Genomic DNA, 60,948 nt, shown 5'->3' on the forward strand with positions numbered 1-60,948 from the left:
TATATATATCACAAACATTATATTACATCAGATTGATTATTTGTGATAGTAGGAACAATGATCAAATGTTATACGTACACCAACAATGTTGGAACATGTACTTGCGTTTTGAGTTACGAAACTAAAGCTCATCATCATTAGGATCATCAAAGGGGAAATAATCGGGGCCAAAATGAACAGAATCATCGACCTTGAAATCCAAAGAGCCACAAGAACATTACATTATCATCAGATCCTAAGGGCCCTACTATTGCAGCCTCGGATAGATCTTTGAGATCAAAGTTCCCTTCGATCAAAGTTGATAGACCTGCACAAGCACTAATAGCAGATGAAACCATAAACTGATTTGGCTCCAAACCTATTAATTGAGAACTATGAAATAGTAGCAAGACGTCTTCATAGAGCCTATTTAATACATATCCTGCCACCACAAAACTTCGTGTTATAGGACTTATTTTTCGCATGCTCTGAAACACCTGATTCGCATCTTTTATTGAAGAGCACTTAGCATAACATCATTTCGAATGCTTCCGTAGGCATGGTGCGATCAATACCAGATAAAAAGAGCCGATCCATAGACAGGACAGGGAGATTATTGAACTCAGATGCTAAATCGCTAAAAGCTAGATCCTAAGATGAAATTGGTTTGGTCATGACGAGGGTTTTAGAAATTAAGAAGGACTAAAAAGGGGTTCATGAATTCAGGCAACAAATATGACTATGACTATGAGGTTAGGATCTGCTAAAAAGACAAAAGGATCTACTAATGTACCACGATCACATTTTACAAGCATGAGGATATGATTTTTGAAGCATTAGCTGATGCCGAACAAAAACCCTAGGAGAAAACAAAGCGATGACCTCCGAAGCTTCATTAGTCGATACCGAAAAAAAGCAATGACTTTCGAAGAGCAAAGGAATGAGATTGGCAGAATCGACTTCTTCAGACTCATTGTTCGGGAGAGGAAAAGACTCAGTTCCTTGGAAAAGGAGTAGAGGAATGAGATTGGCAGGGGAAAACATTCGCTGCTTTTGAAAAGTTTGATGCTCCTGTGATGGTAATTAACAATGAGATAGAAAAATAAACAATTTAAAATATATTAAGGTTGATTAAATCAATGATAACCAATCAGAGTCCTTCTATACGATTTGTATTAAATCAATAATGATAATCAATTAAAGTCCTTCTACGCGATTTGTTAATATATATTGATAACAGTCTAGATTAATTTGAATTAGCCTATGATCACGCATCTCGAAAGTAAGAGAGCTGGTGAGAGGACATTTTTTCATAGGGATCGAATCTTTATTAATTGTTGTACGAGCATTTAAATGCTTTTATGGTCCACGTACAACTAAATTGTGTCAGGAAGAACAATTCATGTTTGTTTCACTCTCTTGTTGTGGGACAATTAAATGCTTTACTTTAATGTGTCTGAATTGACATCAACGTGGCCGAATTTACATCCACGTATCCGAGCCAACACAGATTTCCCAATAAATAAATTGGCCTACCAATTAAAAAAAAATTATCGGCAAAAAAATATAATTCAAATTCTTAAAAATTTTAGAATGTAGCAAATTCATATTAATATATAAAAATTTATTATTAAAAATTAAAAATTTATAAGAGTTTATTATTGATATATAACAATATATTATTAATAAATATAATAAACCTATCATAATACAAGTTATAATAAATGTTGGACTATATATTTGGTTTAATCACATAACATGGGTTATATCCGCAAAAACTTGAATTAATCATTGTTAGATTTTTTATGAAATTTCTTAAAAAAATAAATTTAAAATACCAATTCACACAATATAAATTTTAAAATTTTGTAGATAATATATATTTTTACTGACAAAATTATCATATCGATGTCAGAATTTAATCTTATGATGTTATAGATTGTAAACTAAATTTTTATCAATCAAATTAATTGTTGTTGGTATAGATAAGATATTATAACTCTCATGTTATAATTGGAATTCATGCTTTTTTTTTTTTGAGAGGGGAGTTTTATAATGAACCCCTCTTTAAAATGTTTGAAAATAAAAAAAAGATATAAAAGTCAGCTAAATTATGGGGAGCAAGGAGTGTTTGGTACTTTTGAACCTCCAAGTGCTTGTCTGTCTATTTTGGAAATTAATTAAATTGAAAGGACATTTTAGTACTGTAAACCAGCTCGGCTCCTTTGAATTTTGCCTCTGAAAAGTCTTGATGGAGAGGGAGCTTCCCCGCCCCCACAACCCCCAATTTTCTTTTTCTTTTTTTTTTTTAATTAACCAATCCACCACCCTTAATTCATGTCATTGCAAAAGTTAATCTGATACTGATGCACAAATTATAGAGTTTATTAGTATACTTTTCTGACTCTATTTATAAAATATTTTTAACATTTTTTATATAAATTAAAAAAATTTTAAAATTTATTAACTCTGTTTAAAAATTTAATAATTTTTTAACTTTACTTTTATTAAATATATATGCTTTAATAATTATTTCTCTAATGTTCAACGAAAGTTAAATAAAAAAATTACAATAAAAATTTAATAAAATGATTTATAAATAAATAAAAAATCTAATCTCCCCCCCCCTCCCCCACTAAATAAGACAAGAGAGAGTATTTTAGAGAAACCAACGTGGCAACACTTATATGGACACTTAAAAGCCACGCTAAGGGGTGCAACATTTTGGAAAAAAAACTACATGTAGAGTATATAGATTTTGCATCTTTACACCTCCTGCTTTTGATATTTTATACTTTTTAAATTAAATAAAAAATACTTGGGCTTAAAACCTTATTAGTTTGCATCTTTACACCTCCTGCTCTTGATATTTTATACCTTTTGAATTAAATAAAAATACTTGGACTTAAAAACTTATTAAATATATAATATTTTAATGATTTAAATAAGATATGAAAAATATATTTATAATAAAAGATTATATCAACATGTTAGATGTAATTTTTTAAAATAAAAAATGATGATCAATTTATTTATATGAATACAATTTTAGTCCTGTCATAATTATTACTCCATGTGGTTCTATTCAAATTATAGATAGATTTTTTTGGGTACTGTACAAGATTGACATTATCATAAATTTTCTCTTTTGCCCTCCATTTAATATTAGAGAAAAAAAATATATTATTAAAATATTAATATTTAATAGTAAAAAATGTTAGAAGTAATTTATAAATAGGATTGAAGAGTATTTTTAATGATTAAATTATTATTTTTTTTAAAAGTAATTTTTATAATTCAATTATCTTGCACCTCGGAGTCCTGCTACAGCTTACACTTGTGCTGACTAATTTGCATGAAATAGTTAATGCCCACACCTAAATGCAAACATTCAATAGGACATGTTTTGTATAATCATGCTACAGGACCAGCAGCATATCTGCTCATATCTTCTTAAGGCTGTTGCCTTCTTTGCACGTCAATTGGTTGAAGTGAAATAGAACAAACCGCCTGTTTGGAAAGATATTATAATCATTTTAGGGCCTAAGTAATGAATTTTTAAAAAAATATCCAAACAGTAAAACAAAGTTGATAATTAATTATTAAACTAGAATCACGTTTTGAAATAAGTTTTGGGAGGTTCCTTATAAATTTAATTTTACTGTTAAATAATATATTTTATTTTTTAAATAAGTTTAACAAAATTTAATAATATTAAATATAAATTTATCAATAATTTAATTTTAAAAAGCAATGTTCTTTATGATAATTTATATAATTAAAATTAATTTCAATATTCAAATAGATTACATTATAATATAATCAATTATATTAATCAATTATTATCATAATCAATTATACCCAATTGAAATTCAAATGAGCTCAAAAACTAAACAAATTCAAATTATAGTTTATTTAGCATTGAAAATTTGACAACTAGATTGACAACTATTAGAGTGTTTGGAGGAATAATTGATTTTTTAGGCAGAATAATCGATTTTAAAGATAACTATCCAAACAGCTCATTTTGTACTTAAATGATTATTTGGGCTAGAATCGCGTTTTTTAATAAGCCTCTCCTGGCTGCTTTTGTTGATTAATTTTGGGAAGAACTGAAAAGAAACAGTAAATTGCAAGAAAAAGTAATAGTGCACTTCACGTTGTGCAGATATATTAAATAGTAAAACCTCCACATATGAACATGATGGATAATTTTTTGGGAGAATAACAAATAAATTTTTCTAAAAAATAGAAAAATAATAATTTGGTCCTGCAAAATATAATAATACCTTTTAAATTCTAAAAAATTTAATTGTCATAAAAATTTTCAATGAAACGATAAAAATATCTTTTAATTTAAAAAAGTGAAGAAAAATAGTGAGAGGAAGTTATGAATGCTTCAAGAAATTTGCACAGCTAAAATTGATTTTTACTAAATCATTTAAACATATTCAATTTTATTAAAATTAATTTTAAAAAAATAATATCTAAACAGATTGCATTCTAACATAATCAATTATAATTAAAATTAATTATATTAATTAATTTTATAATTAATTATATCCAACTAAAATTTATTGGCACAAATGTAAACAAGAAACATGTGATTTGTAAATTATTAGTTCACAATAGCATGCGATTCAATTGTACCAATATGTATGCAGTACAATCCATAAGAGAATGCGTATAATCTTTTCAATACACATTCTTCATTTCAGATACATCTCATGATATAAAGATATTCAATATCCTTATCATTCACCATCTCAATGTTATTAGTTCAAGCCTACTACATTTATGTTAGGCCAATAAATATATTCCTATTGTACAAGTAAATCAAGTGTTTCAATGTTCGAATACTCAAACCCCACAACTCAATTCAAGGTCTATTCTAAATCTCAAGTGAATCCTAAACAAGTGGGCACAAGTCCAATATTATATTGAACACAATCAACTAAAAAAAAAAAATATTAAAGGAATAAAAGAGCTTAACCAACACACAGCTAACAATACATCTGCTGTGAACATGGCAGCAAAGTCAATCCAGCTCAAAATATATTTTTATTATGTTGATCTTCCAAATGACATTTTTGACCTCATTCATTTTTCTTTAAAACTCCTATAAACATTGTACGCTCTCATAAATTCACCAAACGTATAAGAAATAAAGTCAGAACCCATTAATTTTTCCATGCCAAAATCAAACATTTGTTCCATATTTAACCTTCAAATGCACATTTTCCTGTAATTAACCATTTATCATATAAATACATCAAAATGAAATCCATAACCAATTTAAAAAATATAACATGAAATTCTTTGAATTTGTCAATTGCACAGTCTCATATGGGCCCACTTCTTCCCTTTGTTTCCCTGAAGCATTTTTTACAGTTACCTGAACTTTTCTTGAACCATTTTCACACTTCACATTTATGATTCTAAACTTGTTCTGTACCTCCCACTCGACACAATAAATTATTTTTTCTAAACCAAAAAAAAAAAATGACTGAGTAATATGGACTACATTGCATTCCCCTTTATAAATTGACCTTAACTTGTTACTTCTGTGCTGAACTTTGCTTTTGTTTTGTGCAGTGAAGAATGGCAGAAGTAATGAAGCAATGGAAGGAGGAGGAGGAGGAAGCAGAGGTTGAAGAAGTTGGCTTAGTTAGACAACAAGCTCACATGCTTGTCACCACCATTGCTACTTCAAGCATTGATATAAAAGGTACGTTACGTCCAACATATTTAGTAGTTCCTTTGACACAAGCAAAAATTTCAAAACTTCATCTCCAATAATCAGCGGTTGTGATATTCTGAATACAAGTCTAAATTTGCCTTCTTGAGCTTTAAGTTTTGTTGTTTCAGTCACTGTGTTTCTTCTGCTTGTTCTGGTTTATAAGCCTCCAGCAAGAAGAGATTTAGCTGTTTGTTCCACATAATAGCAAAAAGTAAATCAGTTTATCTGCAACATTTGGTATATGATCTTTATTATGGTGGAGAAGATCCGTGAGCTTGAGTTTTCCGAGTTATGAGGGCTTCTGCAACTTTTTCTTGTTCTTCTTTTAACCATGCTTGATCCAAAAACTATTATCTGAATATTGTTTTCACTTTCTAGGACGAAATGAGCACATGAAGCATGCATTTTTCATAGATTTTTCTAGGTGATATACACAGTTTCATAGATTAAATGGAGAATTTGTAACATTTATGAACCAAATAGTTGAGACATTGTTCCAAGTAAGGCACATTTCCTCATTTTGTAATATATACTCGACAACCTTCATCTAATGTATGGTTTCAGCTACTGAGAAAACAAATGAGTCTTCTGGGCTGAACGGAGGACAAGAAATCTATCAAACAGAAGTGAATTCCGGTGACATCGAGAAGAACATAACTTTACATCCTTCAGATCCTATAATTTCTGTGGATTCTACTTCTCTCGGCAATGTGAGAACTGAAAGTGAGAGAGTTGGCATAATAACAGACAATTTGCAGCTAGTGAAGGAACTATATTTGGAAAGTCTATATCAGAAGACACCAACACAAGGATTCTATTGTCCCAATTGTAAGGCTTGTATCCAGAAGGTCTTACTTTTGGATACAGTGGGGGAAAAAACAAGTGTTCCTGCACAACCTCCTCCACCACCATCGGAAAGATTCAGATGCCCAACTTGCTTCAGCTTCCTCATCTCAATAGGTAAAATAAGGTTTCACTCTACAAAATTCAGATAATTACACACACACACACATAATGGGATATACATTTTCTATGCCTTTAGGCTGTCAAGTAATTCTTCGTTTGCTATTAGATTGAATAAAGTCAGATGCTCGTCATTTCATTCAATATGACTTGAAGTTAAAATTCATATATCTTTTTCAACAGGTAGTTTGCTCTTTCCTTGCTTGGGACCAGGCAATGACGTACCAATTATTCGAGGTGATTTATATACACACACTTACTTGATTTCTTGAATAAGCTTACCATCTGAATAGTGTTGATGCCTGATGGGGTGTCCATGGATTTTGGAATGTTAGAATTAGGCAACATAACAATTTATAAGATATATGTTTACAAACATGAAAAATGAATTTATTACCTTGACTGAAGTTTAACATATGATAACAAGTTGTATACCCAGTTTTCACCAATATTAGCTTCATCAAGGAATCAGAGCAAACTCTCATTTAGGTTCTGAAGGACAAATACGTTCCACTTTTAGTCCTTACAAGATAATTACCATCATTCAACTCTCAAACATAATTAAATATTAAATAGCTTGATCCTGTCATGAGGTCTGCTTTATTTCAATCCATTAATTCTAACGTATAATTTGAATTGAGGTTAAAGGATGGTCACCTTCCTGTATGATGATTTTTGTAACAGTATCTACTACTTATTACATCTCCCTGATGCAAATAAGAAATATTATTCTCTACCTTTGCCATTGAAATCAATGCAGGGGAACAACAGCAACCAGGTCACTCTCAGGGAAAACTTAGTGTTGAAAGAACTAGAGCTACAACACAAATTACAGTTCAAGCCCCTGAGACAAGAAAATGTTTTAGTCTCATTTAACAGATAGAAGGGATAACTCCGCCTATGTTTATAGCCGGTCCCAAGCCCGGGTAAAGGAGGAGGGTTGTGTTAGGCCATCAACAGCCAATGTAAAAATTTGTTGAATCTATCATGAACATGGACAATAGACGTTATAATGTTAATGCTAGGTCGTTGCCCGTAAGTAACGCGCTGCATGGCTCGAGTACAGTGATAAGTGAGTTAGAGCCGCTGCATCGGCGCCCGGATGTAGTGTTAAATGAGCAAGGGCTACCGCGTCGTTCTGGACGCACGCGGCTAAAGAAGTTAGTCCATAAGAGCAAAATTAGATTTGGTACTTGGAATGTTGGGACATTAAATTGTAAATCTGTAGAGGTTGTAGGGGTTATGATTCAAAGGAAAATCAATATCCTTTGCTTGCAAGAAACAAAATGGCGTGGAGAAGAAGCTAAGGATATTCAAGGTTTCAAACTTTGGTATACAGGAAAAGTAAGTGCACGCAATGGAGTAGGCATCATTATAGATAAGGAGTGGAAGAAGAACGTTGTAGAAGTTAGCAGAATTGGAGACAGAATTATTTCTTTAAAAATGATAATTGGACGTGAGACTGTTAATATTGTTAGCGCTTATGCGCCGCAAGTCGGGATAGAAGCCAGTCTTAAGGAATTATTTTGGGAGGATCTGGAGGGGTTGATTCGACACATACCACAGAGTGAAAAGATTTTTATTGGAGGAGACTTTAATGGGCATGTCGGGAGGGAAGCTGGTCAGTATGCGAGGGTGCATGGTGGTTTTGGTTTTGGAGAGCTAAACAATGAAGGGCAAACTCTTCTTGATTTCTCATTGGCGTATGATTTTAAGATTGCCAACACTTGTTTCAAGAAGAGAGATGAGCATCTCATCACCTACAAAAGTGGAGCCTCAAGGTCGCAGATTGATTTTCTTTTGGTTAGGAACACAGATAGAAAACTTTGTAAAAATTGTAAGGTGATCCCTGGAGATGCTGTAACGACACAACATAGGGTCCTAGTCCTTGATGTGTGTATTATGAGTAAAATCCAAAAACGTCGACAAGTAGTAACACCAAGGATTAGGTGGTGGCAATTAAAAGGTGAGAAGCAAGATATTTTCAAGCGAAATCTTTTGGATAAAGGAATTTGGGATTCTCAGGGAAGTGCTAACATCATATGGGAGGATATGGCTAAAAAGATACGGGAGGTTGCAAAAGTAGTTTTGGGAGAATCGAAAGGTCCTGGTCCGAGAGATAAGGAGTCTTGGTGGTGGAATAATAGTGTACAGGACAAAATCAAGTATAAGAAGAACTGTTTTAAAGCCATACATTTGTGTAACAATGAGGAAAATTGGGAGAGGTACCGTATGGCTAAGAAGGAAACTAAGAGAGCTGTGGGTGAAGCTCGTTCTAAAGCTTTTGAAGAATTTTATAAGAACCTTGAGACGAAGGAAGGAGAGCAAAATATTTATAAGATTGCCAAGAGTAGGGAAAGAAAATCAAGAGATCTAGAACAGGTAAGGTGTATTAAGGATGAAGAGGGAAGAATTTTAGTTACAGATGATGAAATTAAAAATAGATGGGAGACTTATTTTTCTAAACTTTTCAATGATGGAGAGGATTCATCTAGTAACTTGGAGGATTTAGTAACTGGTGAAGGAGAACAAAATTTGTCATTCTATCGAAAAATACGTGATAAGGAGGTAAAGGAAGCTCTTAAGAAAATGGCAAATGGTAGAGCTAACGGACCTGATTGTATATCTATCGAAGCGTGGAAATGTTTAGGTGAAGAAGGGGTGAGATGGTTAACTAAGTTATTTAATGTGATTTTACGGTCCAAGAAAATGCCTGATGAGTGGAGGAGAAGTACATTAATTCCTATTTATAAAAATAAAGGAGATATTCAGAATTGTACTAACTATAGAGGGATTAAACTCATGAGCCACACAATGAAATTGTGGGAGAAAGTAATTGAGCACAGGTTGAGATTGGAGACAAGTATTTCTGAGAATCAATTTGGTTTTATGCCAGGTAGATCAACTACAGAGGCGATTTATCTACTAAGGGGATTAATGGAAAAGTATCGTTGTAAAAATAAAGATCTACACATGGTTTTTATTGATTTGGAAAAAGCTTATGACCGTATACCAAGAGAAGTGCTTTGGAAAGCGTTGGAAAAAAAGGGAGTACGGATTGCTTATATTAAAGCCATACAAGATATGTATGAGGGGGTAAAAACTAGTATAAGAACGCCTAGTGGTCAAACAAAGGATTTTCCTATAAAGATTGGGCTACATCAGGGATCATCTCTGAGTCCTTATTTGTTCAACTTGATTTTAAATGTTTTGACGGAACATATTCAAGAGGAAATCCCGAAATGTATGCTCTTCGCGGATGATATAGTTCTTATAGCAGAGACAAGAGAAGAGGTTAATTGCAAACTTGAGTTATGGAGGAGGACATTGGAGTCGAAAGGTTTTCGTCTGAGTAGAAGTAAGACGGAATATTTATATTGTAAATTTGATAAAGGACTATTCGAAAATAATTTGGAAGTGAAATTGGGAGATCAAATTATACCTCAAGTGGAAAAGTTTAGATATTTGGGAGCCATTATCCAAAATGATGGCGAAATCAGTGGAGATATTTCACATAGAATTCAAGCTGGGTGGTTTAATTGGAGAAAAGCTAAAGGAGTTATTTGTGACCGTAAGGTTCCTAATAAACTTAAAGGAAAGTTTTATCGTACTGCTATCAGACCGGCAATGTTATATAGTAGTGAATGTTGGGCTCTAACGGGACAGCAAGAGCATAAAGTTGGAGTAGCAGAGATGAGAATGTTACGATGGATGTTCGGACATACACGTAAAGATAAAATTCGAAATGAGCACATACGTGAAAAAGTGAGGGTGGCACCTATTGAGGAAAAAATGGTAGAAAATCGGTTGAGATGGTTTGGGCATGTACAAAGAAGACCAAGGGAGGCACCAGTGAGAAGAGTGGAACATATAACTTTGAGTCCGATTAAGAGAGGTAGAGGAAGGCCTAAGAGAACACTCTTGGAAGTTGTTGAACGTGATCTCTTAATTAATAATATTTCTAAAAGCTTAATAAATGATAGAGCACAATGGCGTCTTGCAATCCATGTAGCCGACCCCACCTAGTGGGATAAAGGCTTGTTGTTGTTGTTGTTGTTGTTGTAACAGATAGAAGGGATAATCAAACACGGTACAATGAATTTAATAGCATATAAACACATGAAAAGTAATCCTTCTTCAGTGTACCCCTCAGAGCTTAGCACCTCCGTCGAGTTAAAATGGTTTTTAAGTAAACTAGACTGCAGGGCTCATACTTTACTAGAATCTAAGGGAGCTACATTATTATGGCTTGTCAATAGGACAGCTTTCTACAGATATTATATCAAATATAGATATATACAGGAAAATACTTACTATTGCTACTAGCAGATGCTTCTGTTAACCATGTGTCAGTGCTCAATGGTTTTGACCTTCTTCACAATTCAATCCTGAAATCATGTCTTACGTTCATTATTTTACATCTTGGACATTATGGCACTGTGATATATTGCAATGAAATGATGAGGTGTATTCATTGAACCAGGAAGCAGTAAGACATGGGATATTCTGAAAAGTATTGTGTATGGTGGTCTGGTTGAATCTATTGCAAGCCTTAGTGTTGTGGCATCTTCAGCAAGTGCAGATGCTGCCACATGTTAGTCTTAAATCTCTCTTCAATGTTCAGTTATTTGTTCTTCCTTTCTTTAGCTTCTGAAATCATTTTTCAACAAGACTACTGGATTAGTGTTCTGTTTAAAATAATTCAATATCTCAAAAGGGGTGCCAAAGGGTCATCACTTTGATTCTCACTCTGTCTTGTTGTATCAAATCTAACTCCTAAATATTTCTAGGCTTTAAATAAGTCATGACCTTTGTTCACTTATGGTAATTTAGCGTATCAGCATGCATATTAATGAGAGGAATTGTTGCATATCATCATGAGGTTGATGGTGTTAATTTTTTGGTATAATGTGTATCATGAACTTCTGATCTATATCTTACAGGTTATGATACGCGTATGCCAAATTAGTGTCATATAGGTCGGATGACATTGTAGAACACAAAAGAATAAAAGGTTTAAAGATCAGTTTATCACAGGCAAACCTGAGGCACTAGATTGAAACAACACACAAATTAGATGGCCATCAATTCACCAATTAGATGGCATGTTTAAAAAATTCTAAGATGTTTTAATTAATAAACATACAACAAAGCAATAGTTATTATATTTGAGTTTATGTGCGTTATTACTTTGATCTAATGATATTCTTCTACTCGCCAAATTGAACTTTCAGTGAGCATTATAGCTCTGTCTCTTGCAAACCTGATTGGAGGACTCTTCATCCTTGTTCATCATGTGAGTTTCTTTCAACACACACATTTATGTTGAAGCTTTAGCTATTTATCATCAATATCCATGTCAATATCCCTATTCAATATGTCAATATTTGATATAAAATATAAAGCCATTGTAGTTCAGTTCACACTTTATGTACTGTGCCGGGGGAAAAAAAACCTGCTGGCTTTGAAACTTACACATGGATTTGCAGATCTGGGACCTGAAAGCCGAGGAACCAAGTACAAATGAAGTTGTGGATCGATACTATCTTTCCCTGGGGAAGAGGGAAAATTTCTATCTTCATCTGTGCATAGCCATATTATCATTCATCATATTTGGGGTAGTGCCACCATTAGCGTATGGCTTGACCTTCTACGAGGTCAACAACAAGAATGTGGCGCTTGCAGCGGTTGCCGGAGCGGCTGTAATATGCATCACTCTTCTGGCCATCACAAAAACTTACATCCAGAGGCCAAATACTTATCTACCATATCTCAAAACAGTGCTTTACTATCTCAGCACTGGAGCTTTGACCTCTGTAATTTCTTACTTGGCTGGTGTTCTTATTAGGGAACTTTTGGAGAAGCTTGGAATTGGCTCTGAGAGCTCATCAGGTTTTACCCTGATGCTACCCGAGATGAGTGTAATTGAGAAGCCTAGATTTGGATCCTACTGATAAGCATTGTGTTTCATAGATAGAGATTAATTGTAATCTGGGACAATGAGCGAGCTTAGGTTTTGATTATGGTTTTAAGTCTTTTAGGCTAAGATTTATGTTGTGGCAGTTAGATTAGATTGTGCCTTTATTTGCATTGAGCTAATTAAGATTGTTACTCTTTGATTATTGAATTAAAAATTAAGCCTTGAGAATTTTGTTCCCTTCTCTTTCATTTTCTCTTCAAGCTCTTCTGTTCATGCATCAAATTGGTAGCAACTTTGATCAAAACAAATAATGAAACTTTTTGTCTTGATCACTCAAGTTTGCTTCAACTATTGATTTGATCTTTAAAGTTTAATATTTTATCAATTAAGTCCCTGAAATGTTATAACTATACACCATTAGTCTTCATGATTTGAAGCATATAATTGTAAAGGCAAGTGTGGTAGAACTTTTGATTCAAGGACCACAACCTCTTCATAGATCGCAAAAAAGTTCTAATCTGATGAGATTAGATAAGAATATAAAATTGTGTATGAAATTCTAGGGACTTGATTGATAAAAATTAAATTTTATTTATCAAATTAATAATTGAGATAATTTTAAAAGATCAGAAGTTTTACTATACCAATCTTTTATTGTGAAAAATTGTGTTGTCTTCTCTTGTTGAGAGAAACTGATAATTCCCCAATACATGGCTCCCACATCAGGTCCTTTGTTTGTAACTTTTCCTCATCCTGTGATATAATTATTGCTTTTAACTAAAAAAAAAGATAAATATCAGATAAACTGTATAAAACCTCAAAATAATAATCAATGTAATTCACGCTACACATTTTGATGATCCTTGCTCCGTCTAACATATATAATAGTAATAACAATGATTACCAAAATATGTGGGTGTGTCTATTCTTAGGGATTTATCTAAAAGCTTTCAAAATATAAGAACCTGTTAAAAATTGACGTAAAAATTGATGTAATGCAAGGAAAGTTACAAACTATAGGGTCACAGAAGAAAGATCTCCACTTTCCTTTAACAAACCTGACACTCAACTTTATTTTTTAAATTAGGAAATTCAGTTTACCATTTTCAAGAGAAGAAAAAAAACTTATTGTACTGTATCTTTATCTTGCAATCATGAGGAATGGATTGAATTGCTTTTCTGCCGCTGAAGCTATTTTAGAATATTTGTGTATTCTTGTATTTCCTACATTTTTGCATGTTAGAGATTAACCAGTATAATATGCTGCAGGAAGATGATGGGGGGTATTTCATGAGCAGAAATTCCAGAAAGTAATGAGAAATGGGAGATTCTGAAAAGCATTGTGTTTGGTGGTCTGATGGAATCTGTTATAAGCCTTGTCATTGTGATATCTGCAACAATCGCTGATTATTCTTGCACAGGTAATAAGACTCGATCAATATCTAATTCAAATTCCAATCTCTTTCTTCTTCTCTCCTTTTGTTTTCCTTGTTAAGAAGTGCAGGTTAAAAGAAAGAATTAAGAGTTGCATTTGTCAATTTAATTATTACTTTGAATTTGCAGCCGACATTTTAACTGTGTCTCTTGCAAACTTGATGGGTGGACTTGTCATACTTATTTATTATGAGGTGAGTTTGCTCATTCCATGTACATTTATTGTGGAGTAATATGAATCAAAATGTCAAGAAAGTTAGGTTTAATCATATTATATATCATATGAAATCAACAGAAAGTATTACTATTAATAAGGTATGGATAATACAACTCTTCTCAAATTCTATACATGTAAGGCACAAGCCATCTAGTTATGTAAAAGATCTTGGTTGCTATCCGAAATTTTCATTGATATGGTGTGCATGGAATAATATTTTTTCACTTCTCTGTTTTAATCAAGTAAGATTATAAATCTATTCAATAAATAATATAAAACTCTCTCCATTTCATATCACAACGTTTTCAATGCTAAAAAAAAAGGTATTTTATCTAATGCATTCCAACCAGAGAACAGTTAATCAATTAAGATATCATTTTTTTATAATTTGCTCTTCTTTAATATCAATATTACTTATTCAATCTAATGATTAGTTTTTTTCCAAAAACAACAATTTGCTATACTCTTTCCGATCTTATTTATAATTACTTTTAATGTTTTATTTGAATCATGAAAATTTTAGAGCTTTTTAATTTGTCTAAAAAATTAATACGTTTCTCATTTTGTTCCTATTAAATATATATTATTCAATAATATATTCCCTAAATCCCAATATAAGGTATTGATAACTACTTTACAGTACTAAAAAAAGTTAGATAAAATCTTATCTCTTAAAAAAAATTAATCAATTAAGATATCATTTTTTTTATAGTTTGCTCTTCTTTAATATCAATAATTACTTATTCAATCTAATGATTAGTTTTTTTCCAAACACAACAATTTTGCTATACTCTTTCCGATCTTATTTATAAATTACTTTTATGTTTTATTTGAATCAATGAAAATTTTAGAGCTTTTTATTTGTCTAAAAAATTAATAAGTTTCTCATTTTGTTCCTATTAAATATATATTATTCAATAATATATTCCCCTAAATCCCAATAAAGGTATTGATAACTACTTTACAGTACTAAAAAAAAGTTAGATAAAATCTTATCTCTTAAAAAAAAATTATATCTTTTAAAATTATATCCTTATTAAATATCTTATATATGTGTTTTGATATGATAATAAAATTTTAATTCATCATTTTTTAAAAAAATAATAATAAAGTATGAGTATCATTGAAAAGATAATTATAAAAATTATCTACTATCTTATATTTTAATTAAAAAATTTTTTAAAAGATATCTTGTATTATAGTTGGGAGGAAATTAATTTCTCTTACCAACATTTAATAGGACTAGAAGTAAAAATTGGTAATAAAAAATTAATGAATGACTTTTAAATATATATAAAAAAATATTCTTCTCTCCCTATTTTTAGGATATTTAGGTAAAAAATCTCCCTTAAAGTTTTGTAAAATGCTTTATATATAGCATAGTATTAAGATCCAATTGACCCGCCTAATATTGATAAACCATTAAAGTAACATCTTAATGGATTAATAAAACTATTTGTTTATGAGCAATTTGATCATGATTTAAATATGTTTTGATTATTAACTCTTAACTTAATATTTTAATTAGTTAATGACGGTCGAGTTTTCAGAATTAAATAAAGTTTATAAGAACTCTCCAGTATGGGAAACTCGCTTTTACAGATGGCAGGACTGAAGTCAAAGCAACCAAGAGGCAAGAATCAGACAGGGGTGCTGGGAAAGAGAGAGAATTTACTATCGTCATATGTGGATTGCTACATTATCATTCCTCATATTTTGGTCAGTGCCGCCATTAGTGTACGGCTTCACAATCTACAAGAGCAACAACAACAAGACTGTGACGCTCGCAGCAATTGTAGGAGCTTCTGCTTGATGCATCACTGTTCTCTCTACTGTAAAATCTCACATTCAGAACCCAAATACTTCTTATCGTACGTATCTCAAACTGTGTTTCAATATCTCTTTCTTGCAACTGCGGCCTCTAAATCTTCTAACGTGTATGGCTGTTTTGTTTGGAACTTTCTGGAAAATCATGGATAGTTTGCTTCACAATGTTCAACTTCTACCTCATATGAGCTCCTGCTAGTTGTGAGCCGCTGAACCAAGATGAAAGCTATGAAGCACCCATTTGATTTGTGCGTTCTAGCATAAGTTTATGATTTAGGTTTATATTTGATTAAATTAATCATTTGATCCATATACATTTAAATAAATTATATCTCAACCCTAAACGTTAACTTGGTATAGTTGGATTGTTATAGTTTGATTTAATTATAATTTAATTTTTAAAATTTAATTTAATATAAACTCTCTTTTTATAATTTAACTATTAAAACATTAGTCTCATCTTCATTATAAATTTATTCTTTATAATTTTATTTTTAAAATGTAGGTTTTATAGCATTTTAAATAAATAAAATTATAAGAGTTAAGTTATAAGAGTTCAAATGATCAATATTGAGTTTTATAATATATTAACTTTAGAAATTGAGAAATTGAGTGACATCAAATTAAAGTTTATGAATTAAGTTTTAATTGAATTAAAATTATATGGACCAAATGATTAATTTTTTATTATTTTGAAATTTAGTTTGTAATTTGGGATGATTGGAGAAACCTATGATATCTGATTTAATTTAAATAAAGTCTTTGGACTTTGATTTCTGTTTGTGGCTTAAATTAGACAGTGCTTCAAATATGCGTTGAGTCAGATAAATGTAAACCCTTTAATTATTGATAATTGAATAAACAAGCCAAAAGAAAAAAAAAACAATTAAGCATTGAGGTTTCTGTTCCTTTTTCTTTCACTTCCTTTCCTTTGGATTATACATATAATCATGTTGTTAATAGTATTGCTACTTAATTTGCATTAGAATATTACGAAGCTCCAACCTCACTAGGACGCTACTTGTATGATTAAATGTTGTAAACAATTCATTTAATCATAGGAGTAATATTTTCTCCTCTTTTTACCTTGACTTTTGAAGGCAGTAACTTTTACTAACTATCCGTTTTTTTTTTTTGGTCATCGTGCACAATAAGATGGCCCCACACACACATGCACAGAGCATTAAATACGAAATCAGAATACATTAATATAGTGAACCTGGGCAGATTCGACAAGATCGATTTCCATTTATTTCATCCAATATTTAATAACAAATTATGATAATATTAGATCTAGTACACATTTTAAATAATCCTTTGACCATATTTTTAGATATATTCTTGACCACATTATTACATATACCAGGCTGTTTTCATACCCATGCGATGGATTGATCATGGTGAAACGCGAACATTGATGAGTTATGTTTTTGTGTTTATTTATTTATTTATTTTGGCAGTCAAAGATATGTTTTATTTAATTAAAAATTATCAATCATGTTCAAGACTTGATTGGACATTAAATATAAATATATTTTTCAATAAAAATTTGACCCTTTATTATAACGCAAAAAACTAGTTATTTCATTAAATTCAAATCTTATTGATATTTTGATAGAAGTTTCCCTCCCTCTTAGGCTTTTTCTTGTGTATATCAATTGGGGTACAATTTTCTTTTTTAACATTTGAAAATATTGGATTGAGCACCTTGATTAAAAAAGTTACTTTGATCATTAGTTAATTAAAAAATTTATAAAAAACCTAAAAAATTATAAAAAATGATTCATAAAATTGTAGATAAGTACCCTATAAAAAATTAATATAGATTAAGTCCCTAACATAATGGTTGGTCAAAACATATGTATATAGTTATTTATATATAATTTATAAGACTTAATAGATATTAATTTTTTATAAGGTATTTATGTATAATGTATGAGGGTTTTTTTAAAATTTTTGAGTTATTTTCTATAATTTTTAAATAATTAACTGTCAAAGTAATAGTTTTTTTTCATAGTATGGTATTCAATGCACTATTTTTAAATGTTAAAGGAGAATATTATACAACATAAAATTTAGAATATCAAATGCTCTTGAATGAATAATTGAAGAGTAAAAATATTCTTTAACTTACTTTTTTTTAATTTTCTTCCTTTTAATTGCATCAAATTATAATTCATAAACATGCTTTTTTGTTGTCATTAAGTTTGGTTAAGATAAAGTTAAAAAGTCAAATATTTTTATAAGTTCAAAGACATTAATTAACTATTATTTTTTAAAACCATTAAATTGATTAATTTACTGTATAATTAGAATAAGAGAATAAGATTCAGCGTACAATGGAGCTTAATTTTGAGTGATGCAAGTGAATATATTAAAAATTTCATGTCAATTTATAAGACACTTTAATAAACATAAAGTTTTACAAATAACATTTTTAAAATTATCTTTTCAATTATATTATCTTTCTGTAATATTTCTTACAAATAAAATATTAATTGGAAAGTATTTTAAAATTTTGTATTTTTGTATCAAAAAATAAGATTGTAAAATATATTTATGAAATTTATTGGTATGATTCCTAAACTACCTTTCATAATTTATATTAATAAAAAATAATTAACACATACTTATATTAATAACACATGGTATTTTAGTATTTTTTTATTTTCATACATAATTATTATAATTAATTAATTTTTTTAATTATATAATATATTTTTTCTTATATATTAAGACAAAGAGTAAAAATATTTTATAAATGGGGACAGAATGTATTAATCTGCTATGGTGTTGTATTCGGATGTTTCTCTTCTTTTCATACCTCAACATGCGTTTCACGGGCACATTTATGACAGGTTGGGATTTAGCTGTTCTTAATGAATAATAATAATCTTTCTTAATTTTAGTGCAAGCAATCAAGCATTTAAATAATAATCAAATTAATTGTTGTTGGTACAGATAAGATATTATAACTCTCATGTTATAATTGGAATTCATGTATTTTTTTTTTTTTGAGAGGGGAGTTTTATAATGAACCCCTTTTTAAAATGTTTAACAATAAATAAAAAGATATAAAAGTTAGCTAAATTATGGGGAGCGAGGAGGGTTTGGTGCTTAAAAAGCTCCAAGTGCTTGTCTATCTATTTTGGAAATTAATTAACTTAATGGGACAGCTTAGTACTGTAAACCGACTCCAATCCTTTGAATTTTGCCTCTGAAAAATCTTGATGGGGAGAGAGCATCCCCTTTTTCTTTTTCTTTATTTTTAATTAACCAATCCACCACCCATAATTCATGTCATTGCAAAAGTTAATTTGATACAGATGCACAAAATATAGAATTTATTAGTATACTCCTTTGATTCTATTTATAAAATATTTTTAACATATTTACATAAAAAAAAGATTTTAAAATTATTAATTCTGTTTAAAATTTAATAATTTTTTAACTTTGCTTTTATTAAATATATATGTACTTTAACAATATATTTTCTTCCTTCAATATTTAATGAAAGTCAAATGAAAAAAATTACAATAAAAATTTAATAAAGTAACTTATAAAATAAAAAAAAATCTTATATCTCTCTCTCTTCCCCATAAATAAGATAAGAGGGAGTATTTTAGAGAAACCAACTCTGCAACACTTATATGGACACTTGAAGTCACATTCTAATGAGGGGTGTGACATTTTGGAAAATTTTTACAAGTAGAGTATGTAGATTTTACATCTTTACACACTCTACTCTTAATATTTTGTACTTTCTGAATTAAAGAGAAAAAACTTGGGCTCAAAAACTTATTAGATATATAATATTTTAATCATCTAAATAAAATATGAAGAGCATATTATAATAAAACACTATATCAACATGTAGATTTTTAAAATAAAAAATAATGATCAATTTATTTATGTTAATGTAATTTTAGTGCTATTATCATTACTTCATATGGTTCTATTTATATTATAGAGAGAAAATTTTTTTTGGGTATGGTAAACAAGTGACATTATCAAATTTTTATCACAAATTCTCTTTCACCCTCTATTAAATGTTAGAGAGAGAAGATATATTATTAAAATATGTATATTTAATTGTAAAAATATGTTGGAAGTAAGTCAAGTAATTTATAAATAGGATTGAGAAATATTTTTAATTATTAAATTATTACTTTTTTAAATAATAATTTTTTAATTAAATTGCCTGGAGTCCTGCTACAGCTTACTCTTGTGCTGACTGATTTGCATGAAACCTAAGTGAAAAATTTAATAGGACATGATTTGTATAATCATGCTATAGGACCAGCAATACCTGCTTATATCTTTTTAAGGCTTTTTCCTTCTTTGCACGTCAATTGGTTGAAGTGAAATAGAATAAAATAGTTGTCAACTAGTTGTCAAATTTCAATGCTAAATAAACCATAATTTGAATTTATTTAGCTAGGCTCATTTAGATTTAGCTGGGTATAATTAATTAATATATTAATTTTAATTATAAGAAGTAATTATATTATATAAAATTGAATTTATAAGTAACCTCCCAAAACTTATTTAATTTTGGCTTAATATCAATTAATGCCGGATAAAAGGAGGCATAGCTTATTTCAAAATTTTAAAATCTTGATGTGGACCAAATCAAAATTTAAGTTAATGAGAAAAAGAGTTACATTTTTTTCGTGCTTCACGTGCATTCTCTTCAATAGTTTGGATTTCAAGAGCTGACAATGTAGATCTGCTCCCTCTACCACTATCCACACGAATAACTTTTTAACACGAACAGCATGCTAGCGCTCCCAACGTCCATTCATCTTTAAACGTCAGTTTACTTTCCTCTAGAGTGTTTTTGTGACTTTTAAAGTGTTTAACTGTCAGAATTTTTCTAACTCTTTTAGACTCATAGAGCACGTCCCTTTTCTATCTTATTTATAGACTAGGGTTTTGCTTTCCTTTAATGAGCCAACAAAAATATTGGATTAAAATTATCTTATAAATAAAAAATATAATATCATATCCAATTTAAATTTATCTTATAAATTTAAATTATAGAATTGATATGATATTCTCTCATATCATGTTAGTTATTAAATTTAATTTATCATATAAAATTAAATTTAAAATTAATATAATATATATATCGCATATTCATATTATATTATACACACACATATTTTGAATATATATATATATATATATATGTATGTATAATTATTTTATATTTATATTTTATATAAATATATATAAATATTTATCAAATAAATATTCAAAATACACACACACACACACACACATAATTCACTCACATTATATTATATTCATTAAATTTAAATATATTTTAGATTTATTAAATTTAAATATTATAGCTCGAGTTGGACTATTCTTGTATGTGACCCTGTAGGCTCATATAAAGTTGGCAGTAGGTTAGTTACACTATTACCCCACAAGTCACAAGTAACCCTCAATCAAAACATTACAACTATCCAATTTATATGGGGATCAATGATCCGATATAACCTATCATGTAACTGTATCACATTCCTTTTATCACGCAATATTTCGGTCAAGTATGAGACATGAAATTATCATTCTCTTTTAACAAACTATTACTTCTTGATTTCTAAGTGGACTGATTGTAGCAATAAAAAATATAAATCATGATTTTCAGATAATAAAGAAATTATGAAATTTAGGTTTTATTGAAGATAAAAATAATAATAATAGAAATTTATATTATTTGAGGTTATTTGGGAGTAATAATATGGTTAAGTATTAAATTATAAATTATAAATTTAAGTTTAAAATCACATAAGAGATGTGTAGTTAAGATATAATTTTAAAATTTTAAATATATAAATAAATATATGTGTGTGTAGGTAATTAAAAAAAAAGAGGTGTAAGGCTTCTTTTTTTAAATCTCACATCGATTAAAGTGGGAAGAGGAATGAATTCCTCAAGTATAAATATGCTGGGCATCAAGTGGCAAAAGTGGGTGTAGTGCAATTTGAAAAAAATTGCAATTAGTGGCCTAAAAGTTTAAAAAATTAAATTTAAATTTATAGTTATTTTTTAGTAAAATTGTGGGATCCAAAATTTTATTTTTATATTATTTTTTCCATCTCTCTCTCTCTTACAATGGTTCATCTTCTCATAAGGTTATTTTCTTTTTCTTCATGTATGCTTCAATTTTTTTAGTTTACGTTAGCATTAAAACAATTATTTAATTATAAATTAATTTCATAATTATTTTTAAATAATGTTAGTTTTCTAATAATATACTTATTTTGTATAGCAAAGCAAATATTTTAATTAAAATTTTTTTATAGGATAGTTAATCTAACGATATGATGGATTAAAAATATATGTTGAAGTTGTTAGGGATATAATAAATATTATACAATATTTTTTTGAGGTTGAAACTCATATTTAAGAATTTTTAAGTTACACTTTAGATCTATATGGTTAAATTTATATTGAATATGAGATGTAGGGATAAACCTTTGATTATTAAATATTTATTTAAGTAAGAATAAGTATTTCTAAGGCTATAGAATGGTGAATTGAGACTTGAGGGTAATTTTTAATTTATTTTGAACGAATTGTCAAAATATGGATTGATGAAATTGCAATGTTAGAAGAAATTTAAGGATTAAATATAGTTTATTAGGGTATAAAAATTCTAGAAAAGAATTTAGAAAGTTAAATGAGGTACAAACCTTAAATTAGTGTTAATATGTATCTTAGGCCTAAAACTTTCTAACTTTTTAAATTAGAGTTATTTATTAATTTTAATGTAAAATTAATATATAGTATTATGAAATAATTATGTAGATTATATTGATAAAGAGAGTGGTGAAAAAGGAGTTGTGAAAAAAAACTTGTTATTCAAGACATAAGATAACCATTATTATTGTGTTGTGATGGGTGTATGTGTGTGCTTGGTTATGTGTTGTTTTGTTGTTTGAAAAATTATGAATTGTTGAAAATAAATACTGATATATACTTGTTTGAAATTATTACCAAGTGAGTTAAAAATTTATATTTGTTTATTATGATGAGATATTATTGTTCGATTATATTCTTGTTCGATTGTTTTAAAAAATGCATAACTTATCAAGGTATTTTAATATATGGTGTTGTTGGGGATTTCTATTCGGTTTATTATTATCATGTGGTAAGTCCTCATTGGATCCAAGGAATGGCATATAACTTAGTGCAACTCACCTTTAGCCGGGTGATTTGATGTCTAGGCATGACGAAAGGAGGATATAAGGTGTAGTTATGTAATTAAATATTTGTTTGGTTTGTTTGAAAATATTATTCGATTAAATATTTTTGTGTGCCCACTTAGCAATCGCATGATTAGTTACATACACACACATCATTACATATTAATTTTGGTTACTGAGACATTTAAATCTCATTTCTCGTGATTAAATTTTTACGAGAGCGAGTTCGGCCAAGAAAGCACCAGAGGTGTAATTTTGATATATGAGACACCACCTTTTACGTTGTCTCTTATTTTGAATTATGCAATGTATCTAATACTAGCTTAAAACATATCTTATTTTGTAGAGCATGTAGCATCTAATCTTTTTTATTAATTGCATTTATATGACCAAGAGGATTATGTCTGTCCCTCTTGATCTTTGACCTGATTTGAATATCATGTCATGAGGATCTTGTTTGTCCCTCCTGGTTCTAATTACTTTTTGGGATATTAATAACATAACAAAATTTACTTGGAAGCATTGAGTATTGAGTAAAAAGGTATTTATAATATGAACAAGTGTATATTTTATAATTATATTTTGTGAAGGATAAGTGTTGGACTATGGTGAATGTTATGCAGACCCATTTTGGATATTATTGAACCAGTATTCTTTAAGAAGTGTTAGTACTTAGTACTTAAACAAGACTTGTGGTACATTATTTTGGATATACACTTGGGTCACATAATAACATCAAAAATTATATTTATGAATTGTTTGGAATTCTGCTACCTTAAGATAGGCTTCTACACCAAATACTGATTTAAAAATTATTTTCTTTGATATGAATTGTTTTACATTATTTTTCATTATGTAAATTTTATTATAAATGTATTTTTAATTATCATGGTAGAGCTTATTCATTGTGTTAAATTTTTTCTATTATGGTAGGCTATTTGTAAACTATTTTATTTATTTGATAAACTCTTTTTTTATCATAGTAGAGTTTTAAAAGAAGTTTTGTTATTTATTATCATGGTAGAAATTTTTTCTACCATGATAAGAATTCAATGATGTAAAAATAATTTATTGAATTAATAATTATGAAAAAATTGGTTTGAAAATTTTAGGGTGTTATAAAAAACCTTTTTCATTATAGTATGGCCATATATTTTCTCAGTCTTACTCATCGAGGAGCCCAATAATACCTCTCACTTAATGTGAGAAGCAAATTACATCTTGACCACTCATATTTTCTATATGAATATTACTAAACTAAATCATAGTCTTTATGATTACCCGATCAAAGGTGACTTTTGACTAGGTTAAAGTTTAGTGATCATCATGTAAGAATCCATGATGATCTTAGGTCAGAGGGCTTAGTAATATGGTTACATATGAGATAAGCTTATAACTTGTATCATACAGCTTTCTCATAGCGGGTCAGTCCAGCACTTTGTACTCTTTCAAGTGCCTATGATTTTGATTTATATCTCTATAATTAATCAAAGTTACACTAGTCTTGTTTCATCTATGATCCCTGATAAATGACTGACTAGGAATATTTAGAATAATCACTATAGTTTGTCAAAGAATACAGTTATTACAGTAAACATACAATTAATATGATAATAATAAAAAATTTGTTAAATAATAATGTACTATTATAATGATTGACCTTCAGGTATAATTTCTAGCACAATTATCAACTTTTTTTTTAACTATTTGTGTATTTATCTTAAAAAAGTGATTATTTGGCTTCCAAAATCAATTATAATATCTTCCCAAACAGGCGGTTTATATAGTGTTTGGATTGGAGGAACAATCAATTTTTTAGGCAGAATAATCGATTTTAAAGATAATTATCCAAACAGCTCATTTTGTACTTAATCGATTATTTGGACAAGAATCACGACTTTTAATAAGCTTCTCCTGCCAACTTTTGTTCATGAGTTTTGGGCAGAATTGAAGAAAAGAAACAGTAAACTATAAGAAAAAGTAATTGTGCACTTCACGTTGTGCAGATATATTAATATTAAAATCTTCAACAAATGAACATAATGAATTATTTTTTGGAAAAATAACAAATAAATTCCTTTAAAATAGAGAAATGATAATTTAATTTTACAAAATATGATGACGCCTTTTAAGTCTCAAAAGATTTAATTGTCATCAAAGTTTTTAACAAAATGATAAAAATATTTTTTACTTTAAAAAAGTGAAGAAAAATAGTGAAAAAAAGTTGTGAATGTCTAAAGTAATTTGTACAGTTAAAATTAATTTTGACTAAATCATTTAAATATTTTTAATTCTGTTAAAATTAATTTTAGAAAAATAATATCTAAATAGATTGCATTCTAATATAATCAATTATAATCAAAATAAATCATATTAATTAATTATTTTTATAATTAATTATATCTAATTAAATTTAAACAAACTCTATGATTATTAATATGAATTAAAATCAATAACCCTAATTTCCTTAGGACAACTAGTGACACCTAATCTTAGCATAAGGCTACTTTCTCTTGATTGTATTTAATGCTTATAGGATGCTAGTCCAAGGCTCTCAACGACCTAACAACATCTTCTATCAATCTAACAATAGGCATTTTGGTTAATGATTCCTAACTTTTTAGATGATAAAAAATTATTGAACTACTCTAGTTCAAGCCTACTACAATTATGTTAGGCCAATAAATATATTCCTATTATACAAGTAAATAAAGTGTTTCAATGTTCAAATACTCAAACCTGACAACTCAATTCAAGGTCTATTCTAAATCTCAAGTGAATCCTAAACAAGTGGGCACAAATCCAATATTACATAGAACACAATCAACTAAAAAAATATATAATATTAAAGGAATAAAAGAGCTTAACCAACACACAGCTAACAATACATCTGTTGTGAACATGGCAACAAAGTCGATCCAGCTCAAAATATATTTTTATTATGTTGATCTTCCAAAAGACATTTTTGACCCCATTCATTTTTCTTTAAAACTCCTATAAACATTGTACACTCATAAATTCACCAAACGTATAAGAAATAAAGTCAGAACCCATTAATTTTTCCATGCCAAAATCAAACATTTGTTCCATATTTGACCCTCAAATGCACATTTTCCTGTAATTAACCATTTAATCATATAATACATCAAAATGAAATCCATAACCAATTTAAAATATGTAACATGAAATTCTTTGAATTTGTCAATTGCACAGTCTCATATGGGCCCACTTCTTCCCTTTGTTTCCCTGAAGCATTTTTTACAGTTACTTGAACTTCTCTCGTGCTATTTTCACATTTCACATTTATAATTCTAAACTTGTTCAGTACCTCCCACTCGACACAATAATTTTTTTTTCTTAAAAAAAAAATCTGACTGAGTAATATCGACTACATTGCATTCCCATTTATAAATTGACCTTAACTTGTTACTTCTGTGCTGAACTTTGCTTTTGTTTTGTGCAGTGAAGAATGGAAGAAGTAATGAAGCAATGGAAGGAGGAGGAGGAGGAAGCAGAGGTTGAAGAAGTTGGCTTAGTTAGACACCAAGCTCACATGCATGTCACCACCATTACTACTTCAAGCATTGATATACAGGGTACGTTACGTTCAACATATTTAGTAGTCCCTTTGACACAAGCAAAAATTTCAAAACTTCATGTCAATAATCAATGGTTGTGATATTCTGAATACAAGTCTAAATTTGCCTTCTTGAGCTTTAAGTTTTGTAGTTTCAGTCACTGTGTTTCTTCTGCTTGTTCTTGTTTATAATCCTCCAGCAATAACAGATTTACCTGTTTGTTCCACACAATAGCAAAAAGTAAATCAATTTATCTGCAACATTTGGTATATGATCTTTATTATGGCGGAGAAGGTCTGTGAGCTTGATTTTTCCAAGTTATGAGGGCTTCTGCAACTTGTTCTTGCTCTTCCTTTAACCATGCTTGATCCAAAAACTATTATCTGAATATTGTTTTCACATTCTAGGACGAAATGAGCACATGAAGCATGCATTTTTCATAGATTTTTCTAGGTGATATACACAGTTTCATAGATTAAATGGAGAATTTGTAACATTTATGAACCAAATAGTTGAGACATTGTTCCAAGTAAGGCGCATTTCCTCATTTTCTAATATGTGCTCAGCAGCCTTCATCTAATGCATGGTTTCAGCTACTAAGAAAACAAATGAGTCTTCTGGACTGAATGGAGAGCAAGAAATCTATCAAACAGAAGTGAATTCCGGTGACATCAAGAAGGACATAACTTTACATCCTTCAGATCCCATAATTTCTGCGGATTCTACTTCTCTCAGCAATGTGAGAACTGAAAGTGAGAGAGTTGGCATAATAACAGACAATTTGCAGCTAGTGAAGGAACTACATTTGGAAAGTCTATATCAGAAGACACCAACACAAGGATTCTATTGTCCCAATTGTAAGGCTTGTATCCAGAAGGTCTTACTTTTGGATACAGTGAGGGAAGAAACAAGTGTTCCTGCACAACCTCCTCCACCACCATTGGATAGATTCAGATGCTCAACTTGCTTCAGCTTCCTCATCCCAATAGGTAAAATATGGTTTCACTCTACAAAATTCAGATAATTGCATACATACATATACATATACATACATACAGATACATATATATATAATAGGATACACATGTGCTATCCCTTCAGACTATCAAGTAATTCTTTGTTTGCTATTAGATTGAATAAAGTCAGATGCTCATCATTTCATTCAATTTGACTTGAAGTTAAAATTCATATATCTTTTTCAACAGGTAGTTGGCTCTTTCCTGGGTTGGTACAAGACAATGAAGTATCAACTATTCGAGGTGATTTATATACACACACTTATTTGATTTCTTGAATAAGCTTGCCGTCTGAATAGTGTTGATGCCTGATGGGGTGTCCATGGATTTTGGAATGTTAGAATTAGGCAACATAACAATTTATAAGATATATGTTTACAAACATGAAATGTGATTTTATTACCTCAACTGAAGTTTAACATATGATAACAAGTTGTATACCTAGTTTCCACCAATGTTAGCTTCATCAAGGAATCAGAGCAAACTCTCATTTAGGTTCTGAAGGACAAATACGTTCCAACTTTAGTCCTTACAAGATAATTACCATCATTCAACTCTCAAACAGTAATTAAATATTAAATAACTTGATCCTGTCATGAGGTCTTCTATTTTTCAATCCATTAATGCTAACGTATAATTTGAATTGAGGTTAAAGGATGGTCACCTTCCTGTATGATGATTTTTGTAACAGTATCTACTACTTATTACATCTCCCTGATGCAAATATGAAATATTATTCTCTACCTTTGCCATTGAAATCAATGCAGGGGTGCAACAGCGACCAGATCACTCACAGGAAAAACTTAGTGTTGAAAGAACTAGAGCTACAACAAAAATTACAGTTCAAGCCCCTGAGACACCTCAAATTACAGTTCAAACCCCTGAGACACCACAAATTACAGTTCAAGCGCCCGATCAATTTAAGACTGAAGCTGATTCAGGAAAACAAAATTTGCAGCCCGAACAAGCGAAGAATGATGGAACAGCTAAAGCATCCAATGAAGAAGATCATAAAACCAGAGGTAAGGGAAGTCCTTTTTCTTATTTAATTATTTTTGGTTAAATTTAGACAGTTAGCAGCAGAGTTTAGCGTCTCTATTCATAAAGAACTAGTAGTAAAGTCTTTATTGTTTTCTACAATACACTTCTCATAGCAGGTCATTGCTTTTTATTCCATTTTCCCCCAAAATTACATCCACATGATCACAAATATTCTATCAATTATAGACTATTTTTCATAAGATCTGCATATCTTGGAAGTAATCTTGAATGTAATATCAAATTGCCAGATTCGTCAAATCTCTCCAGTGAAACCCCACAAGATGAACATGGTCGAGATGGATCAGGAAAAAAATTTCACTTTGGGGATTTATGGTTGGTGCTTCATCCCTTTCTACACTGAAAAAAGATAAAATTGATGATTCAGAAAAATCAGAACGACCACTGCGGCTTGAAGGGGTTATAGTTGATGAAGGAAGCACAGGTTTGTAGAATAAATAATATTTTTTTTCCATGAAAGTAAAATATTGATAAATCATTTGGCATTTTAGTTTCGCAGGAATCCTCACCAGCTGGTGAATTGATCCTATGGGTTAATATTATGATATATATTCCTATACTTGAGTCTCCATGTTAAAGATCATAGCGGTTCATTTAGCAGATAATATTGAAGAAAATATACAAGAAGATTGACTATCAATATTCTCCACATAGAACTTAATCATAGATGTGTTTCTTCCATTTTTTTTTTCTATTAGTAGAATCAAGTTGTGTATTGACAAATCCAATATCAAAAATTATAACACAATATATGATTGAATATAAATTAATTTCATGCTGGCTATGATATATTGGAGGAACAACATGATATATTATGTCTTCTAAGCTATGAAGATTACCAACAGTGTATTTTGATCATGTAGTGCAGCTGCTTACAGTTATTTGCTTAGTGATACACAATTATAACGCGCACATATATATGGAATTGTTCCAATTGAAGAACTATATTTTAATCGTATTTTACTCTATAATTGAAGATAAACTGAACATAGTTTAAGCACATTTTACTTGGAACAATTTTCATACTCTGAGGAGATCAAAAAATCATTTGGACACCTTAAATATATGGAATCCACCGCGTTAGCTATAGCTCAAAATGAATAAGTAGGGGAAGAAGAAAAATCAAAATAGAAATAAAATAGGTTCATATCAGTTGCTTAAAGTGCAAGAAAGGATTTCTTCCTGTTATAAGTGGATTCTTCTGTTTGGCATCTGTCATTTGTTTTGGCCCTTTTCATAATTCAATCCTGAAATCATATCTTATGAAGACTGTTTTACAACTTAAGAATTATGCCCAATGATGCATTGCAATGAAATGACTTCGTATATTCGTTGAACAGAAGCTCCTCCAAGCACAACATTAGATAGTACAACACAAACAGGTGTAGTTCGAGAACCAGGAAGCAGTACAACATGGGAAATTCTGAAAAGCATTGTGTATGGTGGTCTGATTGAATCCATAGCAAGCCTTGGCATTGTGACATCTTCAGCAAGTTCAGATGCTACCACATGTAAGACTTAATATTACCTCAAGCTTCATTTCTTTGCTCTCCTTTTCCTTCTAAAGTCATCGTTCAATAAGGCTACTGAACCAGTGTTCTGTTTACAACAATTAAACATCCGTAGAAGGCCAAAGTAAACAAAGGTTGGCTTAATTGGTAGAATATAGCTGCATCCACAAAAGTGTCGTCACTTTGATTTCTGCCCTACCTGGGGGTTTCGACAACTTATGAAACAACTAACTTTTTAAGGGTACTAAAGATGACAGTTTGGTTTATCAGCAGGCGTCATCACTTGATATTAGTAAGAAAATTCATGCATAATATCGTGAAATTGACTATTGTTACCTTTTTGGTTATCTGGGTACTTCAGTCTCATAATTTTATGTAATGTTTTAAGATGGTTCTTTAAATTGCTTGCTACCAAATTTATCATTTAAATTTTAACTTGTATCATATGAATCTTGAACTGTCATCTCTAACAACCAATTTTTTTTTTTTTAAATCAATAACAACTAGGTCAACATAACAAAAGGTGCTAAATCAATGTTTAAGTTGAGATGATAGTTAGGATGCTTATAAGGATTAGAGTTAAATCAGTTCAGCACAAAGCAAACTAAGGGTGCTAAATTGAAATAAGAAATAAACTTGAAGGATTAAAACACAGATTTGACCTACAAATGACCATTTCTCATAATTCTGATGGCATAGTAAACAATTCCTAAAGAGTTCTACACATACCTATAACAAAGTTGCAGGTATTAGATTTGAACTTGCCTATTACTTCCACAAGAAACTTTTAGAGCTGGCAAATTCATTGACCTAATGATATTCTCGAATTCACCAATTTAAATTTGCAGTGAACATTCTAGTTCTGTCTCTTGCAAACCTGATGGGTGGACTTTTCATCCTCGTTCATCATGTGAGTTTCTTCAAACATTTCTTTCTGTTTGTTTAACTTTTCAAATGAGTGGTACTAAGTATTACTTAACTAAAACTCAGGGAAGTTAGTGACACAACATATATATTTCTTAAATTTGAAACTATACTTGCATTGACAGATCTGGGACCTGAAATCTGAGCAACCAAGAACCAACAATCAAACGAATGCAAGTGTGGATCGATATTATGAGGTCTTGGGGAAGAGAGAAAATTTCTATCTTCATCTGTGCATAGCCATATTATCATTCATCATATTTGGGTTAGTACCACCCCTGGTATATGCCTTCACATTCTCTGAGAGCAGCAATAAGGATCTGAAGCTGGCAGCAGTTGCGGGAGCTTCTGCAATATGCATCGCTCTTCTGTCAATTACAAAAGCATACGTCCAGAGGCCAAATACTTATCTCATATATCTCAAAACGGTGCTTTACTATCTCAGCACTGGGGCTATGACTTCAGTAGTTTCTTACTTAGCTGGTGAACTAGTCAAGGAACTTATTGAAAAGCTTGGATGGTTTAACACACAAAACTCAAATCTTACCCTTCTCCTTCCTGAGATGAGTGTGGACAAACCCAGATTTGGATCTTACTAGTAAGAATAAAATCTAAGTGCTTAACTACATTTTGGAGAGTGCTATGTTGGATTATCTGTCAAAAATAATTGTATTCTGATTTTCAAGTATCAATGGACTCTATGCTAAAGGTTGTGTATTATGGCATGAGAAGAGATGTTTATTATTTTTTCAGTTCTGTAACAAGGTTGTCATTATCTGGGAATCAGGATTGGTAATTTGAGGGGCAATATGGTCACTTAGGATTTAATTAGGGCTTTGAATAAAGCCTTATAGTCTAAAATTTATCTTTTAAAGTTTTGACCTGGAGCCAAACTACTAGTTCTTGTCTTCTAATTGCTGCTATTGATTATTGCATATTGAATTACATATAATCCTTGAGAATTTTGTTCCTTTTTTCCTTTACCCGTTTGATTCGATTGGACTATAAAATCTTAAATTCGTTGGTCTTTTTAATTTAACATCCAGTTTGGCTTTTAAACTGTGTAGGACAGTTGATGTGGCAGTGTTAGAAATTACAATGGTATGGAATTATTGAAAAATGGATGAATTAGACATTATTTTTCATTGAATTTCAACGGATTTCTTGAAAATGTGAAAATTGAATTATGCACAAATGAGTTACAATTTAATGTGTGTAACGGATTATAATTGATAAAAAAAATGTTATGAATTGCACTTGAAAATTAAAATATTCAGTCGTTCAACATGAAACTAATGACATACGTGTATTTTGAAATGCTCTTTTTATTGACGTCATAATTGTTGATAGAAATTGGTTTCAACTTTCAACTTGTTTTGCTTATTTTCTTCTATAAGAAAAGTAGAAAATCATCTATTTAGATATTATCAAAAGTTGTGTCGCTTTCACTCATTAACTATTATTATTCGTTAGTAAATTATTCATTATGGTTTAGGCCATGAATAATAGGTATACCAAAAATTTTAAACCTTTTTTCACATTATTGTCACACAATGTAATAAAAATTTCCGATTTTGATTTCCCTGTAGAATATATTGTTATGAAAACTCGTCTCACTTATTTAACAATTATTGGTTTTAAAAAAAATTATATCCTGACCAATTCATGTTACTATTTTCTTTTAAATCTTATTATTTATTGTAAAATTAATATTTTTCTGATACGTTGATAACCTATGCAACGCATAGAGTTTGCTGCTAGTTAAGAACAATATAGTGTTCGCCCCCCCAAAAAAAAAAAAAGGAACAATTAGTGTATATGAGCGGGCGCACGAATATTATTAGTTTTAGTCGTTATCGAACAATTTCTTTTGTTCATTTATTTTCATTCTACAATTTTCTGTCGCCAAGTTATTATAAATTGTGGTCCAAAAGAGTTCTTATAAATTTAAAAAATAATATGTAAAAAAATGTTACTCTCCTTCCTCTCATTATTATACCTCGCCCTAAAAAATAAAGTGCATTTATAAAATTGATTGAAATCCATATTATTCATAAGTTATGAACATTATTATAATTCATTTCTCAATCTCAGTAGTCAGTACAATACACCAATCCAGATCTAATTTTACATATAGAATTGAAAATTCATAACGTTCAGTGCTGCATGCATTTGTTAGTCAACTCATTTTATAATATTGAGGGTTGGAATAATAAAAGAATAAAAATGAAGAACATTACTTAAATTCTTGTTTGTTTGTTTAAAATAAAGTAAAAATATTTTTGTTAATATGATACTATAGAAAAGATATAATAACAATTTAAAAAATTATCATTATATTTTTTGATGGAATAAATTATAAAAAAATGGGGATAAATAAGTCATTTTCATCAGTTTCCATGTCATTAATGATGGAATGATTTGAGCCAAATTTCAAAGAAAAGGAAAGGGAGGTGAATTAAGCACCTTCGTAGCTTATACCAAACTTGGCATTACACTCATTTTATCATCTTTCCTTTCCATTCTCATGAATTAGCTTATTCCTAACATACCATTTTACAGTTCGGCTCCTTGTCCATTTTATAAACTCCACATTTATGATTTTTTTCAGCTCTCCCATCCCTCACAATTTTCCCCCCTACGAAAAAGATTTCTGAGTTAGTGTGGACTATATTCCTCCCCATTATAAATAGACTTGTGTTTACATTAAACATCCAATATTTTGGGCTTGCCCGATATTGAGTTGAGAGAACTTAATAGGGGTTTAGACTAATCCAGATCAAGTTAAGTTGAACCCTTTTGATAAAATAGCTCCACCACTAATGTTCTTACGTTCTCAAGATTAAATTCAAGATCTTTAATTAAGTTGGTACAATTTTCTTGTCAATTGAACCGAGCATCCTCATAAATCGACTTTGAAGCATTGCTCTTATGCTAAACTTCTCTTTCGCTTTCTTTGGCCAAGAAAAAAAAAACACTACTGTCTTGCTTGAGAATGTGAAGACTGAAAAGTGAAGAATGGAAGGCGTAATGAATCAACAAAAACAGAAAAAGAAAGAGGAGAAGGATGAGATTGAAGGAGGAGGTTTGATAGAATGGCAGGCCCACATGCACATCACCACCACCACTACTGCAATTGTTGAACTTGAAACACAAGGTGCGTATAAATCAACATATTTAGCATTTCTTTCACACAAGCAACAATCCAAACACTTTATATCTAATACTTAATGCTTGTGAGAGTGAATAAGTTTTCATAATTTCAGACTCTTGTTTCTTCTGCTTCATGTTCGCAACCTTGCAGGTGCAACAGGTTTAGTTTTAGTGTTTTTTTTTTTGCCCCAAACAACACAAAGAAAAAAATCAGTTTACATGCAACATTTGGTTCCTCAATTTCTGATAGTAACATTCATCTAATGCATGGTTTCAGCTACTGACCAAACAAATGGGTCTTCTTGGGTGAGCAATAGACTGAATGGAGAACAAGAGTTCTCTCAAACAGAAGTGAATTCTGGTGACATTGAGAAGAACACAACTATAAGTCCTTCCGAGCCTGTATTTCTTCTGTGGACTCTACTTCTCTTGACAATGTGACAACTGAAACTGAGAGAGTAGGAAAAATAACAGAGCATGTGCAGCAAGTGAAGGAACTATATTGGAAAGTCTATATCAGAAGCCACCTACACAGGGATTCTATTGTCCCAATTGTAAGGCTTGTATCCAGAAGGTCTTGCTTTTGGATCCTGTTAGGGAAGAAACTATAGTTCCCACACAGCCTCCTCCACCAGCTGACACATTCAGATGCTCATCATGCTTCAGCTTCCTCATCCCAATAGGTAAAATATGGTTTCACTGTACAAAATTCAGATAATTGCGCACACACGCGCGCGCGTGTGTGTAACATGCCATCCTTTTAGGCTGTCAAGTAGCCATTTGCTACTAGATTGAATACAGTAAGATGCTCATCACTCTTATGCTATTCAATATGGATTGAGTTAAAAGTCTTCTACGTTTATCAACAGGTAGTAGGCTCTTCCCTGGGTGGGTGCATGATAATGAAGCACCAACTATTCAAGGTGAAGTATTTCCTGAATGCATCTAATTCACTGGGCAATTTACATATAAACTTATTTTTGCCTCCATTTGCCATTGAAAGAACTTAATGATGAAAGACCTCAAGCTACACCAGCAGTTACAATTCAAGCCCCTGATCAAGCTAACACTGCAGCTGATTCAGGAAAACAAATCTTGCAGCCTGAATAGTGATGAATGATGAAATAGACAAAGCGCCCAATGAAGAAGATCATAAAACCAAGGTCCGCATTTCTTTTTTCCTATTCAATTGTTTTGGTTAAATCCAGAGATAGTTTACTGAGTTTAACCTGAAGACAATATTAAGTACTATAAAATGAATGTGCATGCAATGATCAGAAAGAACTCAATCTTCACATGTGGGTGGGACCGACATGTCAGATTGTGAAGACTAAATCCTGGTCGTATAATGTTCATGAACTTTGTTACCGAAGAATTTTGTTAAACGTGACAAGTAGGAATATACCTAGGAAATAATTCTGTATTCACAGGGAACTAGTAGTCTTTCTTGTTTTCTACGGCACTCTTCTCTTTGCTAGTCGTTGTTTTTTATTCGATTTTTCCCAAAATTATATCCCACATAATCACAAGTCTTCTATGAATCATAGACTATTTCTCATATGGATCTTCATACCTAGGAAGTAATCTCAAGTATAATATCAAATTGCCAGATTCTTCAAATCTCTCCAGTAAAATCCCACAAGATGAACATGACCAGGATGGACCAAGGAAGAAACATTCATGTTGGGGAGCTTTGGCTAGCGCTTCAGCCGTTGCCATTCTGAGTAAAACTAAAATTGATACTTCAGAAAAATCAGAACAACCACCGGAGCTTGAAGAGGTTAAAGTTGATGAAGGAAGCAGCGCAGGTTTGTAGAAAAAATTACATTTATTTTCATGGAAGTAAAAACGAATGAATCATTTGCGTTATAGTCTTGCTAGAATTCCACCAGCCAGAGAAATCTATCTTATGAGTTGATATCATGATATATCCCTATTAAGCACACTGGGAATGATTGTCATATTATGAGGACATAAAAAAATGAAAAACATTTTGACACCTTGTACGTTTGGAATTCACCATGTTAACTATAGTTCAAGAAGAATAAGGCGGGGAAGAAGAAAATTTCAAAAGTAGGAAGAAACGTGGTTTATATTAGTTGCTTAAAGTGCAGGAAAAGATTGGGCTGTTGGGATTGTTGCGTTTCACATTCAAAAATATAATTTCATTTTTAGAATGTTGTAAGTTGTTTGAGTAAAATATTTATAAAAAAACATATCCTGAAAGCACATTTAAATAGTGGCTAAAAGTAAATTTGCAAAATATAATTATTTGAAGCTTTTAAAAAATAGGATATTATTTGACCATACTATCCCAAATTTAATCTTTTATTCTTTTATTTAAAAAATAATTAATTCATTAAAAATATAATTATCATTTCATAATAATAGGTGTCAAGTTTTTAGCATTATAAATTAATAATTAATTATATTAATTTTTAGCATTAATGTATAATAAAAATTATAAAGCTTTATCATATTTTCTAAAATTACAAATTAAAAAAGTACAAATAACTAAAAGTCAAGTTTTTAGCTTTATAGATTAAATTTTATGTTATTTAAAATATTTATGACATTTTTTAAATATTACAAATATGTTACATTTGTACAATAAAAATTATAAATCATCATAAATCAATGTCTTTTTAATAATTGTACATTTAAAAGCACATTTTACTATCATAATTCAAATAAATTTCAGTGTACTAAACTAATTTTTGAAAAATATATCCAAATATAAATTTTGTTATAACAACTAACTTTCACTAAATTGATTTTTGCTTAATAGAACTTTCATCAAATGAACTTTTGACAAACTAAAAACCAAATAAATACTTATTCTTCTTAGCAGTAGATACTTCTGTTTGGCATCTGTCTGTTGTTTTGACCTTTTTCACAATTCAATCCAACAGTCGTATCTTATTATCACTATCATGCACTTATTAACATATTGGCAATGAAATGATGTGGTGTGTTCGTTGAACAGCGGTTCCACCAAGCACAACATTACCTACGACGACACAAACAGGTGTTATTCATGTATCAGGAAGTAGTAGAACATGGGAAATTCTGAAAAGCATTGAATATGGTGGTCTGGTTGAATATATAGCAAGCCTGAGCATTGTGACATCTTCAGCAAGTTCAGATGCTACCACATGTAAGACTTAATCTTACCTCAAGCTTCATTACTTGCTCGACTTTTGCTTCTAACATCATCATTCAACAAGACTACTGAATCAATGTTCTGGTTAAAATAATTAAAATCCTAGAAGACTAAAATATCTTTCAACAAGGGTTGATCCAAGTGGTGGAATTCAGCTGCATCAATCAAAGGGTCTTCTTCACTTTGATTTCTATCGTGTGTTGCGGTTTGAACGGCTTATCTAACAACTAACTTTAACCAACACCCCCCCCCCCCCCAAAAAAAAAAAAAACAGAGAGAGATACTTAAATAACTAATATGGCTTGTCCACTATCATTATATTCTAATGATATCCTTGAATTTTCCAATTTGAATTTGCAGTGAACATTCTAGTTCTGTCTCTCGCAAACCTGATTGGTGGACTTCTCATCCACGTTCATAATGTGAGTTTCTTCCAACACAGGCACTTTTCTGTTTGTTTAATAGCATAATACATTTATTTAGGAGCTATATGACTGTATATTTGAGGTACTTCTGGAGACACCCCCCCCCCTCTCTAAGATGTCAAAAGAGCCAGGTATAATTTTTGGAATGAGAGAGGTACCAAGTGTTACATAATCAAAACATAACACACTCAAACACATACAGAGATAAATATGTTTCTTGAATTTGAAACTTACAAGTGTTGACAGATCTGGGACCTGAAATCTGAGCAACCAAAAACCAACAATGAAGAAAACGCAAGTGTGGATCGATATTACGAGGTCCTGGGGAAGAGAGAGAATTTCTTTCTTCATGCGTGCATAACCATATCATCATTCATCATTTTTGGGCTAGTGCCACCACTGGTATATGCCTTCACATTCTATGAGAGCAACAATAAGGATTTGAAGCTAGCAGCAGTTGCAGGAGCTTCTGCAATATGCATCACTCTTCTTTCCATTGCAAAAGCATACATCCAGAGGCCAAGACAAGTATCTCACATATCTCAAAACGGTGCTTTACTATCTATGCACTGGGGCAACGGCTTCAATATTTTCTTACTTAGCTGGTGAAGTAGTTCAGAAACTCATTGAAAAGCTTGGATGGTTTGATATAGAAAGCTCAAGTTTTGCCCAGCTCCATTCTGAGATGAGTATAGGGAGACCCAGATTTGGATCCTACAATTAAGGTAAAACTGAAGCTTTGGTGCATTTTATACGGTGATATGTCGTTTGTTGACTCATACATCATGATCAATTTAGCTTCAACTGTCCAGGTTCATACGACAAAGATTGTTTAACGTGGTCATGGGAGTTAAGTCTTGTATTTAGGGAGCAATTGTGGTAAATTAGGATTTTAATTAGGGATTTGAATAAAGCCTTGTAGGTCAAGATTTGTCTTTTACAATTGGACTACTTGTCTTCTAAATTGTAATAATCTTGCTATTGATTATTGAATTAACATGGTTAGCCTTTGATTACTGCTTCCATGCAGAGTCCATTTATCTAATTAAAAATAGATATTGACATTGGTCTCTTTATTTTAGATGATCTTGGAAATGTCTAAGCCGCCCAATTAAATTATGGCCATTCATTCAAAGGGTGTCGAAATATCAATGAAATTTTCTGAGATTTTCACTTTAGAAATTATCAAATTAGAATACAATTATCAAGATAAATATACTGTTGAGAATTCTCAATCAGATAATTGTGATCAGACAGATTATAATTTTGCTGCATCATGTTCATGAGATCATTGCTTCAGCTGACACTGACATCAATTCCTCTTTGCTTCAAATAGCCCTTGGCCTCAATAATGTCCTGAAAATTATTCAAAAAAAATAAAAACGTCCTGATAACAAACAAAGTAAGCAAACATACTGTATTGTTAATATTAAGTCATAGCATTGAATACTATCTGCCAGAATCTCTATGCATTAACAGGTTCAACTTTAAGCTACAGTGCGATGCATGAAGAATCCTATCCTAAGAGGACACCTCCCAAGAAGCTGAGAAATCTCTCTCTCCTACCTGGAATGCATATTTTAGTCCCAAATTATCCCTGCAATATTTTTATATTTGCAATTTTTCCCTTCACCCTAATTCACTAGTCTCTAAATGTCTCTTCCAAGTTCCAACTCATCTTCTACAGCACGCTCTTCCTCAACAGTAGCCACAATTTGTACATAAGAAAAACAGAAAAATACCAATATTCTCTATATCAATATTCAGCATCAACATCAACATATAACATAAAATCTATAGAAAACCACACCATTCACCAGACAAGAACAACGTAGCTAATTTCTCAAATTTCATACAAAATACATAAGGCTCATGCTAAGTTAAATCTTAATGTAGAAATCTTCAATGAAGAATGAAAAAAGAATACCTGTTGCAACAGCAGGGCCTCTCTAGGACAGGTAGGAAATTGCATGAGACCTACTCCAACCATTAATAAGCCATAGCATCCTAAAGACACAATGCAATAAACAAGTAGCTGGATAAAGGGGGGAAACAAGGCATTGTAAGTATTGCACAGAATAAATTCCACTAAAAGATAAAGAAACACAAAAACATGAGCACTCAACGACCAAGTATGGCTGCTTGGAATCATAGAAGTTTGCAAAAGGCCAACCCATACAGTGGTGATGGCCATTAATAATGTTATAATCTTCACAATATGCTTCATTTTTTTCAATCTGCAATTTCAAGTTTCAACAGAAAAGAAGAGGAAAGAGTGAAACCACAGAATTAGGTTGTCTAAATGCTTTTTTTATATGGGTGTCTACATATGAAACAGCATTTACTATCATAAAACTTCAAGTTAAGGCCTAAAATGCAGGATTGCCTACATAATTTAGACATATTAACACTTTCACACAGAAACACCAATTAAATCTATATTGCTTAGCAATGTGATCAACACAAGGTGATCAAAAGGTTCAAAAATCTTCACCTTAATCTGCTTAGCATTAACAATGAAGAATACACAAAAGTCAAAAGAAATTTTCTCCAAACACAAGAAAGAAAAATAAAAGGTCATTTCTAAACTGAAAACAGAAATCCTAAAAACAAAAACACAGTGGGCTTCGAGGGCAAATGACAATCATAACATGATACAATCAAACAATGAACCTATGCACAATGGCCAAACCACAACAATGGACAACAACCTGCATGTTGAAGGCATTCAAAACAACAAGCTAGAATACGGATACCTTAAATACAACAAAAGTAATAAAAAGAATGAAAACTTGCGAAGTACTACACAGCAACTAAGAACGCTCCTGATAGAACAGCAGACCACTCTTTATTTTCAAAACCTGCAGCCAAAGCTCGTGTTAGATATCATACTAAACTATAACCAAAGTCACTCAATGAAACTGCCATCAGAAGGGATGTCAATGAAACTTTTTTCATTGTTTATAATGACTATGATAGTAAAATATAACTCAAAGCCCTTGCGCAATCTCCCAGCATCATTTGGCAGTTTAAAGCAGATATACCACTCATTAACAGAATCCATCTAGCCTGATTAATGCAAACATGAACATTAAACATTTAAATTCATTCAGAACAAACATAGCCATAACACTGGATAACGACCAGCATATTGAAGGTTTTCAAACAACCAAATGAAAAAAAAAAAAAAATCCAATGTAAAGGGAAATTTTTGTGAAGAACTACACCACATCCAAGAACTCTTTTTTAAAGATATCTAGATATATATTAATAAATCTCTAACGTGTCGCACTAATCACAAACCATAAATAATGTGGCTTACTCCTGGGGCTCCATGCCATGCAGAGGGATTGATCTAGTTATATTGAAAATCTGCAGCCAAGGCTAAGGTTTGATGTCATTGTCAAATATAGGTTACATTGAACATTTTGTCCTGATAGTTCCCCAAATTTTTAACTTGGTTCCAACACTTTATTTTCTTGTAAATTGGACCCAATACACTCCCCGCCATTAGTTCCATAAAATGCTGTAAAATTTGGGATTTTGGATAGAATTAGAAGTGGCACAATGGTTTCTCCACTTTTTTCCCCTGATGTGACAATGCATTGGTAACTATAGGGCGCAAGATACAAAGAATAAACAGGGGAAAGCCAAATTACAGATTTAGTGAAATCATAGGGATCAGGAGTTCAATCTTTATTCCAACCTCAAGCATTCGCAACTGCCATCAGATGGGATCTCAATGAAAGTTCTTTCATTGTTTATGATGATTATGATGGTTAAAATATAACTCAAAGCCCTTGCGCAATTTCCCCGCATCATGTGGAAGTTTAAAGCAGTAATAACACTCGACGACAAGATCTATATTGCTCATTAATGCAGTCCAAGTCATTAAACATTCAAAATTTTCCCTGTTAATGCGCGAACAGAACAACTGCCAAGCAATAGCAAACAACAAATAATAACCAGAGCAACATAATAGCACAATATCATGTCATATTGGGACATGTATAACCTTACCCTTCAAATATTTCCAGCATTCCATTCTGTTGAAAAAAGTTTAAAATAAAAAAAAAAAACATAAAAAAGGTTTCCCTTGGAGAAGCGGAAATGAAAACAAAACAAAAATAACCTTTTCAGGGGACGAGACTTTTCAGTCGATGGAGGGATGCTTGTGATTTGTGATGAAGATTGACAATCTCTACAAAGGTGGCTGCTGCAAAGCTTAGTGAGTGGCCGCGTTCCCTGAATTTGCTAGGTCTTCTCTTCATTAGTACAACACGAGAAAACGTGTTATGTGGATTCGGATTAATATACATACACACACACAAGTAACATCTACTCTGTTTTTTCACCCAAAAAAAAAAAAAAAACAAAGAAAGAATGAGTGATAATGGTTAAATTCCAAGGGCTTTCGATAAAATTTTTTTTTTATAAAAAAATTATAAATAATATTGTTTATAATGTAAAAGTTATATTTAATACTTAAATACATATTTATAAGTGAAACTCTTAAATTTATAATTATCTGAATTGATATTTTTAACTTATTTTTAAAAATTTTTTATCAGAAACTTAACTATTATTTTTCTAAAAAAATTATGTTTTAATTTTATTTTTCCATAACTTTTAATGAATAGAAAGTAAAAAGTTACACAAAAAATTCTTACACAAACCTAATGCACCACATCATTTATGTCATATTCAATAAAACAGTATCATATCATATAGTTATAAATATAACTGATTATACTATTAATAATTATAGAAAGAAAAAAAATAAAAAAATTAAAGAGGCACTCTATTTTTAATTATAGAAAGAAAAAAATAAAAAAAATTAAAGAGGCACTCTATTTTAAAAATAAGGTTATTAAAAATAATGACATTTAAGATTTTATTTGATTGAATTTATTTAATAAAATTAAATAAAGCATAAATGACAGGATTAGATCAATGCAAGAATTTCTCAAAATTATATGACTTAGAAATTTTTTTTAAAGATGATGTATTTAATAAAAAAATTGAAAATTTTTAAGACAATAATCAATAATTTAATTATATCTTTTCAATTTTGATAAAGTAATTAAGTATGACTTATAAATCTAATTGAAGGTAGTGTATATGCTCCTGATTGAGAATTTAGTTTGCTCAAGGGTGTAATTTAATCTGCCCAATATTTTGACTTTTTGTCATGAATGGTTTAACTTTTGTGCCATTTCAAGTATTAATCATTGAAATATTCAAGAGTTTAATAATATGTCTTTAGTACTTTAAAAATTGGCGCATTAATCCACACTCATAACGAAACAAGTGATACAACATAGTTTATGTCAAAACTTAATGCCTATGATCCACATGCCCAGTACTCCTCCTTTTATTTAAAGATATAAAACATTTTTAATTAAATTATATTTCTTAATAAGTTAGTTAATGATATTTAAATATATCTTTATTTAATAAATTGTCTCACTTAAAAATGAAAGCTTAATTAGTTTATTTATTAAAAAGTATTTTTAAAAAAACTTTTTAATCATCCATTAAAAAATAAAAAATATTTCATATTTTTAAACATCTAACTTCATAAAAATATTTTATTTTTATTGACAGAGTGAATAATTCCCAAACTTCACATGTCCATACCAACTTGATTGAAGGAGAAACATTAATTCGTTCATACATCCGGTTCAAAGTTAATGTACAGCACACTGTACCAAAAAAACAAAAGTTAATGAACAGAAGCCAAAATTCTTAGCATGTCCTGTTAAAGTTAATCTTTGTGTAGAATAAATAAACCGTGATACTGTGGGAAGCTCTATTTTTCAAGACAAGAACTTTCTTTTAACTATTCCTGTTAAATGTGCTTTGAATCTTTTTTTTTTTTTTGGTTAACTTTAATATTATAAATTAGAATAAAATTCTAAAAATACTGGCCCGTATTCGGTATTCTCAACCAATTTATTTGGCCAAAAAATCTAAACCAGATTGACGGCAAAGGCATAAAGCTTTCCAAGCCAAAATACCCATACGTAAAATCGTCAGCATTCTGTACAACTCTTTATCAGGAAATTGTCATCAGCCAAAACGTGATATCTTTTTTTTTTTTTTTTTGGGGGGGGGGGGGGGTTTCAATCAGAAAGTTTGAATAGTAATCGCAACTCACAGTTCACCTCTTCCTATCATTTGCATTAGTATCAAATGTTCCAAATCCTGAAAATTTTCCAGAGAGTTCATGAGATGCGTCGCAATCATTGGCATCAATTCCTTTTCTTTTCCTCAGATAGCTCTTGGCCTCCGTCATGTCCTAGAAAAGCCAAAGAAGCAGACATTCTGCATTAAAACTTAAAAGTCACAATATTGAAGACTTTTCAAAGGAAGTTTATACATCAACAGATTGAATTTTAAGCCACTTTGAGAAGCATGGAGATTCCAACTTTACGAGCGGAAATTCACAACAATTAGTTGATATAGATCAGAATACAAACAGAACAGACACAAACATCGCAATGCAACAAAATACATCATGGTTATTTTAAGGGCAATTTGAAGTGTCTTACTGATTATATTTTCTACACATCAATGCTCTGAAATTTTTAAGGGCAATTTTAAGTGTCTTATTGTATCTGATTATATTTTCTACATATCAATGCTCTGAAATGGAGAAACAGGCCTTCATACCAACAACTGAAACAAACATTTGAAGTGAAAATTTAGAGTTGAAGAAGTAAAAAAAATTCTTTCTCTCTCTCAACCAAGACAGATAGGTAAAAAGATCAGTAAATGGATTCACTCGCACAATGCCCTGCCTCTACAATGCCTCATAGGGAATGGAAAATGGCCTTGCCTGAAACTGAGAGCTTTTGGATTCAACCAAGTTTTAAACTATAGAACGATGCACTCACGACCATGTGATTAATCCAGATAAATCGTTAGATCACCAAAGTTTTTTCAACTCTAAGGCGCATGACTCTATCCAGTTTCTAAACTCATTTGCAATGCTGAGGGAGAAATATTAAGGGTGTATTTGGGTTTGAGTTGGAAAACTAACTTGTGTGTGTGTTTGATTTGGAAAATTGAATTATAAGATTGATTTTGAATAAAATTGAAAAAAAAATAAAAATCAAGTAAAACCATGTGTTTGTGGAAATATATATAAATACCTCTTTTACATATCAAAACTAATTATAAACTAAAACTATGGTTTTCTTGACAAATAACTAAATACCTATATTTCATGCCAAAATAAATAATGAATCTAAAACCATGATTTTCTTTAAAATATACAAAAACCTCTATACATGCGAAAATCAAATTATGAATCAATAATATAGAATTTTCTAGTGAAAGAAAAAAGAAACAAATTACCCGCTTCGACGGCAGGGCCACTAGAAGATGGGTTGGAAAATGCCAGCTTCAAATACAGAACAAACCATCCAAAAAGCATAACAAACCCAGTAGCTAGCTGGACAGAGAGAGTAAACAAGGCACCGTGAGTATTATGCAGAATAGCTTCTAAATAAAGAAATTAGATTAAAAAAAAAATAAAAGAGTACTCACAAACCAAGGAGGGTGGATTGGAGCCATGTAATGTACTAAAAGGGTTACTTTACAGTAAATGAGGGACGTTATCAACCACAGAAGCACCTGCTCACGGTCCATTTCTCTATCTGCCATTAGTCTTGACACCTGAATATGATTCAAAATTACGAATCCACTGGAACGAGACTCTTGAGTAAACTAAATTCTCAATGATCACTTGGGTTAAGTAACAGATTATTGCTACCACAGCCTTCAAAAGGGAATCTACACAAGTTTCTTTCATTCTTTACTAATTACTGTGAATATCATAGTCATACAACACTCAAAACCCTAGCGAAACGTAACAAAATTGCGGGGATCGGAGATGAAAACGAAAACAAGAAACAAGATTTTGAGAGGGGGAATGAAGGGGAAAAAAGAAAAGAAAAGAAAAGAGAGGAAGAAAGAGAGGAAAACCTAGTCTCGAAACAGGATTTCTGAGCTGACGGAGGGAGGATTCTGAACCGGTAGCAGCTTATGCGTGCCCCGGCCTGGCTTGTAGACGTTGGATCAAGAAGATGATCATCTGGCGCCAAAATGCAAAAACTGTTAAACTGGACACTGATACGTTACTTAAAGCAGTAAGTGTTTTTTTGTTATTATTGTTATTCAGCTCTGGGGATCAATAAATTTGTTGACTGATAAAATAATTTTTAATTTTTTTTACCAGAAATAATTTTTTAAAAAATTAATTATAATTGACTAAGCACTTTTTGTTATCCGTTGAAATAAAATAGTCATCATAATCATTGTCTTAATCACTATAATCATTCAGCTTCAAGGATCAATAATTTTTCTCAAAGCTCTTACAATAAGTGGTGATGAGATTCTTTTTTAATATGGTTATTATGGTAATTGCTCAAAAAAATTTCTGTAAACACAGAATTTAGATATTTCAAAATAATTAGTTAAGTACCCTCAATTCACGGTCCCTCTATGTCATTTTTCCTATTTAAAAAATTAAATGAAATAAAAAAAAAGCAGCAAACTAATAACATGCGGAAATTGTGGTTGTATTGGAACTACACAAATAAAAGGATTATAGCATTTCCGTTGTATCCAAAAAAAAAAAAAAGGATTATTTTTAATGCTACCACACGAGAAAAACTTGATCTGTTGCATCATACAGAAATCGTGGTTGTACTGGAACCTTGGAAGAAAAGCATGTCTCAAACATCTGGTACACGCCGTAATTCAATTTTACAATTCCAATTATTTCAACTTTTAATTTATATAATAGACCATTATATAATTTATAATAATTCCATTGTTATCGAGCTAGATAATTTTTTTTTTTTAGTAAAGTGAGTTCAATATATGGATTTTTATAAATATAAGAAGTAAATTTCACTAATAGCAGATAATATCTCTACTACATAATGAAAGTAATAAACAGACATCTCTTAAATAAATTATTATATACATAAGGATTGAAACTCAATCCCCAACTAATATTAACTTTAATTGGTAAATGAGCTTGGTATATTGATTCCACATGCTCACCCTTCCCACCTCATCACGTCCACATCATGAACCTCTTCGAATGACCCTTATTTTCCAATTCCAATGGCATAGTTCGTAATTATTAGATCACGTGGCCCCCTCAACGCCGTGTGAAGTCTAAACTGTGATAATATAATTTGTTACCATTGTTTTTCTATATTTATAAACATTTACTCCTTATCATTTATCCTTGCAATTGGACTTAAATTATCAAACCTGAAATTATCTATCTATCCTGATAATGTTTTGCACACAAAAAATAATAATTACATATCTGCTCTTGTATTTGAAATTTGTTTTATAAAAAATCCCTTTTGATTTGAATGCCTAGCAGATGGATCATGAGTCTGGAAATCAATTTCCAAGTAGCAAATACTTTCAAAATCTCTGTTGAAGCCATTGCCAAGCAGCTTGGGAAGAAGGCCGGAAATCCTTTTATTTCCTAATCCAAGAACTTTTACATCCTCACTCAAAATTTGCAGTTCTCATGATTCTTCTTTTCTTAGATTTCGGATTCTAGCTTGCTGCGCAAGGAACTTCTCTTCCTGAGCCCGTTTTGCAGCAAGGGCTTCCTCATCAAGCACTCGGATTGGGAACCACTCTGGCAATCTTAACCAGCTGCTACTGCTAGTCTTCTGTGAATTCTCATCTTCCTGACATACAGATTTATTGTAGTCCCTCAACACAGATTTCAGCTTCAGAAAAGCAAAATCTGCTGTGGTACCCGCAATGGCAAAGATGGCTGAGTATTTAGCTGCACCACGTTGACCTCCTAAAATCTCCCCCAAAAAAAAAATCTCTTTAATCACACATTATACGGAAATTATCCATAACTTCATGCTTGAAAGACATTCATGCAGTCATATGTTCAGAAAGAAATTGGTACAAAAGAATTCCCCCCCCCCTTTAGGTACCAGCGCCAAAACCTATGCCCTCTGCAGTTTAAACTATTGTAGTGAACCAGAGAGGCACGGAGTAGCCAGCAGAGTATTGGCATTATGATATTCCCTTTTTCTATTTATACTGATTCTCTCTTTTTCCTCATCTCTCTCCAAAGACGCCATAAGCAATTATATTTGTGATGGCAGAAGATTGGAATTGGTATATCCATGAAGGATGGTAGTCTTGTGGCAAACCAGATGCAAGCAATGATAGCATATGAATATGCATTTTTGCACCAGGTAATGCAATTTTGTAATTTTATACTAGAACATTATCAATAAAAATTATCCAAAAATATATATGCTCAACTATTTACTATTGCCAAACTATATGGCAATTGAGGAATCATCAGGAAAACGAAAAATACACAAAGAAAAGGAAAAAAGACACAACTTTCTAAAACAGAATCACGACAACGTTCAACATGAAAAGAAAAGGGAAACCATGGATCTTAGTGTACAAGGCTTTGTCTCAGTCTAAATTGCCTCATATGAGCTAGTACACGGTCCAAAACATATATATATATATATATATATATATATGATAAAGCTGGGTTGCAGTAAATAGCTAATATAAAAAAATTATGTGTGAAGGAAGAAGAAAAAGTTGAATTCTCATCAATATATAAGAGAGGGAGAGTAGCAGAAATTGAACCTTGCAGACGCCCTAGAAGAGCACCAGTTCCAAATCCAGCTATTACAGAGTTCCATAGGTCATCAGGTCCAGTTTTTCTAGTTGCAGTAACAAATTCACGTGCCCCTGACCAATTAGATAATTCATTCCAGTTCAATTCAGAGTATCAACTTGTCATCCAAAGATAAAATATTGTTTTCAACATTCTACTTTTCTTGATACTCATTTGCAAGATGCACTTTACATATAATGAATTTTCACCTTGGAATTGACAATTTAAATATAAGACCAATGTTTTTCCCTCTCAAATCCAACAACAATTAGCGATAATACAGTCTTTTATCTTCAATTAATACTCATATTTTCCCTGGCATAGAGCTGAACAAAGAGCCAAGAAATTTTATGAGGAGGGTGGGGAGCAACAGATAGGAAAGGGATGGTGGTGGAATGGGTTTGATAGGATGGGCAATTGCTGGCAGAAATGCATAGCAAACATGTTCTTGGTTCTTTGCTCACTTATATAATATACAGAGACACCTAAAAAAAATCCTCCCCTATAATCAGGAAGGCGTGCTTCATTTGTTTGACAAGATGTTATTTTCTTTTCCAAAATCCTACGTATCTATTCATTAAAGCGTTTCCACAAGGACAATTAAGAATTATAAAGATGGAGATACCAGGGAAAATGGATTTAAAGACTACAAGAACACAAGGGTCACCCTCCATATTGGAATGCCTCCAGCACACACTAGACACAAGGACATCATTTCACAGGAACCACCTAAGATGGTAATGGTAGATATGAGCTCTTCAAAAGGGTTGTTTGTTGACTTTGATCAGTTGGTGGCATCCTCTCAAGACAATGTACCATCTTTCAATTCTCTGGGTAGCATGTGAAAGAGTGACAATTAATAATTGACTGACTCCAGATTCTTAATTTAAATTCACTCATGGGAAGCTTAACAAACGGAGAAAATCTCCTTCCAAACAGTAAAGATCAATTAAGCAGACATCAAAATAAAACAAGCTAACAGCCTAACATACCCAAACAACATGGTCAAAACCACCAGGACAACATGGCTTAAAAGCCTTACAAGCTCAAGATTTAACAATAAATGAGTAATCACGCACAGAGACACAAATTCAAGAACTTACCACAATAGCAACCAGTGACAATGGCAAAGTTAGCTGCATAACTAGCAGTAACATTCGCAAGACCGAGAGTTGTCCGATGCTTCGAAAACAAGCCAGCTCCAGAACCAACAACCCCTGCTCTCAGAAGATCCAAAATGGTAACAAATCCGCGACAACATAAACAAATAATCTCATTGCCTCAATAAAACTCAAATACAAAAATAAGGGGAAAAATCCAGCCCTGAACTCGAACCATTAAAAACTGCTTCTCCGGACAAAAAATTAACGTAAACAATAATCGAATCCGAGTAGGAGGTAAAGAACCCAACAAAATCGTGATCTTAGAAACAATCAGAAGAAAAAATAAACAGAGCACCTGCTAAAAGTGCCGGGATAAAAACGCGCTTCTTCCAATCATAAGACGATGAAACCGACGAAGGCGAAGAAGATGCATCTAGTCCATTTGGGGCTACTCGATCCTCACCAGCCATTTTCTTCGTTCTTACAGACTCCTATAACTCAAAAACAACACTCTTGACTTCTTATAATCAGCTGATTTTGCCGCCAGACCCACAAGCCACTACTATTGTTGTGGACGGTCGCCAAAATGCAGCACCAGAGCTTCAGAAGCAGCAAAAACACCGTGCTGAGGCGGACGCGGCGTGCAGTGATTCCGGTGAAAACACAGTCCAAGTAGATGGGCCAAAAGAGTGAACTGGATTCAGAATGATTCGTCCTTGGGCAAGATCATGGATCAGGCTAGCCCAAACAGAAAAAGAAAAATCGTCCGAGTCTACAGAGATAGGCATATTCGGTTTTTTTTTTTTTTTGCTTGATACATATTACATTTGGGTCATTTTTTTTTTATTGATAAGCTTTTCTTGTTATCTCGAGTATATTAATATATAATTAGCTAGTGGGACCCAAAAAAAAACAATTAGCTAGTTATAAATGACTCTTTTTCTTTTATTATGACAAGGAAAGAAAAATGATTTATATCGTTAATAACTTGTAAATCACTTAATATATTTTTTTTTAGATTTAACTACATATGATTCTTCATGTATCATATACTATTTTCACATCCAATTAGAATTTTATATTTAACTATATTTGATTAATGAAGGGTGTAAGGGAAAAAAATGTCATTTTGTTTTTTGGGCTTAAAGAATTTAAAATTTAATAGTAGTAATTTATAAAAACTACTAGTGAAATCTATATATATTTAAAATGAGCCGGCACTGTATCTCAAATAAAATTACCTCATATAAAAATACTTATAAGTAATAAAAAAATGAGTCACACTATTTATATTTTAAAATTTTATAATCAATACGATGTCTTATTATCTTAAAGAGTAATATATAATAGAAAACAGCTCTAGTCATAAATTATGAATAGTGCACCTAGCATAAGCCCATAATTTAATTTAATGATAAATTAAGAGAAATAGGAAGCTGAAACATAAGAATCTTCACAAGTCATGAGATCTTTCAACTAAAGAACTATATAACAAGAAGAAACATTATCTCATTAGTTAGAACCGGCTATATAAATTGCACGATATTATAGTACTCAAAAATATAGGCACTGAGATAATTTAGAAAACTTGAAAATAATAATGTACAAACAGTCACAAATTCAATCCCTTGTAATGCTCAAATATGCCAAAGGCTGAAACGTGCAGACTATATTTCTCTGAAAACCATGGGGAAAAAAGTGATGTGAATGCTTTGAAAAGTTTTGATGTTCTCCCAAAACACCAACTTGTTCATTTACATCATTCCATCAACAGATCCAGTAATCAGTGCATCAAAAGAAGTTCAAGTGCATTGGAAATACACACAAGTTTAACGTAAGCTTCGTAACTAATTGCTACGAAACATTTTTCTTCAGGAACAATACACGTTCATGGCCATGTTGGAACAAAGACAGCCCTGCACTACATCAAATGCAAAGGCAGAAACAGTAAACACCAACCAATCCTTAAAAAAATGGAACCATATCGTAGTTATCACCTGAATTAGATACAACACAACAAGACGCTTCAGTAGCATCAAATATGTCCACATGTCATGTATTTGTTAATAATATTTTGTGCTTCCTTGTTACCCTTTTATTAAGTTGAGCTATAGTAATCTACTATCTTAGGGACAATGAATTCTATCAAAATCTGGCCTAATATAACATAATGTTTTTCTATATATGAAAATGGAACTAGCTACTAAAATGGAACTGTTAGAACTAGGGCTTCATCTTTGCTCAGTCTTAATTTTCAAGAGACTGATACTTCCTGCTCTGCATCTTCACAAGCAGAGGATCCACTTGCTCCTTGCTTACTGTCCCATTCATATTTCTGCACCGGTGGCAGCTCCGACCTGCGTGAGCCAGGGCCAACTCTTCTCTTGTGTTCTAGAATATTTTGCATAGAACAGCAATTAAAATGCAAGAAAATGGAAGTCATGCTTAAATTTCATGTTGTTCAGCCCTATCGTTATTTAGAAGATGCACCATGAGTTTTACAAACACGGTCAGACCAATTGTCATCTTTTCACTCTTAACATGTGCGATTTATGTCAACAAAATGTATAAAAGTAGATGATAATGAAATCCACTAGTATGTATGGTTTGTAAATATTATAGACTGTCAAGATGGTTAGTGAGCCTAACTTAGATACTCTGGATTCTTTTTTTTTTTTTTAAGCTTTTCCTATTTATTGTTAATGCCACACTGACAGACATCTAAATTATAGGACCTAGAGATAAATTTTTAAACAACAAGGATTAAATAATAAATATGTGAAACCATAAACACCATCAAAGTAATTTATCCATGAAAATTTTAGAAGAGGAAGAATACTTTTACAGGTTATTGCCTGCCTCGTCATGGCAAGAAATTCTTCCCATTTAAATTCACGCAGTTCTCGCTTCTCTTCTTCTGGAAGCTCAAAGTTCGGCTCCCTCCCGCACATGAAAGCAGCCCTGACAACAAATAAGCAATGCACATATGCTAAACACAGAGATCATGGTATGGAAAGATGAAATTCTATTACAATCCAAAGGATAACATTTTTCGGCTTCTAGATTTCACACCTTTCTCTAAAAATTTTAAACCTCCAACAATGTCTTTCTTAATGAGGATCTAACATACTTATATGGCAGCTAGTTTAATGGTCTTTGTGATTGACCGAAGGAAAGTTGATGCAGGATTGGTGGCCATATAGAAATGACAGTGCATCATAGAAAATGATATACTCGCGTTACGATATGTAATACTTTACATATACATCCCTGCCAATCAGAAATGAGGGAGAAGGAGAAACTCTGATGAAGATTGAATATAATACCATACAAGCTCATACACAGACAGAGATAATCAAGTAAACTTCCCAATATATCAAGCAATTTCATCAGAAAATGGTTAATCAAAGGAAGAAAAAAAAATCTCAAAGAAAGACATGACATGTGGCTGTTAAGAATTTAAATAAGACATTTTCAGTGTCAGTCAATGTGAGTATGAGTAGGTCTGCTGCTAGCAGATAACCAAACAGAAGCAGAAGATATGAATATTCTCAGGATGACTTGGGAAAGAGCTACTTAGGAGGCCATTGTAGGTAGCAAAAACCTACAACTCAAGGTACTACCTGTCATACAAGTGAGCAGCCTCTTCCTGGGAACTAACAGTCCCCAGGTGGATCTGTTTCTTATCCACCTTTATAGCTGCTTGCCATTTCATGTTTTTGAAATAGACGCCTCTCATGGGACATGCTTCTTGATTATGTGAATTCTTTCTCCTGTGCCGCTTTCTGCGCTTGATAGGAGGCCCTGCAAAATGAAGTCAATGAAAACCATAACCAACAAGCCAGTAGCCATAAGTATCTTACAAAATTCTTCAAGAGATGAAAACCAATTGGTTAAACAAAACTACTCCAAAACAGAACCGAGACAAGTAAACTCCCGAAACGTGTCTGCCAACTTCAGATCCACTTGCGGACTGTTGGTTATCCATGAAAATCATATGTTTCTCTGCGTGGAACATTTGAAGCCTTATGATATAGACGGATAACACAAAGTCCAAGATTGTGTGCCAGCAGGTGATTCATCATTTGCTGAAGTTGATGACACAAACAAATGAGCTGTACAGGATATCCAATTATCCATTGGTAGATCACTGATTCGTAATAACTGATTGACCTTGCTAAGAGTTTTCTGTATTTTAGTATCTCCAAAAGCAATATTTTTAATTAAGCTGATAAACTTGTATGGGAAATCTCTTAATGATGCTTGAAGAAGCAGTCATTGATGACCACTTAAAAGGTCATACAATGGCTATCAGTTAAATAAATCAACTATACCAAATCATCTCATCAAGCATTTGTTTTCTTGTCTTTTAGAAACTCATCAACCACTGATGTTCCAGAAAACTAACAACTATACTTTTCTTCAGAGAGTTAAACGTTAAGAGAGCATTAGGAAAGTCTTGTACGTTAAGAAAAATGTCATTTGATAACTTCGATCTACAATTTCCTATGAACAGTCTGACAAATTTATCAAATTAGCCAATTTGAACATCACTTGTTGGTCGCAAATGAAAATATTACATGGTTCATTCCAAACAGAGTTCCATTGTTGCTCATTTTTCTCACGTCATAGAAGCTTCCACTGTCTACTACTTCTGGGGCGTGATATACTTTCATGTGACAATGTCATGCAATTATAGTCGAAAACATATTGATGAATATCAATACATTAAGTTTAACAAAACACATAAAAACACCTCTGATAGTGCAATAAGCAAACTACTGCTTCAGTTAATTTGTCATAAACTAAATCAGACACCCCAGGATAGGAAAAAGACATGTCTCTCAAACAACAAACCTGAAACCTGTTCACTGGGCTGCTCCTTTGATGAGCTAGAGCCCGATGCATTCGATGATCCAGGTTCTTCTTTCACAACGGTATTCTAGGAAACAAAATTAAATGAGTTCCGTAGAAGCTTCAAGCCATATAAGATATCAATAATTAAAGGATCCCAACAACAAAACTTTCTAATACTTGTCAACTTAGAAAGTATCTGTTATGATCATGTCTGTACATCAAATGCTAATTGATCCATTTACAGATGGTATGACTTATGGATTAAGATCAACATCTGTATTTCATAAAGGCATTGATTCATCATCAAGGAGTTTCTGGATTTATTCAACCAATTGAAGAAGTGGAAAAAACAAAAAATACATGAAGTTTTCATTAGCACCTTGCCTCTTTCAACAAACAGTTCAATCTTTTCCTTTCACTTTTTTCTTTTTTGGACAGCCAAGCAACTAACCCATCCTACCCAAAGGGCCCAAAAAAATCAAAATAAATAACATGAACTTCATATATTAAGTATAGTGATAGGAGCATGTAGGTTTTCATGCATGAAACTGTTATGAAAATATAATCTATTAAATCAGAACGTGTCATCCTAGGAGAGCTGTCAGTCCTAAAATTGAGCATAGAGCCTCTAATTTGTAGCCTTCTGACATTTTCTGCCATATAAATATTTTGAAATGAAGAAAGAGGATTGCTTTGTTAACTTAAAATTGCTTCCGAACTCCATGCTTCAATTGGATATGTAGCCTTGCAAGAAACTATTAGAATTATGGTTCCATTTCTAATTAGTGAGTAGTTAACCCATATGCCTCATCCAGCAAAAGAAGACATATGATGAGATCATGGAGACCGCCAACCTCAGATGCTATCCTTTTTACCATTTTCTTTTACAATGATCAAATGGAGGACAAACCAGAGACCTCTCACTGCATACCTACCCACACCACTAGCCCGCTTCAACAAACTTTTATGTTTCCACTTTAATACTTTAAATATTTACTATTATTAATAATTGCATTCTTACACTGTCCAGGATGCTTTTGTCATCTGAGATCATAGGATTTGAATTCTTAAGTTTGGCACGCTGAATTGATTGTTCATAAGCAGTTAAATTCTCACAATACAGAGGAAGCGGAGTGACAAAGGAGCTGTTCCCTGCAAATGCCCAGTAACTGTGGTGAATAGTGTCAATTCATTCTAAAATACAACTCACCACAGAGACTCTAAACAACCCAAATCATGGTTCTCCTCCTTCCATTAGGAACAGTTCACAACAGATACAATTTTACCAACATTTACCTGAGCATAGTCCCAAAAGTCTGCGCCTTCTCAAGCTTACCATGGTTATTTCCAATATCTTAACAAGTCATTAGAGCACAATGTTTAACTCAAAAGCCTTCCTATCATACTGATCTTTTCCTTGGACACAGGAGGTGGAGTAGCTAGAACACAGTCAATAGTTTCAGGCAGATGAAAACTAAAGTTAGAGCTATAATGGAAGAAAACAATTGGAGAAAAAGATAGTAAGATATAGTAAAACTAGATGAAGAGAACATGTAATTACAAAACAATTTGCTACAAATGAGTAATGAGTAATGACTGTGCCTTCTTAAAAAGATCTACTTATAGTTTTTATAATATAAATATATGGTCTTCTCCTAGTCCAAGTACCTAAAACAAGTGAATAAATATCAGAGGAGAGCAAAGAAGGAGGAAGATGCTCATAATGAAATATCAAGAAAGAGATTTTCATACAAGGACTGCTAGCAGTAAAATTGAAGCAATAAATCAATAGTGCCCCCATGCTTAGACCGACAAAACCAAACCTATATGTATAAACAAACCATTACAGTAACAGAAAACCTGGATCATGACATGATTATAGTCTCTTTCATGTCGAATAAACCTCTACAAGAACCATAGAAATCGATAATTCAATTTGAACAAAAGCAGAAGGTATGATTAAACCTTGAAAGCTCGCGAGCGATAAGTTGATAACCTTTCTTGAGAGAGACTAAAGTTGACAAGAAGAAGTTGATATTGTAATTCACATACAATTAAAACCCCAGAGACCCGTAATATTGAATGGAATAAGAATTTGAAAACATTAACTCCGAATGTCTCTGATTTGGCAGAAGTCAACTCATTCAGCCAACCACCGTGTCAGAGGGGTGACCGGATTGACCATAAACAACATTTTGCCAGAAACACTTTCGAATTACCCGAAAGACCAAAATTCAAGAAAACAAGGAGGAGGACCAAGTTGTTTTAACTTTCAAGCCGTCAACACAGAATGGCCACGACCAAGAACAAGTAAAACCCACAGAGACAACAGAGAAAAGCACGGAGACATTGAAGAGAAGAGGCCATTGTTGGCGGTACCTGAAGAGAAAGTGTCAGATGAGCTGATGATTAATTGCTGAGAAAGCGCAGAACCCAGAAGAGAAAACCCACGAGAAGATTAGACTTTTACGGAAGAGGAAGAAGAAGGTGGTGGCGAGTATGGTCTCAATATTGTTTATTTTGTTAATTGTGGCTCATGCATCTGTCTACCACCTTTTTGTTTTTATGTCTCTCCCCCCATTGTATGTGTGGGCTGGAGAGAGAGAGAGAGAGAGGCCGTAGTGGCGAAGAAGGCGTACGATGGTGTGGAGAGAGAAAATCGAGGAGAGAGAGGGGGGATTGAACAAGAGAATGGGAACATAGTTACCGTGTGCAGTACTTCGATTTTTGTTAAATGCCAATACTACCCTTTGCGTGGCCAACAAATGCACAAGGATTTAGGTGTACGGAAGACATTGCCAATTTACCATGTTACCCTCGACATTTGAGTACTCGCATCTTCCCAAAATTTTCTAGAAGTCATATTTGGTCCAAAATTCATAATTATAAAATAATGCTTTTAAGTTTTAACTCATCTAATAAGTTAATTAATAATATTTAAAATTACATGATTTTTCTATGTTTATTATCCTTCTTTAATAAGTTTTCTCATTTAAAAAACCATTATTAATTGTAGCTCCAGTAAATGATATTTTTGAAAAACTATATTAATTATATGTTGAAAAATTTAAAATATTTTACATTTTTTAACATGATACTTAAAAGAAATGCCTTATAATATTAGAGCATAGGGCACTGGATGATTCATATAATTTTCAACTATATTATACTTAATTTATTTTTTTGAAAAAAATTATCATTTTATTTTTATAATTTTGACTTAATTATAACTTAATTTTTAAATTTTAATTTATTATAGCTCAGTCTTTATAATTTTGAATTGGATGTAACTCATTCCTAAATTATAATTCTTTGCAACTCAATCTTTAAAATTTTAACCATTTAAAATGTTAGACTCTAGATTTTAAAAAATAAAATTATAAAGATTAAAATTATGTTAAAGTTTAGAACTACTATTTTAAATTACTAAATCCCTTTTAATTTTTATAAATATTATAAAAATTTAAAATTTAAAATATTTTTAATATTTATATTTTTTAAATATAAGACTAATAGTTGAAATTATTAAAATTATAGAAATTGGGTTGCAAGAATTAAAGTTCAAGGAGTGAAATACAACTGAATTAAAACTATAATAACTGAATTACAATAAGTTAAAATTTAAAAGTTGAATTATAATTGAGTCAAGATTACAAGATTAAATGATTAATTTTTTATTTAAAAAAATAGTCCATTAAAATTTTAATTGTTACTACAAGGCACTTATATACTGCATTTAATAAATATATAATTGAAAAAATGTGCATTTTTAAAAAAATTAAATTTTTCGACTAGTCTTTTTAAAAGCTGTGAAATGAAATAATTACCAATACTATGTTCTTGTGTATGATTTGGAAGGAGCATATTAGAGTTCAATTCATGGAGCTCAAAACTAATTAATAGAAATGAGAAAAATAATACTCCCTCTATCTTTATATATAAAAAGTTTTTTAAAAAAAATTATTCATAAATATAAGAGGTTGTTAGCATATTTTTAATAAATAGATCATTATATTCTTATTAAATTAGAAGGAGAAAATGATAATAACTCTTATTAATTTACTTTAAAAAAGATATTCATTTTTTATTTACAACAATTAAGGACAAAATTAAAATATTGATGTACTTTTAATCAGATGACTAACTTTTATTAGTTTGTATAACTCAATTAATAATATCTTATATATAAAAACAGAAGAAATATACCATAGTTATTCATGTTTAGACATCTTTGATGCGTATTGGAATTTGAAGATTGAACAAAATCTAAGGCTGAACAGAGCCAATCTACTAACTAATGATGATAATGAACAATAATGAAAGTTCCTCCCTTTACCTTAACTCTCTTTATACTACTCCTTCCAATTTTATATATAAAGTATTTTTTAAATTTTTTTAATTTTTAAATACAAAGAGTGTCATGATATTTTTAAGTAATTAAATAATTTTGTTATTGTCTTAAAAAATAAAGGAGATATTAATTGTGTACTTTGCCCATTATCACGATGATATTAATTATGACATTATTAGGAATAAAATTAAAAAAATTATTGTTATTTTAGGTAATTTCAACCAAATAATAAATTTTTATTGGTATGTAAAATTTAGTTAAAAACACTACCTTTGTGTGTGTGTGCATATATATATGAACAGAAAGAGTATAATATAGGACCTTTTTTAAAAATCTCATTTGGTTTAAAACATAAGTCATTGGATAAGTTTGTTATATATATTTTCAATTACAACCATACTTTATAATATTTCATTCAAGTTATTAATGTGGATATTTTCAATATGTTGTCATATTTAGCATCTAGCATGTTCTCTAAATGTTCAAATGTTTTATTTCTATTTATTTGTATAAGCAGAAACCTCAGTGGCATGCTGAACTTCTTTTTTCTTCTTGTAATTATATAATTTACTTTCATTTGTAAGACTTAAAAAAAACTAAGTTGTTATATTTATCTCATTTGGCAAAAAAAAAAAAGTTGTTATATTTATTTCATCTAAAGATATGATTGGAAAAATGTGAAAAATTTTATAAAATAATTAATGATATAATATTAAAGAAAGAGGATATAATGGAAAAGATAATATTAAAAAAGTATCAATTAAAAAAATTTTATTTTTCTCAAAATATTTTATATTTTGAGATAGCACATCTCTCTTAAAATTGTCTAACAATATGAGACGGAAGAAATACTATTAACTGTTGACTATTTGATTATTTTTATTAAACCATGTGAGGGTTAAAATACCCTATCATTTTTTTTTTGGCCGAAACCCTATAAAAATATTGGAAGGAGTAACTTACAAGGTTGTAAATTTGTAATGGAAACTCGCATGTCACCACGAGGGCCTTGTCTTATTGCATGAAATGCATGAATAACATCCATCAACATTCATAATTGTTCATTACAAATTTCATAAAATAATTTAAAAATAAAAAAAAACAGCCCAAATCAAGTCTAATCTACTTTTTTTTCCTTAGATGAAAAATTGAAAAATTAGGTAATGACTCCTACTACAACAATAGCACGCTTTATTCAACTAAATAAAATTAGTTAAATAAGTGCACAACATCATCATATTCTATTAACATTTAATTCTTTAAATATATATCATTTACCAAACAATATCATTCCGGTACTTTCTTGAATGTTCTACTTAGCCTCCCTTACCATTCTTAGAGGATTAACGAATATTTGCTCAAATTTGTTTATCAATGCTTGACTTTCTTTGTATATTTTGCAAATTACCGTAAACAATTTTTTATCACATTATTTTTAACGGGTTACTTATGAATAATACAACTTCCTTTTAATTATATATATTGATATATTGATGTAATTAATATATTGAGAAGAGTTGCGTTTTCATAATTTGTGAATTGTTAACTTGATGACTTTTTAGGTTAAGAAAAAGAGATGACCTAATTGTTGTCTCTTGCGCGCAGGGAATTATTCACGTTTTGGTCTTTGCTTAAAATTTGAAACACAATGTTAATTTAGTGTATTTTTTATTTTTAGTTATCAATCTGGAAAGGATTACGTTCATGGAACTAAAGTATAGAAAAAAAGGGTAAAAATATTTACAAAATAGTCAGTCACGGGCATCCAGTATCTTAAAGTGACGAAAAGGGCAAAAATATCAC

At 31.1% G+C, this 60,948-nt stretch overlaps 6 protein-coding genes and 2 long non-coding RNA genes across 22 annotated transcripts; 4 read left to right on the forward strand and 4 right to left on the reverse strand.

Moving 5' to 3' along the window:
- Positions 1-106: 106 nt before the first annotated feature.
- LOC129289697 (uncharacterized) lies at positions 107-1,015 on the reverse strand. The gene is made up of 2 exons (XR_008588189.1): positions 477-1,015; positions 107-307 (listed from the first exon to the last, which is right to left on the reverse strand). It is a non-coding gene; the product is annotated as an uncharacterized LOC129289697 (long non-coding RNA).
- A 4,532-nt stretch (positions 1,016-5,547) lies between these two features.
- LOC129287911 (membrane protein of ER body-like protein) lies at positions 5,548-12,830 on the forward strand. 2 transcript variants are annotated; one of them, XM_054924194.1, is made up of 6 exons: positions 5,549-5,707; positions 6,284-6,679; positions 6,866-6,919; positions 11,166-11,276; positions 11,917-11,978; positions 12,172-12,830. In XM_054924194.1, the coding sequence occupies exons 1-6, from the start codon at positions 5,581-5,583 to the stop codon at positions 12,634-12,636; spliced, it is 1,215 nt and encodes a 404-aa protein (XP_054780169.1). In that variant the 5' UTR covers positions 5,549-5,580; the 3' UTR covers positions 12,637-12,830. The 2 variants fall into 2 exon arrangements, with proteins under 2 accessions (XP_054780170.1, XP_054780169.1); XM_054924195.1 differs by lacking the exon at positions 11,166-11,276 and having other exon boundaries at positions 5,548-5,707.
- Positions 12,831-26,724: 13,894 nt separating this feature from the next.
- On the forward strand, positions 26,725-32,342 carry LOC129289520 (membrane protein of ER body-like protein). 4 transcript variants are annotated; one of them, XM_054926296.1, is made up of 7 exons: positions 26,725-26,896; positions 27,472-27,867; positions 28,084-28,137; positions 28,662-28,754; positions 28,785-28,916; positions 29,184-29,377; positions 30,294-30,431. In XM_054926296.1, the coding sequence occupies exons 1-6, from the start codon at positions 26,770-26,772 to the stop codon at positions 29,294-29,296; spliced, it is 915 nt and encodes a 304-aa protein (XP_054782271.1). In that variant the 5' UTR covers positions 26,725-26,769; the 3' UTR covers positions 29,297-29,377; positions 30,294-30,431. The 4 variants fall into 4 exon arrangements, with proteins under 4 accessions (XP_054782271.1, XP_054782270.1, XP_054782272.1 ...); XM_054926295.1 differs by having other exon boundaries at positions 26,726-26,896; positions 28,662-28,916; XM_054926297.1 differs by having other exon boundaries at positions 26,782-26,896; positions 27,448-27,867; positions 28,662-28,916.
- A 2,102-nt stretch (positions 32,343-34,444) lies between these two features.
- On the forward strand, positions 34,445-35,685 carry LOC129287935 (uncharacterized). Its single transcript, XR_008587846.1, has 3 exons — positions 34,445-34,545; positions 34,819-35,224; positions 35,411-35,685. It is a non-coding gene; the product is annotated as an uncharacterized LOC129287935 (long non-coding RNA).
- Positions 35,686-35,837: 152 nt separating this feature from the next.
- Positions 35,838-39,074, forward strand: LOC129288316 (membrane protein of ER body 2-like). The gene is made up of 5 exons (XM_054924830.1): positions 35,838-35,934; positions 36,119-36,349; positions 37,528-37,698; positions 38,065-38,126; positions 38,376-39,074. Exons 1-5 carry the CDS (start codon positions 35,838-35,840, stop codon positions 38,736-38,738), a joined length of 924 nt encoding a protein of 307 aa, XP_054780805.1. The 3' UTR covers positions 38,739-39,074.
- Positions 39,075-39,275: 201 nt separating this feature from the next.
- Positions 39,276-42,413, reverse strand: LOC129289500 (dolichol-phosphate mannose synthase subunit 3-like). Of its 10 annotated transcripts, none has more exons than XR_008588137.1 (5): positions 42,262-42,413; positions 42,150-42,175; positions 40,886-40,990; positions 40,057-40,136; positions 39,276-39,485 (listed from the first exon to the last, which is right to left on the reverse strand). XR_008588137.1 is itself a non-coding variant. In XM_054926271.1 (5 exons), exons 2-5 carry the CDS (start codon positions 42,167-42,169, stop codon positions 39,426-39,428), a joined length of 300 nt encoding a protein of 99 aa, XP_054782246.1. In that variant the 5' UTR covers positions 42,170-42,175; positions 42,262-42,413; the 3' UTR covers positions 39,276-39,425. The 10 variants fall into 10 exon arrangements, 3 of the variants coding, with proteins under 3 accessions (XP_054782246.1, XP_054782247.1, XP_054782245.1); XR_008588136.1 differs by having other exon boundaries at positions 40,057-40,164; XR_008588134.1 differs by having other exon boundaries at positions 40,057-40,366.
- Positions 42,414-47,343: 4,930 nt separating this feature from the next.
- On the reverse strand, positions 47,344-50,598 carry LOC129288725 (uncharacterized). Its single transcript, XM_054925452.1, has 4 exons — positions 50,293-50,598; positions 49,938-50,051; positions 48,804-48,908; positions 47,344-47,979 (listed from the first exon to the last, which is right to left on the reverse strand). Exons 1-4 carry the CDS (start codon positions 50,405-50,407, stop codon positions 47,693-47,695), a joined length of 621 nt encoding a protein of 206 aa, XP_054781427.1. The 5' UTR covers positions 50,408-50,598; the 3' UTR covers positions 47,344-47,692.
- Positions 50,599-51,902: 1,304 nt separating this feature from the next.
- On the reverse strand, positions 51,903-57,478 carry LOC129288907 (ethylene-responsive transcription factor-like protein At4g13040). Of its 2 annotated transcripts, none has more exons than XM_054925722.1 (7): positions 57,174-57,478; positions 56,091-56,233; positions 55,816-55,946; positions 54,795-54,879; positions 53,561-53,741; positions 52,777-52,898; positions 51,903-52,328 (listed from the first exon to the last, which is right to left on the reverse strand). In XM_054925722.1, the coding sequence occupies exons 2-7, from the start codon at positions 56,131-56,133 to the stop codon at positions 52,192-52,194; spliced, it is 699 nt and encodes a 232-aa protein (XP_054781697.1). In that variant the 5' UTR covers positions 56,134-56,233; positions 57,174-57,478; the 3' UTR covers positions 51,903-52,191. The 2 variants fall into 2 exon arrangements, with proteins under 2 accessions (XP_054781697.1, XP_054781698.1); XM_054925723.1 differs by having other exon boundaries at positions 52,188-52,328; positions 52,783-52,898.
- Between the last annotated feature and the right edge of the window lie 3,470 nt (positions 57,479-60,948).

The sequence above is a fragment of the Prosopis cineraria genome, unplaced genomic scaffold (genome assembly GCF_029017545.1).
Source record: "Prosopis cineraria cultivar Desert tree isolate PC_DT_omini unplaced genomic scaffold, ASM2901754v1 PC12, whole genome shotgun sequence".
Classification (NCBI taxonomy): domain Eukaryota; kingdom Viridiplantae; phylum Streptophyta; class Magnoliopsida; order Fabales; family Fabaceae; genus Prosopis; species Prosopis cineraria.

What these genes read in the sequence shown, in the direction of transcription:
- LOC129288316 (XM_054924830.1), top strand. Translation starts at nt 35,838, where the DNA reads ATGTGGGTGGGACCGACATGTCAGATTGTGAAGACTAAATCCTGGTCG. An exon ending in AAGTTCAGATGCTACCACAT is followed by an intron (nt 37,699 to 38,064) that starts GTAAGACTTAAT and finishes TTGAATTTGCAG; the next exon opens with TGAACATTCTAGTTCTGTCT. An exon ending in TTCTCATCCACGTTCATAAT is followed by an intron (nt 38,127 to 38,375) that starts GTGAGTTTCTTC and finishes AAGTGTTGACAG; the next exon opens with ATCTGGGACCTGAAATCTGA.
- LOC129287911 (XM_054924194.1), top strand. Translation starts at nt 5,581, where the DNA reads ATGGCAGAAGTAATGAAGCAATGGAAGGAGGAGGAGGAGGAAGCAGAG. An exon ending in TTCAAGCATTGATATAAAAG is followed by an intron (nt 5,708 to 6,283) that starts GTACGTTACGTC and finishes GTATGGTTTCAG; the next exon opens with CTACTGAGAAAACAAATGAG. An exon ending in CAGCTTCCTCATCTCAATAG is followed by an intron (nt 6,680 to 6,865) that starts GTAAAATAAGGT and finishes CTTTTTCAACAG; the next exon opens with GTAGTTTGCTCTTTCCTTGC.
- LOC129288907 (XM_054925722.1), bottom strand. Translation starts at nt 56,133, where the DNA reads ATGGTAAGCTTGAGAAGGCGCAGACTTTTGGGACTATGCTCAG. An exon ending in ACAAAAGCATCCTGGACAGT is followed by an intron (nt 54,880 to 55,815) that starts GTAAGAATGCAA and finishes TTTGTTTCCTAG; the next exon opens with AATACCGTTGTGAAAGAAGA. An exon ending in GCAGGCAATAACCTGTAAAA is followed by an intron (nt 52,329 to 52,776) that starts GTATTCTTCCTC and finishes AAAATATTCTAG; the next exon opens with AACACAAGAGAAGAGTTGGC.
- LOC129289520 (XM_054926295.1), top strand. Translation starts at nt 26,770, where the DNA reads ATGGAAGAAGTAATGAAGCAATGGAAGGAGGAGGAGGAGGAAGCAGAG. An exon ending in TGAAGTATCAACTATTCGAG is followed by an intron (nt 28,138 to 28,661) that starts GTGATTTATATA and finishes AAATCAATGCAG; the next exon opens with GGGTGCAACAGCGACCAGAT. An exon ending in AGAAGATCATAAAACCAGAG is followed by an intron (nt 28,917 to 29,183) that starts GTAAGGGAAGTC and finishes TCAAATTGCCAG; the next exon opens with ATTCGTCAAATCTCTCCAGT.
- LOC129289500 (XM_054926270.1), bottom strand. Translation starts at nt 42,169, where the DNA reads ATGCTGGAAATATTTGAAGG. An exon ending in ATGCTGGAAATATTTGAAGG is followed by an intron (nt 40,367 to 42,149) that starts GTAAGGTTATAC and finishes TTGAAATTGCAG; the next exon opens with ATTGAAAAAAATGAAGCATA. An exon ending in AGGCCCTGCTGTTGCAACAG is followed by an intron (nt 39,486 to 40,056) that starts GTATTCTTTTTT and finishes AATAATTTTCAG; the next exon opens with GACATTATTGAGGCCAAGGG.
- LOC129288725 (XM_054925452.1), bottom strand. Translation starts at nt 50,407, where the DNA reads ATGGCTGGTGAGGATCGAGTAGCCCCAAATGGACTAGATGCATCTTCT. An exon ending in TGTCACTGGTTGCTATTGTG is followed by an intron (nt 48,909 to 49,937) that starts GTAAGTTCTTGA and finishes CTAATTGGTCAG; the next exon opens with GGGCACGTGAATTTGTTACT. An exon ending in TCTTCTAGGGCGTCTGCAAG is followed by an intron (nt 47,980 to 48,803) that starts GTTCAATTTCTG and finishes GGGAGATTTTAG; the next exon opens with GAGGTCAACGTGGTGCAGCT.